Genomic DNA, 65,439 nt, shown 5'->3' with positions numbered 1-65,439 from the left:
ATCTTATTTTTTAGATATTTATTTATTTGACTGTGCTGAGTCTTAATAGTGGGAGTCAGGATCTTTGCTGTGGCATTCAGGGTTTCTAGTTGCAGCATGTGGGATCTAGTTCCCTGACCAGGAATCAAACCTGGATCCCTGCATTGGGAGCTCAGAGTCTTAGCCACGGGACCACCAGAGAAGTCCTTTAAATGTTATTTTATTTTTTAAAAATTTTAAAGATTTTTTTGATGTGGACCATTTTAAAGTCTTTACTTAATTTTGTAACAACATTGCTTCTGTTTTATGTTTTGATTTTTTTGGTCATGAGGCATGTGGGATCCTAGCTCCTTGACCAGGGATGGAACTGGCACCCCCCTGCATTGGAAAGTGAAGTCTTAACCACTGGACCCCCACAGGGAAGTCCACTGATTTTTTAAATGTTGGAATCAACTAACACTGTACAGGCTGATCAGTAAGGTTTGCAAACTCTGCCTGCACCAGTATGGGGGTGATAAGGCTGACCTGGGGCCAGGGTCCGTCACCACAGCCAAGGCCCCCAGGACACGGGGTGGGTAGGACCACAGGAGGACAGGCCACCTTCGTTTGTTTGCAGGGCTCCGAGGGACACTGACGCCATGGCAGCTGGCTGGCTGCCACATGCTCCTTCCATCCCCCTGAGAGAACAGAGATCATAGAACAGAGTGACTTCCATTAAGAGATAAAACCTCTAGAAGAAAACAGGAGAAAATCTTCATGATCTGGGTTTGGCAAAGATTCTTTTTCTTAGATGGTGATATGGATGGTTCATTTCCCCCTGTATTTAACAAATGCCAGCATTTCATCATATATGCTTTAAAACTTAACATAACAGATTGCTGAAAACTTCTGTGGCCCTTCTAATTTCACAACCATATCTTTGTATTTGTACGCATCCACAAAGAACACACTGCATGATTTCAGGTAGTGTTTCTATGCACTAGGAAAAAGCAGTAGAAAATGAACTTAAAAATTGATACCATTTACTGCATCATGAAAATACATCCATGCATATCTAGAAATACATCTGATAAAAGATGCTCAGGGGTCTACAAAAGTTTACTAAATATTACTGAGAGAAAGTAAGAATTTCCACCCTTTTGTCTGAAGCAGAAGGTGGGGAAGGGAGAGTGGGGTTGGGTGCCTCAGATGGGTCTTGCACTGGGGGCTCAGGGCTCCTGCCACACAGTGGTCCTGGAATGTAACAGATATGTTCCCCAGCCAGTGTGCAGACTGGCCGACTGTTCTCAAGGCTCCTTTCAAAGGGGTGCTAATAATGTAATAGCTGCTTAGCTGAGCTCCTGGTCTCTGGAAGATTCTAGGAGAGGCAGGGTGGCCAACACTTGGAGACAGGATTTCTTCTTATTAGGTCAGGGGCTGGTATGATTTTATGAGGGGCCTACGACCTTCAGATTCTTCAGGAAACAAACGACCTTCAGATTCTTCAGGAAACAACACGCAACACGTCAGTATCTTCGCCCGGGCTGGGGAAATCTGGTGTGGTGGTGATGACAGCTGAGCCTCACTGAGCGCCCCCTAGTGCTGGGACTTTGTTTGCTGCTGCTGCTGCTGCTAAGTCGCTTCAGTCGCGTCCGACTCTGTGCGACCCTATAGACGGCAGCCCACCAGGGTCCACCGTCCCTGGGATTCTCCAGGCAAGAACACTGGAGTGGGTTGCCATTTCCTTCTCCAATGCATGAAAGTGAAAAGTGAAAAGTGAAAGTGAAGTCGCTCAGTTGTGTCCGACTCTTAGCGACCCCACGGACTGCAGCCTACCAGGCTCCTCCATCAATGGGATTTTCCAGGCAAGAGTACTGGAGTTAGGTGCCATTGCCTTCTCCGGGGACTTTGTTTACTGTGCCCTTGTTCATTCATTCAAACCCTGTAAGAAGCTTCCTGGTGGGTGTTATGATTACCCCCATTTTACTGCTGAGGACACTGAGATGGGAGGCTCGCTAACTTGCCAACAGCAGCGGTAGGGGGCCGAGCAGGGATGGAATCCCGGTGGCTGACTGCAGAGTTGGTGCCTTTAACTCTTGTACCATTCAGATGTCATCCATGGGTCTGGGCTGCAGGGCTCCCCCAGACTTGGGAGCTCTGCTGGAAGGGGTCTCTGGGGAGCCCCCAGTCAAGCCAGGGTTTACAGAGAGAAACGAAGGCTCCAATCCTGCATTTGTGGCTCTTGACCCCACATGACAGCTTACAGTCATCAGCGACCAGCGGCTAAGAGGTCACCTTTCCAGGAAGAAGCCCATTGGCTTCTTTTTAAAATGGACTTTGAACACTATTGCTGAGCTCTAAAAATGTCAAGTGAAGCTTTAACAGAGGCGATTTCCTCATGGGATCAGATTCTCTCTGTTGTTTCTCCTGGGAGGTGGGGAAGGGGTCTAGTGCAGATGAAACGGACGTGAAAAGTTCATGGTATCCACATTCACCCCAGTCCTGAGGGCGGGATGACCACACAGTATGGAGTCGGGGGCAGCCTCCAAATGCCTGCGGTATCTTGGCTACATTTAATTTTTTGTAATATGATGAAATGATCAATGTTAACTTTCAGATTCCGCTTGGTGTTCACATACACACTAATACATATATTAATACATATTGGCAGTGTTTGTTCACTGGACAATTTGTCATCCCGCAGTCATTTCTTCTACGTACACTTTCCTCCTCCATCAGCACTCTGTCCATATGGGAGCTGCCAGGGGCCCCTCACTCCTGACATCTGTTCTCCATTAATCACGTGCACCAGTTCTTCTCGGCCATTCACGGTGTGGCTGCCCCTCTGCCCTCATGGCACAAACCTCCCCACCGCCCTCCCCACCGGTCTGGAGTGGGGAGTCCCTACCTGGTCCCCGCACAGCCAGGGAGAAATGATGGCTGATTCCTTGTGTCGTGGAGGCAGTCAGCCATCCCCCTGATGGAAACAAAGCAATCCCAGCACAAGCTGAGGGCGGCAGGCCCCCCAGGAAGCAGGGCACTCCTCGGATCAATCAGTTCCCTGACTGCTTCCTGGAGGTGAACACCAGGAGTGCGCACAGCCAGGTGGCAATCTTTGTCTTCCTGTAAACCCACATTTCCCACAGAGGCAAAGGCGCTCGTTGAGCATACTTTTTAGTTGGAAAAAGAAACCTCTTGGGTCAACAATGCTGTAAATAAAGCCAATGGTCTAGAATTTTGTTTTTGAAAGAACAACTGATGTTCACTTTGAACACACAGTGGTCATTTAGCCTAAATGCAAGGTACCGTTTCATCATGAGATGAAAAAGCGCACAAGTTCAGGGTGCCTCATTCTTCCTGGAGCGCTATGCATTTGGGTGCTCCATGTGGTGGGTTGGGTGGGCTCCTCTTGGAGCCCAGAGGCTGTCAGGATACATCCAGAGCATCCTTGCGCCTATGATGGGAGTTGACTGGTTGTCAGTGGGTGAGTTTGCTGGGAAGCCAGCACTCACCCACTGGTCTGAATAATCTCCTGTGTCATTTGGTCTTAGCTTGGGTTTGCCTTCCTTTTAGTCAGACTCAGCAAATGCATGGCACACCTCACCCTTCAATCCAGTGTCTAAGGATCACCAGCTAATCACAGTCCTCTTTCCTATTGAGCCCACTGTGACCTCAGAATCGTTAAGCCAGTGTGCCAGGTAGCAATGACCAAGCATCTGGAGAGCTGTTTTAAGTCCAGGTTTCCTTCTCATTCGTTCTCAAAACCTCATGTCTCAGTTTTGCCACTGGATACACAAGGATCTTGAGGGCATTTTGTCTCTTTTATGTCTCATCCTGCAGGCACTTCTCTTGAGAGGATTAGCCTTGGGGACAATGACGCTTAAAGAACCAGGAGCTCTGATGTTCACTGGACTATTGTTTTCTGAGACATCAACCCTCCTGAAGACAGCCCTGAAAATATTCAGACTTTGCCAGTAAAAGTGTTTATTCTTTTTGTCATTATAGTAAGCAATCACATGTATCCCTGGGAGATGAGGAGGGCCTGAACGATGACAAAGGTTTTGGAGTGGAGTGGACATGGAGTTAGAGGAGCAGGTCAAATATGGAACACAGCGGAATGGAGCAGATTTCTCACTGAAAGGGATGCAGGAGTCGGTAGTGGCCACCATGAGTCTGACTTTGGGCTTGGGGATACATTTACTGTGTTGGCAGTCCAGGAGGAGGCAGAGGTAATCTGGGGGAGAGAAGTGACCTGGGTTAAGGGTCTTTTGACTCAGGGAGGCTGGCAGGACATCCAAGAGGGGGCATCCCAGTTGCTGCCTGACTTTTGGTTTTCTTTAGTTCTGTTCGCAGAATCAGAGAGAAGCAACATCCTGTCAGAGGCGGCGGATTCCCCTTTGGTCCCTCTGCTGGGTTTTCTCCAGCCCCTTGCCCTCGGGCAAGAAAAGAGCCAGCAGCGCAGTCTGGTGCGGGCTGCAGGGCAGGCTCTTAACACAGCAGGGCCCTTCAGATGCTCCGCCACTGACAATCTCAGGCCTACCGCCTGCCAGCATCTGTTCACGGAGACACAGCATCACAAACTCTCCGGACTGGAAGGGACTTTAGAGGTCATCCACGGCAGCCTCAGGGCTGGCACTTTCAGACTGTTCTAACAACTTGAGAGTTCTTCCTTCTATTATTCGGAGACTGTTTCTTTGGACTTCCCTTTAACATGCTGTTAAAGATATGGGTCAGTCGTGGAAGCCTTGGTAAGGAGAAGCATGTGCGGGCTCGTGTTTGTGGGTCTAGCGGTGAGGAGCGCAACAAGGCCAAATTTGGGAACATGAATTCTTTTTGTCCTTCACACGACAGCTACAAGAATGGTCTCCATGGTTACAGCAGCTTCTCAGAGGTGTCTAGATTTTCATTTGCTATATTTCCCTAAATGTCTGATTTATGAATAATCTGTTTAGGTAACCTGCTGGAAAGTTTCTACAAGTATATGAATATCAAGGAATATATATTTATATATATATTCACAGCAACAAAAAGTAGGCTGATGGGCATTTTTGGAACATTTTTTTTTCTCCCATTAAAAACAGAAATTAGGATCAACTTAAAAATTTTCAAGTTAAACAAGATTCACTGCCTTCATGTTCTTCAAAGGCATGTGAGCTGGAGAGGGGCTGGAGCTAACCTAATTATGTTTCCTTTAATGTGAAATAGCTATTTGCCTGACATTCTATTTGCATCTCACCATCACATTCAAATAGCTGGGACATTGATTTTTTTTTCCCTAACGTTCCCTTTGAACATGAAAGTGTTTTTTTTTTTTTTTTTCTCCTGCTTGTGAGAACAGTGATAAGAATGGATCGATAATTACATTGTTGGGTAAAAATGAATATAAATTTTATTGAAAAACAACACCAGCAACAATGAGGGGAAATCATACCTAACAGCCAGTGGCCCACACAACTCAATGCACACGTTATGAAAAGTAATCACCTCTTCAAAGCTCCAGCTATGCATCCAAATGAAAAGAAATGATCAACCTCAGATAAACTGACGGGGGACGCAGATGTACACCACCTCTCACCTCGGAAAGCTTTGCCAACAGCAAAGGACGCTACCATGCTATTCGGTCCCCCGTTTGCTGTGGGTGATCCAGTGAATTTCAAAAATTAAACTGGTTTGGAAAGAACTGGTTAGCATGGCAGCAAAGACCCAAGACCACTGAGAAATTTTTTCTACTTTTCCAGTCCTTTGAGAAGAGGATTTCACAAACTTTCTTGGCAACTTGTCCCTCCTGCTTAACAACAGGAAATACTTCTTTACGTCTAGCCTAAATCCTTCATGCTTCAGTTAATCTATTTATTTCCTCTTAATCTCAGCAGGCTGTCAGGGGTTTGTCCTGGTGGGACAATGTAACATATGGGGAACACACAATGATCACAATCAGATTGGAGGCAGAGTCCAGCTGTGCTAGTGGCGCTTCCAAAACAAGTTGAACAGAAGTTAATTGCAGTTGTGGTTTTCGCCCATTTGCCTCGTCCCACTCTCCCACCCTCCCCGACCCTCTATGCCCTTCTGTGGCTTCAGGGCTGCCATCCTAGGGCTTGCAGCAAAAGCTTTCTGAGTTCCATCAGTTCCAATTTTTCACTGATTTACGAATGAATGTGGTCAGACTGTCCCATCCACTTCTACCCGATTTCCGGGTAAAATATTCCCAAACGGTTATCACGTTCTCGTCTTCGCACCATGCCAGGCAGTTCCTTGCCTCGCTTCACAACTTGTGTGGGAACGACGTGCTCCACGGATACATGAGAAAACTCCGAGAAGCCACGAGAAGGCACTCAGTGAATTTAATATAAACATCCCAGCCGCATTTTTTTCAAATGCTGCATAAAACCCCCAGCCTCACGGGAGTTTGCAGCACCTGCAGCTCCGCATTTCGGACAGCAGGGGACGCCCGTGCCATTCCACTGGCCGTTAGAACGCCTCGGTCGGGAAACAAAGATGGGGATTTGAATAAAAGACTTCAAAATGCAACCCCGAATTCTACCCTGAGCAGCATGCGTGTAAAAATTCATGAAGATTGGATTTCATTTCATGTATTTTTACTTCAATGGAAAGAAATGCAGGTGTTGTCTGTGCCTACAGCTGTCTTTACAAGGAGCGGGGGGCGCCTGGTTAAACGAGCAGGGAGGGGTTGCTGATGCTCCCAGGCGCTTGGCGAGGCTGGGCCACCGTCTCCTGCTTGGGACAGCTCCTGTTTTGCTGGGTGGCATCCTTTGTGTGCTCCAGAATGTATAGACTAATTATACTGTTTTGTAGAGGATGCAAGTTTTTCCCAGCAGGACTAGCAGCCAGCTCTGGGTCCAGTGAGTGACATGAGTCATAGAAGGCACTTATTATTTTGATGAAACACAGCGCGTTTCTTTCAGCCCATAAAATCAAAGGGGTGAGAAAAGGCTGTTTCCAGGGTGTAAAAACTCCTCTTGTTCCCCTGTCGTGGTGCACAGCAGTTCCGCCTCTGCAGCCTTTGTGCATTTTCCAGGCGTGAGTGACACAGTGCTGAATGCCTGGGTGGCAGAGCCTGCCAGAGGACGCTGGACACAGGCCAGGGCAGCTCAGCCCACCGTGATGTACTGCCCTCGTGTTCCAGGGCCCCCAGCCTGGTGGAGGATGGGCCCCCTGAGACATTCCTCTGGACCGGGTCCATGCTGGGGCTGGTGGGGATCTTTGTGGGGTGGGACCTTAGGGAGATGATGGACTGGAGTGTTTGGGAGCCTGGAACTTGAAACAGGCTTGGGCAAGGGCGGCAGCTGCCACCCTTGCTCTGGGACGGCTGGGGCAGGGCTGCAGCCCCAGCACGGAGGACTGGCTTACACAGTACTTGGTTAAGTGCTCCACGAACATTCGCTGAATACACAAATGTCAGGATGAAGGAAAGGAGGCGTGAGGATCCCCAGCAGCTTTGGCTGTAGCTAGTCCGGGGCATCCAGAGCGGCAATGCAGGGAGGGGAGTACTGGGCAGTGCTGGCTCTTCCAGGCCCAGGCCCTGGTAGGCGGGGCTGCAGAGCCGAAGGAGCCAGGAGGGCAGGTGAAACCACCTCCAACCTCTCCATGTGCTGGGATGGTGCTGCAGCGGCCATGCAGGGCCTCTCAGGGCCTCTCCATCCTTCCCTCCTGCTGCCCTCATTGGAGCCAGTCTTTCTGCTGTTGCCATGGCAACACTGGCCTGAGGTGCTGCTAAGGGCCGGCTGGGCAGGCGAGACTTCTCAGGCCTGAGCAAACAAGGAGCTCTGGACGGTCCCTACAGAAGGCAGACCCTGGGGGTCTCTCTTGAGAGGAAGGAAGGGACATGGGATAGAAACTGCTCCCAGGGCAGGTCGAGGTCCCCCAGGTGTGGCCTTGGTGGTAGAGATCTTGGGGCTGGTGGGACTCTGCTATTGTGGGGGCCCCCAGCACTGCACCGTTCTTACTACTTCACCTGAAGTCTTTTTGAGGGTTATTGCCAGGGGTCCCTAAGGGCCCAGAAGCCTCCTGGGGTTCCCAGTGTGGGTTTCAGGCTGGGGCCTGAGGCACAGGCTCTGAGAGGGCTTGCAGGAGCTGAGTGAACTGCTGATAGACCGAGTAGATGGTATTAATCCCTCTGAGAGCAGAGTCAGGGGTCTTACATCCTGAGACCAGGGTGGTGGGACTGCCATGCATCCCTGCCTCTCTGGCCCCCACCCAGAACACGAGGAGGCACTGGCTGCCCTCGGTCCTACAGTCTCCCATGACGTTTCTGGTGCTACATTTCAGGCACATACAGGGATTGTGGAGGCCCTCGGCCACCGGGCTAGTTGGGGGACAGTTAGCTTCCTCTCTACGCCTTCCTTCTCAGGACCTGGAAGAATAAGAAGCAGCATCGGGAATGCAGGAGGTGGTCAGGTCTGGAAAAAAGATGACAGTCTGACCTCCCCTGGGGTCCGAGAGTTGGTGAGAATTTCTGTGCAGCTCCTGGGAAGGGGCTTGAGAATTCAGGATGACTCAGCCTCACGGATCACGCCCGCTTCTCTCTCCCCATCACGGAAAGGTGTTTGGCCCCGGGCGGCAGTCCTGCTTCCCCACACCAGCCCGAGAACAACAAGGACAGCGTTAGCACGAGAAGGGGGGTGTCTGGGCAGTGAATACAGTTACAATACCTTGGATTTACATAGCACCTTTGTCGTCTAAAGGGCCTTTGCCTCTGTCCCCTTGGCCACTGACATTGCAGCCTCTGGCAGAACAGGAACACGAGGCAGAGGTCCAGAAGGGATTCCATGCAGACTCAGTGGTGTCCGGGCTCTGTGCGTGGCCCGGCAGGGGTCGGGGTGGCAGGTGGCCCTCACTGGGCGTTGACCTGGTACTTGAGGATGTAGGAGTAGAAGCTGTGGTTGGCGTTCTCCAGCACCATGACGTACACCTCCTGGCAGCCTGCGGTGCTGCAGCTGCCCTCCCAGTAGCCCTCGGGGCTCAGGGTCAGCGGCCACGTGTCCTGCCCCTTCACCAGGGCTTTGGCGACGCCGTGCAGCTTCAGTTTGAACGGGACATTGCGGTTGGCAGGCAGCACGCCCGACAGCGGCTCCAGCAGCTCATTGTCCACCCCCCAGTTGCCAAAGCTCTCGGGGAACACGGGCCAGTTCACCTTGGTGTTGGTACAGCAGATGAGGTAATTGAAGACGAAGAGGTAGTTGCCCGGTTCCTGCCTCTTCTTGACGAAGATCTTGAGTGCAAACTTGCCGGCGTGGGGCAGCTGCACCTTCAGCTCCGTCTGCTTCTCCCGGTGCAGCTGGAAGATGTAGCGTCGCTGGGTCTCCTCGGTGACGGGGCCATCGTCTCCGTGCAGTGAAGCCAGGACGCTGATGCCCTCCTCCACACCGAAGCTGACGGAGCAGCGCCCGTCGCTGGTGTAGATGACGGGCTCAGGGTGGGACGGCTTGGTGATGCCCATCTGCTCCGAGAACCAGCTGGGGCCCACGGGCTGGTGCAACTCAGCTGGCAGCCGGACGTCATTGTCTGCACAGTGGCACTTGAGCGTGTACTCCAGCACGGAGCTATAGATCTCCGAGTTGCCCTTGGCAAAGATCTGCAGCTTGTAGGTGCCCGCGGTCGGGGGGTACACATCCAGCTTCATCCCGTTCTTCCGGAGGCTCAGCAGCCCGTGCTCCTGTTTGCCGTTGAGCATGAACATGAACAGCGTCGGAGAACAGCTCTCGATGGTGACTGTGGCCTTTCCATTCACTGTGGGGAGAGCCAGGATCAGGTGAGAGGAGTCCGACCTGTGCTGGTAATCGTATAACAATAGGATCTCTGGGCAGGGAACCCTGACTTACAGCATCTGCCCATTTCCCTGGTGGAAACACCTTCACCCAATTATTTTAAGCCACCAGCATGACCTCATTGAACATCATATAAGCCGGTGGCAGCACACCTCTGGAAGGGTTCTCACCCCTTTGGGTGGTTCTCTTCCACCAGCTGGGGGTGGTGGGTCTCAAGAAAAATCTGCCCCCAGTCATACGTGCTTGCCTTGCCCATTTGATTCACATCAGGTGAATGTTGCCAGGGGGCTTAACCTGATTCCAGGGCAGGGGAGAGGGCTGAGGGGCACGGAGGGCCAAGACCCTGGTTGGAGAGCCATCTCTGACTTTGCCTCCAAGTCTCAAGTCCTGCTTCACCCTGCTCCCTTCACAGCTGGCATGTCAACAATCACCTTAAAAACTTGTTGCTTCCCTCCTGGAGACTGTGCTCCAGGGACAGAACTGCTTCCTTGCGGGTCCTCCCCGCACACCCACCTCCACCCTCTTCTCCAGGCCGTGCTTCCTGAATGGAGTCAAGTGCACAAGAGGATCGTGTGCATCCCACACACGCCTCGCCCCTTGCCCTCCAGCGCTGTCTTCCTCTGTCCTGGTCATTGCTGTGGGTGTACAGGGGGTCAGTTCTCTGTCTTTACAGCCCATGGGCACTCCCCTCCCTGGTCCCTGCTGCTTTGCAGGATCACAGGGAGGGGCAGGGCTTCTCTGAGAGCCTTGCCTCCCCCTCCCTCAGAAGCTGATCACCTGTCCCTCCTCCCAGCCACCTCCGACTAGTGTCTCATTCACACTCTCTAGTAGCCTCTCCCACATCGGGATCCAGAGTTCCTGCTCTGGAGGCAGAAAGCCATGCTCAAGAATGCTATAGGATGAGTGCCCCTGAGACTTCCCATCTTATCAGCCACGAGGCCCAACTCCAGGATGCTCAGTTGCTGCATTCAGTGCTACCTCCCATCTTGGGAGTGAGAATCCCCACAAGGGGAAGGGGGCTCCACTGGCCTCCCCGCCCCCTGCCCCCACCGCCTTCTTTATGGCTCTTCGAACCAGAAGACGTTCCCTGCCTTCTCAGGCACTGCCAACGCCTCACCTGCCTCTCCTCCCACGCCCCTCCCTGCTGCAGCTCCCTCCCACTCATTCAGGTCTCTGAAACCTGGCTTCGGCCCCCATCCTCCAGGTCTTCAGTGACTTCCTTGGAGGATCCGGGTCGCCGATCATACAGCCACCTTGCTGTTCGTCTTGCATCTGCCACCCACCCCAGCCTGGCCTCCCCACCTCCTCTGATTCTTTTTCCTTTCTGTTACACGAATGGTGGTATTCTTTGTGCTTTTGTGCTGTTTTCTTCGTGTATGCTCCTTCTCCATGGCTATCAGCCACCATGAGACATGGTTACCTCCAGAGGAGAGTGACCAAGAACAGCAGATCACTATCAACTTCTCTCAGTTGAATCCCTCCTCAGGAGGCAGAAGCTGCCTCAGCCTTCATGGACCCTGTCCTGCTCCAAGTCGCGCCCTAGAGGTCCCCGTGCAATTCCTTTGATGCATCGAGGGCTCCTGGCATCTCCACATGGTAGCTCAAGGGCTCCTGAAAATATCTACCCTGGGGCTCCCTTCCGTGTGTCACAATCAAACTGGAGGCCAGAGGAGAGGCTTGTCCCCTCCTGCCTTGCCCAAGTCAGGCCCATCCTCAGGCCCACATGGTATTCCTGTACCTGCTCCAGGGGGACACCCCTTCATGTTCCAGGGCCTTCACATATGCTCAGTGTCCCCCAAACCTGGCTAAGACTTCAAGGCAATGTTCTGACCACAAAGAAGGCTTTTCTGATGCCCTGGGGTAAGGCAGGCGGCTGAGTGAGCTGGAAGCTGCCCTTTTGGCCCTCCCTCTCCTCTAGGGAACTTAGCAGTATAGTAATGTATCAGTGATGGGTAATGTGGATCCTCCCTGCTGGGTGTGGGTGCCACAGGGAAGGGCCCGCTTGTCTCCTTTCTTGCCATGTCCTGGGCCTGGCTGGGGTGCCCACCTCAGGGGGTTCCTGGTGAAGGTGAACTGAATGGCTGGGAAGCCTGGAAATAAAGGAACGGAGACCCTTGGGACTCTGTTAGAGCCTGTGACCTCCTCCTCCCCTCACGCCTCCGTCACCCTCTCACTATCCCTTCTTGCATTTAGCCTACCTGTTTCCCTCTCTGCTTTCTTTTCATCTCCACTCTTAACAAAACTAGCTCCGGCAAAGAACTATTCTTTAAATATGCTTCATGAATATGCAATCAAATTTTAGGTTTACTGTATATTCGGAAACCCAGTGTTTACATTTCTCTGTCTCTTAAAGAGGCAAGCTCCTTGGTGGCACTGTTTTGACGTCTGTGTGACCTGGCGCAGTCCTCCCCGTGGCCCCTGCTGGCTGGAGCAGCCCCTGTCTGACAGGCATCCAGGGGGCACAGGCACACTCTGAGACAGCAGCCTCACGCTGTTATTTCAGCAGCAGGAGGCATTCGTCGTTTTAAAAATTATCCCAGAGCTTGGCAGCCTGGTTATGGAGACCGTTGTGAGGTTGAAGGGAAGAATCGGCTGGGACTAACATGGGTGCCCGGTCACCTGAGTGTGGGCATGCGTTGGCCAAGCTGGGCCGGGTTCTGCATGCCAGTGGCCTAAGGACCTAGTCGGGGAGCAGAGGGGGTCTCCCAGGAGAGTGCTGGGGGCTTTATCAGGAAGGGGGCTGCTGAGCAGCAGAGTGTTGGGAACTGGCGGAGAGCAGGCATCACAGGAGACAGGGACGGACATATTTCAGGGAGGACCCAGCAGGTCTCCCACATGTGAGCTCAGGTGCCCCAGATGAAGGCCGGGCTCCAGGGATGCAGCCTGGCCTCTGAGGGCTCCCCTCACCACCTGGATGCCTATTCATCTGCCTCCTTCCTGCCTGCAGGCAGAGCCAGCCTTTTCCAGGCAACTTCCCCTGGGCTGGATGTACAGGACCCCTAGCTGTCCCCAAGGCTGGCCTGGACTGGCATTCGCTCCCCATCTCTCCACAGGGACCACAGGCAGCTGGATGTGGACTGGGAGGAATTTGGGCACCGGGTCCCAAGGCGCGCAGCACCACAGTTAGGGCTCAGCCCAGTGGGGTCAGTGCACCCCCACACTCCCACCAAGGGCTGCCTGTGTGCTCCAGGAGAGAAGGCCAGAGCTCACCTGGGGCTGTTGGGAGGCCTGTGGGGCCTGTTGGGAGGGGTTTGGGGCCTCCCAAATGGCATTAGTAGTAAAGAACCCGCCTGCAATGGAGGAGATACGGGTTCCATCCCTGGGTCGGGAAGATCCCCTGGAGGAGGGCATGGTAACCACTCCAATATTCTTGCCTGGAGAGCCCCATGGACAGAGAAGCCTGGAGGGCTACAGTCCATGGGGTCTCAGAGTCAGACATGACTGAAACGACTTAGCATGCACACACCAGGAGTTTAGGAGCTTCTGTCGCGCACCTGAGCTGGAAGGCGTCGGAAGCCAGGCTGAAGCAGTCCTTTCCCCACTGTGTGAGCTGAGAGAGGCTTCCCCAGTGCGGGGCCACTAGCCCTGGCCCCCCAGCATGCCTGGCCAAAAGCTCAGCCCTCCGGAGCTGCATGCCCCTGTCTTGGTTTATGCTGGTGGGATGGGTTTCTGTCCTTGCAAATGTGACCTGCGGCTGCGTCTTGCCCTGACGGCCCGATGGCCTAGGCAGCCTCAGTCACCCCTGCACAGCCCCCACATACCGCTTCCACTGAGCTGGGCACTGGCAGGGCAGCCCACGAACCCAGTTACCTGTTTTGATGATGGAAGTCTGCGGCTGGGCGCTCAGCATTCCCTTGTTGTAGAACTCACTCTTGTGATACATGTTGCTCTCAAACTGCCTCAGGGATTGAGGGGGTTTGAGCAGTTGCCAGTTCTTGTTGTCTGGGAAATGGTCCTCGATGAACAGTGCAGGGTGGGTGAGGAAGTAGAATTCGTTGTAGCTGGAGGGGGGACGGCTGGTCAGAAGCCATGCTGGAGGCACAGGCCCTGGCCATGCAGAGGGGCAGGTGGGGCCCACAGAGGGTCTTTGGGGCCTTCTTGAAGGTAACACATGGGGGGTCCTACCCACAACCCAACGGGAAGAGGCACCATCTCCAACCCTGACGTGGGTGTGGCAGATGCCCCCTCAGCAGCTGCTTCCAGAGATAGGAGACAAAGCAGGATCTGAGGCCCCCTTTTAAGAGACGGCTACCGCCTGGCAGTGCATGTCCAGGCAGAGAATGGGTTCCTCTGCTCTCAAAAACAAAGGGATCTAAAGGGAGCAAAGCCAGGACCCAGGGACAGGTGCCAGCGGCGTGGAGGGAGGGCAGGCAGGGAGACTGGGGAGCCAGCTCCATGCTCTCTGTGACTTGTTGTGGGCAGCTGTGCAGGGGGAGGCCCTAATGTAGTCCCCGGGGCTGGCTAGACGCAGCTCTCTAGAGGTCAGTGATGAGGATCAGGAGAAAGGGGGACTCCTCCGAGATGGGAGAGCCTTCACTCAGCCCAAGGCAGGCAGCACTCAGAGCCGACAGGGCAAAGGAGGGTGTGACTGACACCTCCTCCCAGTATGGGCTGTGTATACCCACGGTGTCTGCCACGCATGCAGGGCTGTCAGGATTTAAACTGCACAAGTGGGGCAGTACTCTCATTTTTCTGGATGAAAAGGCATTTGAGCTGCTGATAAGGCTAAGGCCAGAGCCTTGGAGGACAGACGTGCTCCAGACCTGCCCCCCAGCCACTCTGCCCTGCAGTGCCCACAGGGATGCTGGGCACCCTGACACCCCTTCCCACAAGCCAGACCCCCTCCTTCAGAGGTGGGATATGGCTGCATTTACACTGGAGAGGAGGAGGAGAAGCCCTGGTATCTGGGAGAAGCAGTAGGAGAGAATCCTGGCATCTCAAATAATAACATAGTCAATGGCCAAAGGCCCGACTATGAGTCTCTGGTGGCTCAGAAGGTAAAGAATCTGCCTGCAATGTAGGAGACCCTGGTTCGATCCCTGGGTTGGGAAGATCCCCTGGAGAAGGAAATGGCAACCTACTCCAGTATTCTTGCCTGGAGAATTCTACGGACAGAGGAGCCTGGTGGGCTACAGTCCGTGGGGCAGCAAAAAGTCGGACACGACTGAGCAACTAGGCCTTTTTAAAAGCCTGAGGGGAGCCTCCAGACAAAGGAGGTTCTCAACCCTGCCTTTCTTGGCACTTGCCCTGTGGGCAGACTCTGTGCTTTTAGCCCTTGAGTGGAAAAGGAGCGCTGGGGAGCCAGAGGGGGAACTGAGACAGGGAAGGGTGAGGTGACAGAAAGGTCACCTGTCACCAGCCTGGAGCTAGCTCACCCCGAAGCCAGAGGAAGGGGGTGAGGGTCCGCAGCACACAGAGGCCCCCAGCTCTCCTTCCCCTTCCACCGGCCTTCTCCGCTGCCGCCTCCTTCAGGCTCCTGCCTCCCCTGTCTCCATTGACCAGACCCCCGCAGAGCTGAGGTACTCACAGGAAGGTGAATTTGGACGTGGAGGAATCCACCAGGCCACTGCCCCAGGTGCTGTCCACCAGGTGCCATCTCCCCTCCAGGAACACAGCATTCCAGGCGTGGTCAAACTCCCCAGAGAAGCTCTGCCCCAGCTGGTAGCCAAAGCCCTTGGAGTAGCCAGGCACGGTCACACACTGCACTCCAGCTATCCTGGGGCGGGACACAGGCTCTGAGAGGCGGCTCCTGCTGGGGGTCCCTCCGCCCCTGCAAGTCTGTCTGTCTGTGGCCCTGCCTCAGGCCTGTCTGCTGTCAGTCCCTCCATACCTCTCCTATTCCCTGCCTTCCACACAGTCACACACACACAGCCTGAGGGCTTTTATCTGCAGAGGTGGAGGCTGGAGGCGACATGGGCTGGCTGGCTTGTCCCCCGCCACCTCTGGTGCAGACAGACTGGCTGCAGGCTCCTCCAGCCTGTACACAGCCCTTGGGACTGTCTCTCCCCTGAGTTGACCTGGGGGCTCTGCTGGCAGCTGTAGGAGGACACCGGTGCAACAGCGAGTTCCGCCTGGTGAACATGGAAACCAGGAGCAGGACAATGTGCCAGAAAAACCAGAGTGACTCTAGACACATGGATGGGGAGCTGGGTCTAGGTGACATCTAGGTGTCAGGGAGGGGTGCTGGATATGAGGGTGCAGGAGGAAGCTGAGCCCACCTCCCCTCCACCCAAACCGGTGATACCCAGGATGCTCGCACCAGCCCGTCAGATGGGGCTCAGCATGAGCTGTCTGCCGAATCCGCCCTCCCCTCGCATGAACTGGGGCTGCGCTCCTAGTGTGGCTGGGCCTCTATCAGGGAAGTGCCTGGTGGGGGTCCCTTCAGGAGCAGGTCTGCAGCCTCAGTTGCTCTAAACAAGAGGTCATGGAGCCTCAGGGTAATAGGGTGAAATGGCCATAGGACAGGCATGGGGACAGAAATCGGACATTATCCATATAAAAATGAATGTTTAACAAACAATTAGCATAATATTGGATTAAATATGACTTATCTGCATTTACATATCACTTGTTGAGAGAACGAGTGGGGCAAGATGTGGAGCTTGCAAATCACCCCACACGGCCTGAACTCCCCTCTTCTGCTCAGCGGCAGGCCTGCCCTGCTGAGGCTCCTTATGGGTTGGGAAGTTTTACAGCCACCCCATGCCCCCCACCTCCCTTCTGCCTGCCACTTCACAAAAGGAGATTCAGGCTCCCCAGGCTGTCAAAGAAATCCCATGAGAACAGACCAGCTGGGCCCGTGGGAAGGATTTCGGAAGCACTTGGGGGTGCGAGCAGAGAGCAAGAGAAAGTAGATCCCATGTCAGGATTCTGCGGGTGAAAGGGAACACTGACTCCAGGAGCAGAAGGGCCCCCCAGAGGCAGGAGGCCCAGCATGGGTGGGTCCAAAAGCCCGGAGCAGGGGCAGGGGGAAGAAGCAGCCACACCCAGACAGCCCCCTCCTCATTTGGCTACAATGGGATGCGGGGCCCAGGGGGTTTGTTTTCAGGAGGTGGGATCTGAATGAGTGCAGTCTCAGAGAAAAAAGGCCTCTAATACTTAGAGGTCTTTTAGACCCTCCCCTTAGAGAGGGGAGAAAGTGAAAGAAAGTGAAAATGCAGTGAAAATGCAGTTGCTCAGTCATGTCTGACCCTTTGAGATCCTATGGACTGTAGCCCGCCAGGCTCCTCTGTCCATGGGATTTTCCAGGCAAGGATACTGGAGTGGGGTGCATTGCAGAGCCACCAGGGAATCCCTGAGAGGGGAGGGGTGCGTGCAAGGCCAGAGGGGTGGGATGAAGATGATGGGATGGGAGGGGCCTTCCATTGGAGGTCGGGCTCCACATACTCAGAGAGTGGATAAGGAGAAGGAATGTGGTGAAAAATATTTAGCGAGATAAGAGATGCTCCTGACACATTCACTGTTAATTGACAACCTTCTACAAAACCCCATCATCAGCACAATCCCTGAGTGTGTGTATGTGTGTGTGTGTGTGCGCGCGCACAGAGAACCAGAAACAGAGGGGGAGGGCAGAGTGAGAAGACAGCGCAGAAGTCATCCGGTCTCTTAGTGATGGGATTTGGGGTGATTTTAATTTTCTTCTTTAAGCTTCTCTCTATTTTTAAAATTTTCAATGATGATTATGTGTTGCTTTTCGAATTGGAAAAAAAAATCATAAGTGCTACTTGAAAATGACACTTCTAGTGAGTTATTTTCCTTTCTTGGCCAGAACATTGGTGCCCATGAATTTCTAGGACTGGAGGAGGGAGAAATGAGTGGCCGGCATGTGGAGGATGGGGAAGGGGCTGCTTCGCAGGGAGGGGAAGGGAGCTATGGTCCTCAGGAGCACGCTTGTCCTTCACTCAGAGCCACCCGACATCAGGGGAGGCAGGAGAGGCACTGAGTTCCCACGTGGCCTCCAGGAGCTATGATAAAGATGGGCTGGTGTTGATGTGGGTAGAGGGCTGGCTTGAGCTAAGTGTCCTGGGAGAAGCCGTGGCCCTGGGCAGAGGTATCCTCTCACCCAGGGCCAAACTGGAGGTCAGATTTGAGCACCAAGTCAGGGAATAAGCATGAACGCCCCACCCTGTGCCTGGGAAGGGCTCCCTGAGGGCTTGGGGCTGGAGGGGGTGAGACTGGCCTGGGTTGAGCCAGGAGAACCCGTTCATTCCATTGTGACCTTGCCAGGCTCATCATGGGCAAAACGAAAGGTTGGCGTTAAATGATCTCTAGGGGTTGATTCTCCACTGACAGGCTGAGGAGAAGCTGGGAGGGCTGTGGGGAATGCCTGGGGCAGAATAAAGATGAAAAAATCCCCTCAGCGGTAAGCTTCTGCCATGCTTGACTATGATGTGAGGATATTTTATTACCTGGCAGCAGTGTGCAAGATGAGTTGGACAAAGCAGTCGTAATGTAGAGCATTATTGTTAATAATCCATAACTCTCACGCAAAAATGTGGAACTAGTCATTCTAGCTGCTGGTTGCTGGTCAGGTGACCCACAACCACCTCAGGCCTCCAAAGATTGCTGACTGTATACACTCCGTGCAAAACACTCTACAGGGGATCATATCCCCTGTACGATATAATATCCCATGTCATATCATTTAGAAATGCAATAAATACTACAACATAATAAATTATGATGCTCTAAAAATAAAGCTCACTGGCCACCCTCGATGTTCTCATAGTAGGAAGAGAATGAATATGTGAATCATGACAAAAATGCTAGTGATCAGCACAGCTCTTGGGCTTCCCTGGTGGCTCAGATGGTAAAGAACCCACCTGCAATGCAGGAGACCTGGGTTTGATCCCTGGGTTGGCAAGATCCCTTGGAGTAGGGCATAGCAACCCACTCCAGTATTCTTGCCTGGAGAATCCCCATGGACAGAGGAACTTGGCGGGCTCGTAAAGAGCTGGACACAATTGAGAAACTAAGCATAGCTCTTTCAGGAAACCCAAAGGGGGAGGAATTTGCTGGAAAGATCTGAGAGAGCACTGAAGAAAAGGCAGAGGATGAGAAACACTTCCACCTCTTAAGGAACCCCGACCAGCCATCCTAGAGCCCAAAATATCAGCCAAGGAGATGTGTCTAGTAACCTCAGGCTGCAGAGTCTTGGTTTTTACTTTTGACAGTGTGGAAAACCTCAGCGCCAGGGGTAATGCTGCGGAGACGATGGATCCAGACTGTGACTGTCACTTTAAACAGCAGGGTGCTCAGGGCTGGTGCACTGGGATGACCCTGGGGGATGGGATGGGGAGGTGGCGGAGGGGGTTCAGGATGGGGAACACATGTACACCCATGGCTGATTCATGTTAATGTACGGCAAAAACCATTACAATATTGTAAAGTAATTAGCCTCCAATTAAAAAAAAAAAACAAAAACCAGCGACAATCCGGGCCCCGGCAGCAGGATGGCTGAGCGGCCTGGGGTGGACGGTACACCCCACACATCAGCCCCTGACCACAGTGGGCTTCCTTAGCTCTGACCACTTCTCCCTGGATGTCGGGACCACATGGGAAAGAGGGAGGGTGGAAAGGACGAGAGCTGTGGGAGAGGTAGCGAAGCATGCACTGTTTTCCTCTCTTGAGAAAAACACTGTGATTTCTAATAGTAAAATTAGGAAGCATGGTTTCATTACCTTTAAGTCCAACGGCCAGTTTAACTGGGCAAACACATGAATTAGAATTTTTTTAGGGCCTGCAGTTCCCAAAATGGTCCCCAAGAAGGTCACAGAAAACAAATTTATGGTTCCCAAAGGGGAGGAGGGGGGAAATCAAGTAGGAATTTGGGATTAAAACATACACACTACTATACATAAAATAGATAACCAACAAGGTCCTACCGTATAGCACAGGGAATTATATTCAATATCTTAAAATAATCTATAATGGAAGAGAATGTAAAAATGAATATATACATATATATACATGTATAACTGAATCATTTTGCTGTACACCCGAAACTAACACCACATTGCAAATCAACTAGATTTCAATAAAAACGAAGTGTGTATGTGTGTGTGTATATATATATATATATATATATATAATTCCAAAACGAGATTGAAAGCAAAAGTTGCTCAGTTGTGTCCGACTCTTTGCGACCCCATGGACTATAGAGTCCATAGAATTCTCCAGGCCAGGCCAGAATACTGGAGTGGGTAGCCTTTCCCTTCTCCAGGGGATCGTCCCAACCCAGAGATTGAATCTGGGTCTCCTGCATTGCAGGCAGATTCTTTACCAACTGAGCCACCAGGGAAACCCAGTTTGTGGTTTCTACACTGCAGCATGACATGCATAACCATGACTTATGTTTCACAGTTTATGCAGCTGATTTGTTATAAAGTTGGCAGTGTTTATATTTCTGCTATATGGTCCTCTTCTCCTTTCCTTATGCCACTCCCCCGCTTACAGTGAGGTCAGTAACTGTAATCATGGTAATAATTCTCACTCCACAGGCCTGTTAGAGCTTTTGGAGGTTGACTTCAGGATCTCCTCTGTGACAAGTGAGGAGTCAGCAGTTCAGAGAGGGAAGCTGACTTGCCTGGGGACACACAGAGGGCTTGGGGGCATCAGTGCCAGGACTCGTGGGGCCCAATGCCCAGTTCAGGAGGATCTGCATCGCACCAGCCTTTTTGTACAGCAAGATTTGTTTCAATCCATAAACTTCCAGGTGGTATACAGAGTAAAATTAAAGATTGGTTTGCCATAGTGATGCAATTCGTCTTCATGAGCACTGTCCTTTGATGTATCTAAAAGGGTGGTGGGGTTTAGATGTTCCTTTCAGAGGCCATATAGGATGGAGATAATTTAAGGTTATCCTGTATATCCAGCCTTCGGGGCCTCTGGAACCAAGCAATGTTCTGGGATTGTCTGGGACATGATGCGGAGCAGCAGCACACCGCTGTGACAGCTGGAAGATGCATGGGAAACAGACTGACATCTGATTGGTGACAGCCAGTCTCCTCCGCATCAAAGCCTGAAACTGGTAATAAGCTCTTGGCTTTCTCAAAAGTCCCTGGAAAATCTGCTAGCTGGTGGTGTTAGAGCCGTGGTAACAGGGGAAGAAATTGAACTGGAGGCTGACTTGCTGGCAGAACTCTGGGGAATTAAGCATGACCCTTGCAAAGAAATGAAGTGGAATTCGTGAAGGCTGTTGGGGAACTGAGGCAAAAGCAGAGACATGAATGCTGGACGAGAGAAAGTCAGAAAGAAGTTGGACCAGCAGTTACAAGCAACAGTACTAACAAAAAAGGCACACTGGTTACTTGAGAAAGACGATGAGGAAATGAATGATGTTGCAAAAATATCTGAATTCCCCACCAAATTACTTTATTAAATCAGTCTTTAATGAGGCCATTGCAAGGAGGCAGACTGGACTGGTAGAAGTAATGCCAGCTATGTGGACACAACTCTTGCTGAGAGGCCACTCTGACAACCAAGCAGGGATAAATCAGCAAGTGTGGATTGCACGTCCTTGGTTATTAAGGGATCTGCTAATGAATTTACCAAACCCTCAGCAGTTATTTTAAAGAGAAGAGGGCTTAGGAAAGACACATGGCTGAGGTTACTGATCTTTAAAGCCAAAGTTAAAGGAATTCAGAGAACTGTGAGCTATTGTTAAATATCCCAGGCTATGTGGAGAGTATTTCACAGGGTAACTGCCAGGTGGGAACATAACTTTAAATGATGCAAAACGTTGGTCTTTTAATGATCAGCTTCAGGCCAGAAAATGGCCCTTGTTAAGCCTCTGGACTAGGCCAAAGAGTTGACAGTTCCACTCAAGGCCAATGTCAATTTTCTGAGCCTATGTGAGTCTATGTGGTCTGTAGAAAAGTTCTACAGAGCAAAGACACTCCGATACTGAGAGGACAGGGAGGGTTAAAAATAATAGCCCCCAAGTTCTCCTTTACTCCTGCCAGTAGTCAGTGGAGTCCCCAGTGTACAGATGAGAAAACCGAGGCTCCCAGAAGCTTCAGTTCAGTTTAGTTCAGTTCAGTCGCTCAGTCGTGTCCGACTCTTTGTGACCCCATGAACCTCAGCATGCCAGGCCTCCCTGTCCATCACCAACTCCCGGAGTTCACTCAAACTCACGTCCATCGAGTCGGTGATGCCATCCAGCCATCTCATCCTCTGTTGTCCCCCTCTCCTCCTGCCCCCGATCCCTCCCAGCACCCAGAAGCTTAGTGCCTTCCAAAGGGAGCAAAACGAATGAGTGGGACGTTAAGGACTGGAGATCAAGGACTGGTAAACTAACTGAGGCCCAGAAGAGTCTTTCTGGCTGTGAATCTGGCACTCCTTCCATACCATGCTAAGAAGACTTCTACTGGATAAGAAATATATACTCTGTGACTTAAAACCCCAAGTGTTTTCAAATTTGCAAATTAAGATGAAAATAATTACACTCTGAAAGATGCTAGGTTCCAATAGAGCTGAGCGTAGATGGAGGGTTATTCCCTTATTTAAAAAAAGAAGGTCCAACTCATACAAGTCCTGTCATTTCCTGTCACTGAGGGCCTACTGTGTGTAGGATTCTGAGATGGATGTTCAAAGGGAAAGAAGAAGGTGGGGGGAGACACGAAGACATGTAAAACCAAAAGAAGAAATGAGCATAGGCAAAGCCTATATGAGAGAACAAAGTCCAGAAAGCAATAGGACAAAATGTTAAGTGTTCTCTAACTGGTAGGATTCAGGGTAGCTTAATTTTCTTCTGTTTTCTTCTATGCACTTTATAAATCACCTATAGTTAAGTTTTATTTTTAATTTAGAAAAGTGATTAAATAAAAGCCTAAGCAAGATCTGAGCTGGTGTATAGGTTTGTTGATGGCATCTGGGGAGGGAGAGGTGGAGCCTAAAGAACATTGAGAGGCAAGGCGAGCAGATGGAGCAGGATTAGCCGCAAGTGAGGGCAGTGGCAGAGGGGGCAGAGCTGGAAGGGAGGAGAGGCTGCAGTTTGGAGGACATTATGGGGATAGTGTGAGCTTTTAGTCTTGTTCAGAACCTAGGGCCCGGGAGCCAGGGCAGGGGGCTGGTGAGGACCCGGGTTCCTAGAAGCCCTGAATGTATGTGGGGTGCCTGGGTCTGGGGTAGCGTGGGAATGTAGGGGGGTGGGTTGCAGAGGGCTTGGCATCCTCTGCCTGCTGACCCTCGGGTCCCCTCGGGGGCTGTGGTCTCAGGGGTGGGCTTGGACGTAGGGGACGGAAGAGCAGAGAGAGAACAGAAGGGATGGAACAGCGTGTCTGTGATGGGTGGTGGTGATGAGGGTGGGAGCCTGGAGGGCTGGGGGTCAGGCCCGGAGTGGGTGGCGGGTCCCCCTGGGAGCAGGACATCGTATGGCCGTGGTACAACACTGTCACACCACTACCTGCCCGCGGACACTTTAGTTATCGTCTCTACTCTTGGTTTGATGAATTGCCCCCTGCAGTTCTGGTCGGCTGAGGCTTGGGAGCCTGAGGAGACTCATTCCCAGAGGCCAGCACAGGCAGTGGGTGCAGTCTGTCTACCCCCTGGGGAGGGGCTTTGCAGTGGCCCCCAAGGCTGGCTGATTGTTACTGGAGGAACACGGCAGAACTTAGACAGTGGGCACAGGAAACTGTAGGGTCAGCAGGGTTCCCCCAGCCTGGAGTCCATCTCCAGGTCACACAGAACTGGCAGTGAGGTCTCCAAACAGCAATGCCTTCCCTACCAGCCACTCGCCTGCTCTCACCACCTCTGCGTCGCCCCCGCTCCTCCCCCACCCCACCCCAGGCATCCTGGCCAGGTGCTTGCTCCCAGAGCATCGGAAACAGAGCCCAGAGGAGCTGCTGCCCAGTGATTCAGCTTTTCCAACGGACACATTTTTTTCAGGTGGGGGGACTTTGTTCCCCCAAGAGGCCCCTGCGCCAGCCCCGAGGACAGCCTTTCATAGTCCTCCTGGCGCCTGCAGCCATGGTCCTGGCATTCCCACATCTGCCATTCTTCTAACCTTCAGCTGCACAGAGATGGGAGAAGGTGGAAAAAGGGCCTTTTATAACCAAATTATCTCCGTGCATTCATCTGCCATTATGTTAATGTATCGCGAAGCCCGGCAGATGGTACAAAGTCAATTATGCTGGTGTTAAAAAGGGAGAAATTGACCTTTTCAAGACTCACTTGGATTCAGAGTAGAGTTTGCAAACTCCCATTTCAGGTCCAGTGCGTGGGTGAAGGCACAGGGCAGTTGGCAGGGGGAGGCGCTGGGTCAGGGTGGTCAGCCTGGGAGCACTTTGTACCTGCACATTCTCTCAAAGAGCCCAGCGTAGCCGTCACAGTTGGTCTTCTGGGTCTGCAGGATGACAGTGGGTTTGAAGGCCTGGCGGTCCTTCTCCTGGGCAGCCTCGATGTCGTATTCTGGAGAGCAGAGAAGGAGGCTGTGAGGAACCAGGTCCTTGGAGATGAGCAGGCTGGTGCAGAGGAGAGAGGGGTCCACCCCTCTGCCCCTGCCCTCTGCTCTGCTTCCAGCATCATGTGGGCTGGCCTCCCTTGGGCCTAGGAGAGGCTGCTGTGGACTGAAGGGAACAGGGCCCCAGGCTGGGTGATATCTGGGAAATGTACCCTTGGGTGGTGGGAGGAAGTGCAAGGCATTGGCAGAAGGGGCCACCTGGCTCTTTAGGTCTCTGAGCAGGGGCTGGAGGGGAGGGACCAACACGTCACTTGGGCAGTTGGGGGCTCTGCACGCAGCTCTGTAAGCAGAGCCAGTGAGGCTGCTCCCCCACCCCTGCTGCAGCCCCAAGGCCAAGGCCTCACGCTATGCACATGGAGCTGAGTTACTGTTAACGCTCGTCCCAAAAAGAGAAGACAGGCCACTTTACTTGGCTAACGAGAGAGCCTAAGACCTGTGTGAGGCCTTGAGGCAGAAATCATTGTGGCCTTTGAGGCAACAAAGGGTGTGTGTGTGCCCACGTGTGCCCACGGGATGTGTGTGTGTGACGGTGTGTGTGAGGGTGTGTGTGTGAGGGTGTGTGTATGTGTGTGAGGATGTGTGTGTGTGTGTGAGTGAGGGTATGTGTGTGTGTGAGGGTGTGTTTATGTGTGTGTGAGGGTGTGTGTGGGTATGTGTGAGGGTGTGTGAGGGTGTGTGTGAGGGTGTGTGTGGGTATGTGTGAGGGTGTGTGGGTGTGTGTGAGAGTATGTGTGAGGGTGTGTGTGGATATGTGTGAGGGTGTGTGGGTGTGTGTGAGGGTGTGTGAGGGTGTGTGAGGGTGTGTGTGTGTGTGTGAGGGTGTGTGTGTGAGAGTGGGGGCCGCACACAAAGTCATATCAGATGTTCTGATTCCCATCCTGCTCCCTTATTAGGCCCAGGCTGAACTGCTGAGGTTGACGTGGCAGAAGGTGGCCCTTCAGGTCCTGTGGCCAGATGGCCTACCTGTGTCAGGTGAGTTCATCCTCTAAGCTGAGTCCCTAACTGCCGCTCTGGGAGGACAAAAGGAAAGCCCAGTGACAGCAGGTAGGGGATCTTCGCTGGTCACTATGTCGCAGGGAAGTCTCTAGAAGTCCATCCTGCCACTTGGCTTCTCCATGGTCTGTAGGAGGCAGCAGCCAGCTTCCCCTTAGCAACCTCCTGGGGCTTTGCCTGAGCTGGTCAGACAGCTGAGGGGGTCCTGTGCAGAGCTGGGGGCAGCTGCGTGGCCCCTGGCTCTCAGAACTTGGAGACCAGGCTGAGAGTGGCAGCGAGGTCACTGGTGTGGCAGTAAGGAACAAGCAGAGGGGTGCCCACCCTTCCTGGCATGGATGCTTTGAGAAACCTCTGGTGCTGCAGTAACTTTTCAAACAACTTTGACTCATCCCCAGCCACCTCCTTCCTGGAGATGACCTACTGCTCTGGGTTCTCATCTCTGTGGAGCAGGTCGACCAGGAAGGCAGGACTGAGGGAAGGCTGTAGTTGGGTGATGGGACTCAGCTCTGGCTGTGGGCAAAGGGCCAGGTGGGATCTCTACCCCTGGCCCTTCATGGAGCACACAGACTCGGGGGCGTAAACACGGACAGCTGGTGCGTATGAGTTAACCTTCCTTAGTCTGGTTAATGAACCCTGGGAGCCCTTCTCCTCCACCTTCCATCTTATTGCACACACACTGGTGATGGAATTAAGCCCAGAGATGCTCCTCTGGGAACGGTGTCCCAGAGCCAGCAGCTCCACAGGCGGGCCTACCTATGTGGTGGCAGATCCAGATCCAGATGGCACGGACAATCTCCAGGTCACTGTGGGCCTCCTGGAGCAGGTCGCTCACCAGCTCCTCAAGGCCACTCTTGACTGTCACCTGGGGAGTGGGAGGGGTGTGCTACATCAGGGCCTGAACATTGGGTATCCATAGGCAAAAGAATGAAGTTGGACCCCTTACGTCATACTGTATAAAAAATTAACTCAAAAATAATCAGTGACCTAAATATAAGAACTTAAACCATAAAACTCCTAGAAGAAAACACAGGGGTAAATCACCATGACTTTGGGTTTGGCAATGGATTCTTAGATATGATGCTAAAAGCATGGGATACAAAAGAAAAAATGGATTAATTGAGCTTCATAAAAATAAAAACTTCTGTGCATCAAAGGACAATATTAAGACAGTGAAACGATAACTTACAGATGGAAGAAAATATTTGCAACTAATGTATCTGATAAAGGTTTAATATCCAGAATATACAAAGAACTCCTGTATTTCAACAACAAAAGCAAACCCAATTTTAAAATGGGCCAAGGACATGAATACACAGTTCTCCAAAAATTTAGATGGCCAATAAAAATATAAAAAGATGTTTATCATTAGACGCTTTAACCTCTGAGCCACCAGGGAAGCCTATCATTAGTCAGTAGAGAAGTGCAAATCAAACCTACAGTGAGATACAACCTCACACCCACTAGGATGACTGTAGTTTAAAAAAAGGTAGGCAATCACACACACACACACACAAAGGTGAAAATGTGAAGAAATTAGAATCCCTGTACATTGCTGGTGGGAATGTAAAGCGATGCAGCTGCTGTGGGAAAGTTTGGTAGTTCCTCAAAAATTTCAACGTGGAATTACCATGCGACTCAGCAATTCCACTCCTAGGTATACACACCCAAAAAACAAAGACAGATCCTCAGATACTTGTTCACCAATCCTCCTAGGGGCAATATTCACAATAGCCAGAAGGTAGAAACAATGTAAGTGGCCAGAGATGAATGGATAGCCAAGTATGGTATATCCATGCAATGAAATATTACTCATCCATGGGAGTTGGTGATGGACAAGGGAGGCCTGGCGTGCTGCGGTTCATGGGGTCACAAAGAGTCGGACACGACTGAGTGACTGAACTGAACTGAACTGATGAAAAGGAATGAAGTTCTCCTACATGTTGCAACTTGGATGAACCTTGGAAACATGATGCTAAGTGAAACAAGTCAGACACAAAAAGACACAGTGTATGATTCCACTTACATGAAATACTAGATAAATTCATGGAGATAGTAAATTGGTTATCCATTCATCTCTGATGGCCACTTACATTGTTTCTACCTTTTGGCTATTGTGAATATTGCTCCTATGAGGATTGGTGAACAAGTATCTGAGGATCTGTCTTTGTGTTTTGGGCCTATGTACCTAGGAGCAGAATTAGAGGTTGCCAGGGGCCTTCTGTCCCCCGTTCACACGCTGTGGAAAGGCACTCAGGACCACCCACCCAAGGGACTCAGGATGCACTCACGAGGGTCGGGCAGAGGCTTTGCCACCCTGGGTTAGGACACTCCAAGCTGTCTTGAGGGGTGGGGGGCACACAGGCAGAGGGGCCAGCTCTCCTACCTGTGAGGCATAGGTGTCCAGCTTCTCAAACTGCCGCAGGTCCAGGGCCATGGACTTCAGGCTGGAGCGATCCCAGGGGTAGGCTGGAAACACAGGAAGGCTGGTCAGTGGCTGTGACTGGCCAACAGGACTGCCTGGGGCAGGCCTCCCTGTCTTTGTGAGGAGCCGTGACTGCCTGACCTTCAGCATGACTCCTAGACTGAAACACTGCTCTCAAGAGCTAGATCTCCTAGAACGCTTCCTCTTTGGGAACTGTCGCAACTCCTCTAGTCCTCTGGGAGATTCACAGGGACCCTAAGGAGACCTGGAAAGTCAGCAGTAAAGAGACTGCACCTCAGTGAACTCAGCAGCCCCAGGCAGACTGCGATAGAATCCCTTCTCCTATCAGGTAGGTTTCTGCAGATTCTCTGCTAGCTTTTCCAGAAACAGTGCTCTGTGGGAAGCATCCAGGCAATGCTGCTGGCCCCTGATGCCCTGGCTTTGGTGCCCCGGGTGGCTGTGCTGCAGGGCACTCTGGGTGTTGGAGGAGGGCATGGTGGTTCTTGGCCACTTGGGCCTCCATGCGGTGAGGTGCGTCTGGCACCCAGACAGGCTTCTTCCCTTGCCCGTGATCAGCTGGAGACTGACTGCATGCACCATGAGAAAGTTAAGAGTTCTGGCAACAGGTGCCTAAGGTAAGGTGGGGGGCCCCAAGGGAGGCTGAGTCTCAGAATCCCTCACCCATGTCCTGCCTTTCTCAGAGGGAGTCCAGACCCAGGGCAGACTCAGATAGCTACTGCAGAGCTAACTGATCAATGGTCAGAGCAACCCAAGGATGGACAGGCAGCAAACCCCTGCCCCAGCCCAGAGAAGAGCCTGGGTTTTGGCTGGGTCTTTCTTATTCAAGGCCCAGGCTGACCAAAGTCAGGCAACCTGGGTGGGAGGTCAGGGAGGGAGTGGGAAGAGGATGGAGCCAAAGGGGCACTGATCCCCCAACTCCAGGGGGTCAACTCTCATTCTGCCATGTCATGATGGAGGGGGCGGTGAGTGAGGGGTGCTTTGGGGGCCACAGGACATGACAGCAAGCCTGGGAGGAGCAGAGCGATGGGGAAAGTGCCTGGAGGGACTGCACGTGGCCTGGAATGGCTGGCCGACATCTCCCTCACTGGGAGTTGCTGAATCCAGTAGCCTGGTCTCAAGCATGTATCTGTGGGGTACCTGGGGAAGTGAACGAGATAGTGGATCACGTGGTAAGGTTAGAGGTGCTCTGCTCCCTGGAAGGGTGCAAAGAGGGGGTCCTTTGCAGGCAAGCACAGAACAGGGATATAAAACCTCTGTGCCCAGTGCGGAGCTGTTCCTGCATGTAACCCACACATCCTTTGAGGACAGCCCCCTCTATTTTTAATTTAAGCAGAAGAATAATTTATTAAATGTTTTTAAGTAGGTACACAAGCTACAGGAGGAGCACAGCAGCAAGCACGGAGGCTGCGCAGTCAGAACCGGGGCTGTAAGTCAGAGTGGAAAGGAGTTGGAGACAGTGTTTTGGAGGCAGAACTGCTGTTCTCACTGAGATGGATGCAGTGGCTTCCTTGGTGGGGACAAGGTGTCACCAGCAGCTCTCGCCTAAGCTGCTCTGCAACACTCCCTGGGCTGGCACTGCATGTGAGGCACTGCCAGCTGGTTAGGGAGCTGGCCATTGTCCAGCCACAGAGGAGATCCCAGGCTCCAGTCAAGTTCAGCATCAGGAGCAGGCCACACGGATTGTTCTGCGTGTCCCCACTGATGCGGGCCCCTTCCTGTTAGGACCGAAGCCTTTTACTTCCTTCTCAAGCTCAGATTGGCTTTGGCCACCTCTCTCTGCTCCCTCAGTCCCTGCTAACCCGCTGCAGTAGTCCTCACATGGGGCAGGGTGGGGAGCCTCTGACACACCAGGATCTGAGGCTATTCCTGTCCTAAGAGAAGGCAGGGTGTGTGGTGGGTGGGCAGGCAGTGCAAACTCCACTTGAGGCTGCGGCCTTGCTCAGCAACCCAGCGTCTTCTTTCTTCATTTTCTGCTCCTCTACAAGGACCAAGACCTTCCCTGGCTCCCCTCCCCCGATTGCCTCCAGCCTTCTGTCTTGCACAGTTTTACCCAGAGGCTCCCTGGAAACCCAGTGCCATCATGGCTCACCTGTCTCATGCCAGAGCTGGGATTTCTCCCCTCTGATCACTCAGATCACCTCAGAGCCTATCCTGGGTGGTCCACCATGGGGCCCTCACCCAGTTGGGCCCTCAGAAGGGATGGGGATGCAGCAGTAGGCCCTGCTGAGCTCCCCCCATCTCAGTGTCCTCTCCCCCCATGGACTGTGGCTCCTGCACCTCTGACAAGGGCCATCACGGTGACCTAAGTGGATATGAAATGGACTTACACGTTTAACAAGCTTCAGCTCTGCAAATGAGGTCTCCCCTGCCCCCATTTCGAAGAAGGATGGCATTTCTAAAATGGGACTGAAAACCCTATTATTAGTTTTACCCTTTCTTGGTTCCATTTTACAATATCTGAACATTAAAAATACTCATAATGATTTATGCCTCATTAAATTTACTTTTTGAGCAGATTATGTAAGATTTGAATATGATTTTGCATAAATACATTTAAAATACCAGTGGCATTAACTAAATTATTCTCATTTTAAAGCAAAACATTAGGAAGAAGTAACAAAATGTACTAAGCCTTAGATGCCATCTGGTCTACTGAGGGGGAAACTGAGGCACAGGGAAGGTGTTGTTGCTATTGCTCAGTTGTGTCTGACTCTTTGTGACCCCATGGACTGAAGCACTCTGTCCTCTGTCCTCCACTATCTCCCAGAGCTTGCTCAAATTCAAATGTCCATTGAGTCGGTGATGCCATCCAACTATCTCATCTTTGGTCACTCCCTGCCCTCAATCTTTCCTTGCATCAGAGTCTTTTCCAGTATTGGAGCTTCAGCTTTAGTATCAGTCCTTCCAATAAATAGTCAGGGTTGATTTCCTTTAGGAATGACTGGTTTGATCTCTTCATTGTCCAAGGGACTCTCAAGAGTCTTCTCCAACATCACAGTTTGAAAGCATCAGTTCTTTGGTGCTCAGCCTTCTTTATGGGAAGGTGAGTGAGGAACAAAATTAGGATTTGAGCCCAGGCTGTCCATCACCCTTTCAGGATTTCTTCCCCTGTCTCACTCTGTTGATTCACATGCCTCCTACCTTACAGACACTTGCTTTAAAACTTAATTCAATTCTGAATTCTGTTCTAATGTTTCCCATAATGGGCTGCCTTGTTATTGGTGGGGTTTGTGCTTTAGCTTTGGGATCACATCTGGTGTGTGAGCTTTTCACTTCTCCACCTGTGTCCATAGCAGATATTGCCAGTCAATCATGATAGTCTTGTCCTCTGAGCCCCAACATGGCCCCAGATACCCAGCTCTAAGGAGCTGGACTGCTCCAGGGAGCCATTTCCAACTGACTGCAGATTGGCTCATGAGGCTAACCCAATCTCAGAAAACAATCCCAAGAAGGCTTTGCAACTTACCATGGGTATCTTTCCCTCCAGGCTGCCGGGGTCTTGTGTTTCCATTTTTATCAACTTGTAAACCTACAATATCCCAAAGGTCAGGAGTAGAGACACTTCAGAAGAAATAGAAAGGCAAGCACAGATGATTCTGTGTGGTGGTTCTGACCCCTCATCTTCACTCTCCCTCTCACAGTATTCCTGCTCTCATTCCCACCCACCACCAAACTACTGCTAGGATTGCCCTGGGCTTTCTGGTGAGATATGGAGGACTCAGAGCCAATGGGGGATGACAAGAAAGAGGAGTTCAGTCTGTGAGCAGAGAAAGAATGTTCTAGGACATCGAGGCTTAGGATTACTCAGCAGGCCTGGAGTCCCTGTTCCTGCCTCCACACTGGATGCTCCTGCTGTCTTGGACCACAGCTGGAGATCCTGAGGGTGTCAGTCAATTCACACTGCCAGATGATCTCAGGAGAACTGACCATGAGCAGACATGAGAGGGGAAAGAGGGGAAATATTCCTCAGGAAGGTTCAAGGGCAATCAAATCTATAAATGCAAGACTATTAAGGCAGTGTGTGTGTGTGTGTGTGTGTGAGAGTGTGTTAGTCGCTTAGTCATGTCCAACTCTTTGCGACCCCACAGACTGTAGCCCACCAGGCTCCTCTGTCCATGGAATTCTCCAGGCAAGAATACTGGAGTAGGTAGTGATACATTCCCTCCTCCAGGGGATCTTCATGACCCAGGGATTGAACCCGGGTCCCCTGCATTATAGGCAGATTGTTTACCATCTGAGCCACCAGGGAAGCCCAGTAAGGCAGAATGCTCACTAATTGTCATTAGACTCCATAAACAACAGGAGATAATTTCTTGCTGATTTGAAACCAGGTCAGGAAGATGTGGGTCCTGGATGGAACCAGGAGGAGCTGGGGATAGGGCTGCCAAGGGAAGTTATTCTTTGCTCTTGAAGGTCATTGTTGGCTGTAAATAAAAAAAAATAGAAGGTTGCAAATGTACGTAGGTCATTCTGAGAAACAGTGGGCCTTGTCTTTCTTCCGTTCATATTTTGTTTCCATCTACATTCTTCGGTAGAGTGATAGGGGTTCAAAATAGTAGCCAGATTTTTTGTGTACTTAACTATTGCCTGGCTTGTGCTTTATTGACTGTCTCACGTAACCTCACAGCAATCTTTTGAGGGACCTTGAATCATTTTCCTCCTTTTGTACATAAGGAAGTTGAGTACAAAAGAGAGGTTAAGCTACTTACCTGAGGTCCCACAGCTGAGATCTGACCCAGCTAGCTGACTCCCAGGGCCTGCCCTCCCGATCTCCTGGCTGCTGAGGTCTGTAGGACCAGGCAGCTGTAGGGGACCTGCCCTGCGGCTCCCCACCCCGCAAGTGGACGTGCAGTGCACGTCAGCCTGGGCTGTTCTGCAGCTTCTGTTCCTTGGCTGGAGTTTCCCCAGGCCCCTGTGTAGCCCCAAGATGGACAGATACAGGGTAAGGACCATGAAGGGAGCAGTGGAGATGTCGCAGGCCTGGGTCTGGGCCCGTGCGCAGAGCACGGAAGGCAGCCAAGCACAGTGGCTAAGGGCATGGGCTTCATTTGGACCTGGGTTCTGATCTGCTTCCTAATCAGGAGACAGGCAGTTATCTCACATTTCTGAGCCTTTGCTGATCTAAAAAGTAGGGCTAATACTGGTGAATAACAAAGAGTTAAAAACCTATTGAGTGTACAGTGCTTATGGACAGTGCATACCACGTTTTAAGCAGTCAATACACGGCGTCTAAGAACAACAAAATTCTTGTGATGAAATTCGCGTTTAGCTAAATGTCTTGTGTGACCCAAGAACAGGGGTTATTGAGTGTGGAGAAGAGAGTGTCCCAGGGTGAAGCTGCCATGGCTCTGCTGGTTCCCTGTGTGTAGGCTCAGGTCACTCCTCCTTCCCCCAGAAGGTTCCCCGGGTTGGGCTCTGGCCCTTCCAGCTGCCCCAGCCCTCCATGCCACCCCTCCAAACACGAGCAGCCCTGTACGCACGTACGTTTAGCTAAGGAAAACTTCTTGAAGAGTTGGGGCATGGCATCCCGAGGGTGGACCTCCACAGTCAGCTGTGTTCCTGCAAAGGAATAGATAATATTCTCAGCCAGACGCTGCCAGAAAAGGGAGCAATGTCTCATGATGGATGTTTGAATAACAGCACACAATTGGTTGTAGACCTTTCTTTTCAATATGCAGATAATTTTTGTTTACAAAACCCCAAAGCAAGAAATAAGCAGACAGTTTCCAGATCTGGGCAGGATGGAGTGAACAACTTCCACCGTGTCTCTCGCACTCAGTGCACTGGAAAGAATGAATAGACCGACTGTTTGAGGACGCTTCAAAGCAAATGCTAGAAGGCAAACTGGGGAAGAAGATTAGAATTTAAAGCATCATCAAATTGGCAGAGTTGACCATTCCCTTCCCCTATGGCATTACCTAGACCTAGACAAATGCATAAGGGCACGGTGGATGCAGAGAAAAAGTGCTCCAAGAGAAGCTCTTTCTTTTGGCTTGTGGAGTGAGAAAGGAGAACTCGAAGAGTCATAGTGGAGGAAACCCTCTCTTGTTTTTTCCCTTTTTTCTTTCATCTCCTGACTCAGCCCCCAGGGAAATTCTGCTGGCATCAGTACAGCAGTGAGTTTGGTGGCCCAACAGACACCTAAGTCTTTGTAAGGGAGGTGGTTACCAGTGAAGCTGTGATTCCCAATAGTGTAGGGGAAAATACTCATTGATTTCTTTCCCTCTCTCTGTTCTCTACTGGTTGTTTCCAGATGCAGACACAGAGATGCACCCAGAAGAGTAGGAAAGCTAAAGTCCCAAGATTTAGGGCTTGAGGACTGGCAAGTGGGTTGTAAAGAGGAGGGAATCAAGAGAGCAATTCCATAAAGTTATGGATGAACTCCTGAGGTCACCTCTACACGAATGGATCTCATTCACATTGTGCACGCGCTCATCCTAAACATGATATCACAGTCTTTGAGAACTAAACTACGGTATAAAACAATGGCTTGATTGGCTGCTGTGAGGTGCATGTGCGGTGCAGACCTGGCAAAGGCTAAAACCCTGTTACTCAGTATAGAGGGATCCTGGAAAACATCAACTTAAAAAGAAAAAGAAAATAAATAGATGCTAACCTGACGGTGACACAGATTTTGGAATTATCAGCCAGAGATTTTAAAACAGCCATGATGACCATGCTCTAAAAAGTAAGGTAAATAGTCTTGAAATAAATGAAAAGGCACAAAGTACTAGCAAAACTTGGAAGATAAAAAGAAGAAACAAATAAGAATTTTAGAACTGAAAAATACAATTATTTAAAAAAGACCTGCATAGACTCAATAGCAAAGTAGAGATGACCAGAAAAAGAGTCAGTGAACTTGAACAGAGAGCAATAGAATTACTCAACAAGAACAACAGAGGGAAACAGTGAACAGAACCTGTGGGATGGTACCTGAAGATTTGACACTCCTGTTACTGAGATCCCAGAAATAGAGAAGAAACAGTGTGATGCAGAAAAATATTCGAAGAAATAATGACAGAATAATCCACACAACCAAGAGCTGGTTCATTGAAAAAATCAGTAAAATTGATAAACCTCTAACTAGAGTGGCCAAATAAAGAGAGACAAGACACAAATCAGGATCAAGACGTCAATACAGGAATTAAATGAGGGCTATCACTCTAGATCCCATGTATACTAAAAGAATAATGAGGAATAGTAAAATAACTCTATACAGGTAATTTCTGCCACTGAAATGGACCATTTCCTTGAAAGCTATAAACTATCAAAACTCACTGAAGGAGTAATAACCTGAAATTTCCCATATGTATTTTTAAAACTAAGCTTGTAGTTCAAAATTTTTCAAAAACAAACAAAAAGCAAACCCAAACCAGGTCCAGAAGGTTTCACTGGCAAATTCTAACAAAACTGTCATAGTAGTTTAATTTTCAATTTTGCACAAGATCCTTCAGAAAATAGAAGAGCAGTAAATACTTCATATGTATTTTATGAGGCCATCATCAATCTGATTCCCAAACCAGACAAAGACAGTATAAGAAAAGAATACTATAGATTCAATATCCCTTGTAAACATAAACATAAAAATTCTCAACAAAATATTAGAAAATTAAATCCAGCAGTATAGTAAAAGAATAATATACCACTTTGGGAATGCAAGGTTAGCTCAATATTTGAAAAAATCAGTGATTGTAATTCATCATATTAGCAGGCTAAAGAAGACTCACATGATCATATCAATTGATACAGAAAAAGCATTTGACAAAATTTAATATCCACTCAACAAACCTCTCAAGAAACTAGGAACAGAAGGAAGCTTCTTAATCTGGAAAAGGGCACCTACCAAAAACCTAGAGCTAACCGGATATTTAATGGTGAAAAGTGTAAATCTTTCCCCCCAGGGATTTGGAACAAGGCATGGATAGCCACTCTCACTGTTCCTAATGAACACTGTACTGAAGTTCTGCCCAGTGAAATAATAGAAATAAAAGAGAAAGAAAGAAAAGTCATATAGATTACAAAGAAAGAAGTGAAACTCTCCTATTCACAGGTGACATGTCTGTCTACATGGAAAAATCCCAAATAACCTACACAAGAATTTCCTAGAACTAAAAAGTAAGTTTAAGAATGGTCACAGGATACAAGGTCAGCACCTCAAAATCAATTATGTTTATGTTGACAATAAATGATTAGAAATTGAATTTTAAAATTACTATTTCCCAAGGCTCCAAAAAATGAAATAGTTAAGTGTAAATCTTAAAAAAAATGCAGGAATTTTATGCTGAAAACTAAAAAATATGATCAAACAAATTAAAGCAGACTTAAATTCATTGGAAAAGACCTTGGTGCTGGGAAAGATTGAAGGCAGGAGGAGAAGGGGACGACAGAGGATGAGATGGTTGGATGGCATCACTGACCTGATGGATATGAGTTTGAGCAAGCTCCGGGAGTCGGTGATGGACAGGGAAGCCTGGCATGCTGCAGTCCACGGGGTCACAAAGAGTCAGACCTTACTGAGGGACTGAACCGACTGACTAAATACACAGGGAAATATGTTATGTTCATGAACTGGAAGACTCAGTATTGTCAAGTTGGCAATTCATCTATAGGTTTCATGCAATTTCAATTAAACTCCTTGGAGGAATTTTGTAGATTGTAAATATAGGCCAGATGATTCTAAAATTTAGATAGAAAGATATTGCAACTAGAAAAATCAAGTTAATTTTGAGAAAAAGATAGGAGAACACCAATGGATTTTAAAATGTTCTATAAAGCTACAGTAATCACACAGTGTGATATTGACAAAGTGATAGATATATAGCTCAATGGAACATAATAGAATTAAGAAATAGACCCACACAAATACGGCAAATTGATTTTTTACAAAAGTGCAAAGACAATCCAATTAGAAAACGGGTAAAATAATGGATATCTCACCAAATAAGAGTTCAACATGATTAACCATTAGGAAAATGCAAACTGAAAACAGAATGAGATACTACATCTATTAGAAGAGCAATAATAAAAAATAATGATAATGCTATATGCTGATAAGGTTGAAGAGAAACTAGATCCCTCACAGATGCTGGTGATATTGTAAAATGATGCAGCCATTCTGGAAAATTGTTTAGCAGTTTCTTAAAAAAACAAAACATGTACTTAACATATGACTCAACAAGTATACTTTTGTGCTTTTATCCCAGAGAAATGAGACTCTTTACATTCACACAAAAACATGTACACAAATGCTTATAGAAGCTTTATTCATAATTACCCCAAACTGGAAACGTCTAAATGTCCTTCAGTGGGTGAATGGATAAACACCTTTTGGTACAGCCATGTCAAGCGATACTTCTCAACAATACTCTTAGGAGTGACGGGAGGATGTGAATCTATACAAAGAGTCTGTACAAGGGAATTTTGGGGGTGACAGAACTGCTTTGTATTCTGATTGTGGTGGTGGTATCATGAATCTGAGCATGTGTTAAAACACATAGAACTGCACACCAGAAAATCCAATACTGTATGCTAATTGAAATTAAAAATTTAAAAATACCAATCAAATGCAAAAGTAAAAGTAGAACTAAAACAGAACTTATGTGATACAGAACAATGTAAAATAGGTGACAATGCAAAGCAGGATAATAATAAACATGTTTTTGTATCCTGCTTTCTTCACTTGTCTTTACATTACATGTTACTGAATATCATCACAAGCCATTTTAAATGGCTGCATAGTACTCTGTTCTACAGATGGTTTATAATCATAAGAAGAAATTTCTGTTTGTTGGATATTTAAGAGTTCTCAAATGTTCTGCTATTTAAACAATGATGTGATGAACATTCTGATGTTGTCTAGTTGCTAAGTTGTGTCTGATTCTTCTGTGGCTCCACGGACTGTAGCCCACCAGGCTCCTCTGTCCATGGGATTATCTTGGCAAGAATACTGGAGTGGGTTGCCATCTCCTCCTCCAGGGGATCTTCCTGACCCAGGAAATGAACCTGCATCTTCTGTGTTGGCAGGCAGATTCTTTACCACTGAGCCACCAGGGAAACCCAAACATTCTGACACACTGCTTTACACACTCTTCAAATTGGTCTCTTCAAATAAATTCTTAAACATGTATTGAAGAGTATGGAGATTTTTAAGGCTTTTGTTAGATATTGGCAAAATCTCCTGAATGATTTTATGATTCTCTCAACAGCGTAAGAGAGTGTCTACTTTGCTCACTCTTTCTGTGTTTAGTGGCAAAATTGGTTACAATACTTTGTATTTCCTTCCAAAAAGAGGTCTTTCATTCCTTCCCACATTTGGGCTGGCCTGATGATGCAGTCTGGCCAATTAGCATGAAATGATGCTGTGCAGGCTTGGAACCTATGTCAAGAGACTCTGCTGCTTCCACTCCATTCTTGGGATTCCAGCCACAACTGCCATGTAACTGTACCTAACCTAGCCTGCGGGGAGGGCAAGAGACCACAGGGAGCAGAGCAGAGCCATCGCAGGTGAGGCCACCCTGGACCAGCTGATCTTCAGCCAGCCCTCCCACTGACCACACACAGGGGTGAGGCTAGCCAAGACCTGCAGGCAGCCAGGTGTGGCTCAGACAAGAACATCCAGACAACCCGTTAACTTGTGAGCTGTTAAATGTTTTAAGGAACTGAATTTTGGGGTGGTTTGTATTGCAAAAATTTGACATTTGATTGTCATTAATCCTTTAAGTTTTTTAAAAAATCAATGAATAGTGACATCTCACTGTTTTTGTGTATTTATTAAGTTTTCAGTATTGTATTTTTTTTCAGTATAGTATTTTATTTGCCGTTTTAAACTTATTTTGTGAATTGCTTATTTACCTACTGATGTGGTATTTTTTTCCTTATTGATTTCATAAGAACTCCATTTACTAATCCTTTGCCTGCTAAATGTGTTTTCACAGAATAACAATACTGACTTTCTTGTGTAGCTCATAACCTTGCTCTGCGTGTTAAGGAAAGTAATTCTTAAACAAGTTTAAAAGGTACAAAGTGGCCTCCAAGGGATTACTTTGAAGGGGTTAACATTCATTTTGACTGTAGTTTCTAGCACATTCACTGGCAGAGAAAATCAGCCTGTGACTTGACAATTAGGATGTTAAGTGTTTCAGAGTTCAAAGCATCATTCAGCTCTGGTCAGAGGATCTGCTACCATCGCCATGGGCAGCAAATGATGGCTGTGTGTCTTCCCACAATGCCCGGGGCAGGGGTCTACTCACCACTGCCTTTCCGCTTTCTCCCCCGAACACTCAGAGCTGGTCTTCAAAGTGGGTGCCAAGCTATACTTGCCCACTAGATGTTTTATAACAAAAAGGATTTGAGAAAAATGGCCACTTCCTCCCCTTTTGTAGGTCGCATCACACAACGAGCTGAGAAGTTCTGCAGAAGTCTACTTGACCCAGCATTATTTCGTCAAACAAAATTTGGAAAACGCTGGGCTGCAACAGTCTCTAGAAGTACAGAGAAGCTGCAAAGCTGACCTGACTATTGGTTTGAAAGTGAAAATTGCTCAGTCGTGTTTGACTCTTTGTGACCCCATGGACTATACAGTCCATGGAATTCTCCAGCCCAGAATCCTGGAGTGAGTAGCTGTTCCCTTATCCAGGAGAATCTTCCAAACCCAAGGATCGAACTCAGGTCTCCTGCATTGCAGGAGGATTCTTTACTAGCTGAGCCACCAGGGAAGCCCAAGAATACTGGAAAGGGTAGCCTATCCTTTCTCCAGGGGATCTTCCGGACCCAGGAATATGAACTGGGGTCTCCTGCATTGTAGGTGGATTCTTTACCAGCTGAACTACCAGGGCTCAACAACAAACCTCTTTCCCAAACTTCTCCTAATGTCCAGGTACTTCCAACCACTCCTATCCAGCCATGTTGCTATGTCAGAGAATGAGTGAGCTGAAAATCAAAACTCTATAAGCCCTTTCCGAGGTGGGTGCTGAGGTGGTCTCCCACTGGGCACTCGCCTGGCTGGAAGCTCACTAGCCAGTCACCCCTTCATGCATCAGTCACCCCTTCTCACCTCTCCCTTCCTGAACTGCCTCGCCTCTCCCTGGCACCCCCTCCCGGGATCTGACATTTTCCTGAGGCCCCCTCCTGGCTCTGCCCCAAGTGGTGCTATTAATCGTCACTCCCTTGAAGAGAATAGCAAAGCTCCCGGCCTCCCTGATGGGTGTGATTCTTGCTCTCATTCACAGGTGTGCAAGGGCACTTCTGGGAGGCTTCTCTGCTCCAAACGGTCCTGGACCTGGGCACACTATCCCCAGTGAGCATGGTTGCAGTATCACCCCGTGCTTCCTAAAGGTGTGAAGTGCTAAGAGTTTGCCAAGTACAACATTCCTTACCAAACAAAACTCTTACTTTAAAGAAAACATTAATTTGCCAATGATAAAAAGTAGAATATCATTTGGACAAACTTTAAAGTGAGATCTAAGCCCTAGGCACAGTCAGATACCATGATGCTAATCTTAGTCACAAGTATACCCAAAGGAGGCCTTCCTGGGATTTCGGATCACCTGCCCCAGACTTTCTCATGTTACCGCTTCCCAGTTCCACCAGCTATCACTGAAACAGCATTTTGTGAAGCTGAAACTTTGGCTGCCTTAGTAAAAGCATATTAGGGGTTATTTTCTGCTACACCTGAGAAGTGATTGCCAGACCCTGTTCCCACCCCCAGAGATGTGGCAATGCAGCAGGCAGGCCTAGCCTTCTACCCCATCAGGAGAGTCCTCTCACCCAACAGCTTCTCTCCAGGTCTCTGCGGGTTTGAATCAGGCTTTGTCTGAAGACCTAATTTGCTCTGAACATCTAATACAGAGATGGCAAACGGATTTTGTGTTGTTCATTAACTCTGACTGATTGGAAGTGGCTGCCTGGAGCGCTTATCAATTAGCAAAGACTGTCAGGTGTGTGCGTGTGTATATGAATGTGAGTGTGTGTATGCATACATGCGTGGGTGTATTTGTGTGTGTGCTGGGGCAGGGGGTGGTGGTACGGCATTCATGTCAGATATTTGTCATCATTGACTTAAGACGCTCCTTAACTCTGTCCATAACTGGCTGTCACCTTTACAACCTGGATTCTCTGCCTTCGAATTTTTCCTGCAGTAGCTGAGTTAGAAAATCTCAGCTAAAGTGTTTCTAAAAAAACCCAACTCTTAAACAGCCCTGGGCTGGGTGTTCAGAGGTTTCTGCCCAGAGTGTGGTAGTCAGCATTAGTGCAGGAAGTGTAAGCTCTGACACCCTGGGAACAGCAAGCTGACTGATGACGGCGACAGTCCAGCTCTGCAGATGCCGCACCAGGTACAGTCTGACTCAGGGTGGAAGCCCTGAGCAGCAGCTCTAGCTGTGGGGTGACTGCGAGTGTGCCAGAGCTCAGGGCCAAGGCCACAGGGCACCAGCCAAGAGGTGTGATCAAGGCTGTCTCCTGCAGCCTGACTGACCCTGGCTTCCACGGGGCTCTTGAAAACCCAGGGCCATTCATGATTCTTTCTGCAGAATGGAGCTCACCAGGGATGTCCCAGGTCTGGAAACACGGCAGTTGGAGCCTAGTGCAGCCCTGATCAAAGAAGGCACAGGCAGTCTGCCTGGGGATGAGGGTAGGTGACCAGGAAGGAGGCCTCAACAGAAATCTGATTTGCAAAGAGTAACTTTTGGGGCCTGAGGTCACTGTGGCTTCTATAATCACTCCCCTCTCATCAGGCCTGTCACAGATGAATCTTGCAAAGACCTCTTCCGTGTGAAGATCCAAGATTCCCATGATCATTCTGTCACCTGTTGCATAAAGTTACCACCCCTTCTGCTGGGAGCTCATCCCCAGAGGCCGCGTGACCTGCTCCTTCATCACCTCCCTTACTCAAATGTCACCTCAGGGATGCCTTTCTCAACCACTCTATTTTAAATTGTTCCCTGTGGTAGCTGCATGATGGCCCTCAAAGATATCCATGTCCTAATTTGGGAACCTGTGAATGTTACCTTCTACGGCAAAGGGGAGTCTGCAAATGTGGTTCAGTTAAGGATCTCGTGATAGAAAGGTGATCCTGATTATCTGGGTGGGCCCAGTGCCACCACCAGGATTATTATAAAACAGAGCGGGATAGAACTACTTTACAGAGAGAATGCAATGTGACGATGGAAGCAGAGACTGGCGTGATGCAGCCACAAATCCACAAGTGCCAGCAGCCTCTAGAAGCCAGCAGAGTCAAGGAAAAGATTATCGCCCAGAACCTCCAAAAGGAACCTGATGCTGACCAAGAGACTGATTGGCCCAGTGAGACTGTTATGGGATTTGTAGTCTCAGAACTGTTGAAGAGAATATCGTTGTAGTTGCTAAGTCATGTCCGACTCTTTGTGACCCCATGGACTGTGGCCTGCCAGGCTCCTCTGTCTGTGGGATTTCCCAGGCAAGAATACTGGAATGGATTGCCATTTCCTTCTCCAGGGGATCTTCCAGAACCAGGAATTGAACCCAGATCTCCTGCATTACATGTGGATTCTTTACCACTGAGCCACCTGAGAAGCCCATTGAAGAGAATAAATACATTTGTGTTAAGCCACCGAGTTTGAGATTATGTGTCACAGCAGCCACCAGAAATGAATACTCAGCTGTGTGACTTCCCCCTACATGCCCCTTCCTGCTTTATTTTCTCCCCCAACCTTATCTGACACCTTGCATTTTTCTAGTCAGGTTCATCAGTTTCTCTCACCAGTTGTCAGCTTCACAGGGAGGGAACCTTGTCTGTTGTGTTCTCTGATGGATCCCCAGTGCCATCATCCAGAGGTGCTTTTTGTGAAATGAATGGATCAGCATGAGTGGGGACTTTGCCGCAGCCCCAGAGCAGGGCAGCCTCTCCCTCACTGTGGTCCAGGCTTCCATAAGACCTGGAGGGCCCATTGCATCCCGATCTTCAGTGGACCTTGTCCAAGGCCACCTCTGAAAGCCTCAGATCCTGGGAGGAGGCATGTGAGTGGCCCACAAGAGCCAGGGTATGGGGTACAGGCAAGGTAACTGGAAGGCCCCATTTCACTAGTCCAATCCTACAGGTCTGGCAGGAGCACCCTGCTTGGGGACCACAGCATCCTCAGCCTCAGTTTCCTCCTCTGTAAACAGGGATAATATCATGACCCCACAAGGGGGTATGGCCAGAACTAAGTAAGATAAATAGCTGCTAATTCACACTCAGTGCTGCAGTCCATCGGGTGGCAAAGAGTCGGACACGACTGAGCGACTGAACTGAACTGAATCCACACTCATTTCAGTGGGGTGTCACTTACTCTTATGTCACTCACTCTTATTTGGGGTGAGCTGCTTGCTGCTAGTCCGTTTCAGAGAAGTGGGGGCCCAGGATTGTCTCTGTAGTGCTCAGAGGGGTAACAGGTTGAGGTGGGCCCACTGAGTGACCTTGGGTTTGTCCTGGAGCCATTGTCCCAGGAATCCTGCCCTAAATGGATGCTGACCTAGCCTGCAAGAAGAACTAGCCACTTCCTGCTGGAACTTGAGCTGGCAGGCCTTTCTTCACTGTCTGCCAGCATCTATCCTTGGGGATGCTGAGGTAGCTGGTGTTACAGAGCAATTCCCCGAGGACCTCTGAGTCCTCCAGGGTTTCCTCCTCACAGCCTTCTGGACATAGCCTTACGAGTTAGAACATGAGCACTGAGGGCACCGGCAGTGACGTCTTAGGTCCAAGTCTATGAGAGCTCTCAGGCCCCAGGTCCTTCAATCCAGAGCAGAAAGCCACGGCTGCAGGGAGGGGAGGTGAGTGAGTGGGGGAGTGGACGTTGGGTGGGGCTCTAACCTGGCTTCTCCTCCAGTTGTAGCTGTGAGCCACCCTGCCTCCACCCTGAGGTGCTCTCAGATCTAGTCTCCTGCAGAGTTAGCAGCGGACGCCCTCGCCTGCCCTCCCCTCTGGGAGGATCCGTCCAGCAAAGTGAGGATTCCTAAGGAAGGGCCCTCTGAATCCCCACTGCTGAGTTAAACTTGTCCCAGGGTGGAGGGCCCTGTCCGGGAGGGCTCCATCTCTGGGGGAGAGGCCAGGGAACCGCTGTGACTCGGAAGGAGGGAGGGCCTGGCGGGGGGAGCCGGGTCCCAGGGTGGCTGTAGAAGCAGTGCTGTGAGAGGAGCGACAGCTGAGGTCTTGATGGTGGTTGGGGTGGTGGGGGGCGGGGATGGTGCTGGGAATGGACCACTCCAGCTCTGACTCTTGCTGGCCTTGCAATCTTGGACAGAAGACCACCTTTCTAAGCCTTGGTTTACTCATCTGTAAAATGAGGACAGTAAGAGTACCGATCAAATATGACTGTTGTGAGGCATAACCCACGTGAGAATGACCATGTACGTGGCCTGGCAGGGTGCCTGACGTGAGGTTAGCACTCAGCGAAAGTGATGACAACCAGGGTGATGATGATGACAGCAGCAGATTCTGTGGCCCAAGGACTTCATTGCTCTATCCCAGGACACGGCCAGCCTCTCACTGTTTACCATGGGATGTGGGGAGGGAAGGTTGCTCCAGCATCCCCGGGGCAGAGAGGGCCCTGCTCTCCACAGTCTGTGCTCTGACCCCACTCTCTCTGGCCAGGACAGCAGATCTGGGCACACAGGAGCTGGGGGAGAGGGGACAGGTAGTGGCGGAACCTTACCTTGGTTGTCGTAGGAAGTGATGACCTGGGTCTGCTGGGCATGCTGCTTCTCCACCAGGTTTCCTATTGAGGGAAGACAAGAGGGGCATGCAGTGACCATGGGGCCCAGAGTAGGATGGAATTTTCCCTGGGCAGAGCAGAGAGTTGCCAGGCTGGGTATCAACACGTGTGAATCAGTAGAATCTTATATCTGAACACAGAGGCAAGCGCCTAGGAGCCCGTGTACACAGCCTCTCACTCCCAGCGGGGGCCAGCAGAGGTTAGTTTCTCTTCTAAAAGCTGGGCACGTCTCCCATGGGCTAAGTGACCACCGCTCCTGACTTTGGTGCAGCCAGGCCAGTTTCCATAGCACAGTGTGAGGCCTCCCTGATCTCCACACCTTTCTACGGAGCAGCCTGGAAGGCTCTTACCTCAATCATGGGCCTGTGGCTTTGACTAACTTTGGTTAACGTTTTGCCAAAGACCCCATGGCCAGGTGAGACCCCGGGCTTGAACCCAAGTCTCCTGAGTCCGAGCTCAGCCTCCTGCCTCTCTCTGAGAGGAATGGAGGGTACCCTGCTCCTACTATAGCCTCAGAGTTGGGGTGCTTGCAGTTTGGTTCAGGTTCACCAACATTTGCAGGGCACCTGCCATGCATTAGTGATATTCGTGTCCCTGGGACACAGAGCCATGCTCAGAGCCTAGTGGAGTCAGGCTGCTATGGAGACATGCCCAGCTCCTGCCATAGACCATGGCAGGGTGCCCCCTGCCCCTCCTGTGGGAAGCACCGCCTCCCCTCCATCTCTGCTGCACATGTATGGCAGCTGTGGTGGTCTGGTCTTGCCCTTGAACCTCTGCTTCAGAGGGGCAGGGATGAGGCTAGGGAAGGGCCACTACCACCCCGGCCTGCCATCTTCTCCCCTGGCCTCCTGCTGAGCTGCAAAAAGGCTGTTGGGCCTGTCCCTGGAAGTGACCACTGGCACAGTTGCAAGTATGCCTCGGGAGCACTGGCGCGATTTGGCTCTGTTCATATGTCATCGCTTGTATACCTAACCAGAGCTGCCACTCAGCATTTCCACGCCTTGGGTCAGGCAGAAGCCGGTCACGGTGGGTGGGTGGCTCACTGAGCTGAACTGGATTGCTATCCTCCTTGTGGGGGGTGGGTCTTGCCCGGGGAAGCTCACTCTCTCTAGGCTTCTCTGTAGCAGGCCCAACCAGGTCAGTTAGCCCCATGAAGGCTGAGGTTGGTCAGTTGGGCAAGGGTCAGGGTGCCTGTGTGTGCCAACTCAGGGTGAAGCAGTATGTGCTAGGCTGGAGCTCCAGGCCAGACCCAGGCGAGGACAAAGAGGCCACCTCCTGTGGGCACAGCTGGCTGTAATCTTCGCTAGGCTGGAGGGTGGAGGAAACAGGATCTGGGAAGGGAATCCTCAAGGAGGATGATTGGCTGGCATAGCTGCTGTAAGGGTATTTATAGTCATGGCTGCACAACTGGTTTCCCTGTGGCTGTGGGGCATTAGTCCCTGTGCTGCTAGGCAGACTTCAGCCAGGACCAAGGAAAGCAGCCAATCACAGCAGGGGAAGCCCGTTGCTGGGCAAGCTGATGGCTCAGCCCAAACACCTGCTGCTCAGAAAAGTGTGGAGCACTTGGGCTCCCCCCATCCTGCCAGCACCCCAGCCAGAGGAGTGCAAGAGTAGCAAGAGGGGGGACCAACAGCGTTTTCATCCACATTTGTGCACCCTCCACCAAGTACGAGCCAGCAGCTGCTTCCTTCTCAGGTGAAAGCCGTCCAGTTTCCAAGGCTGGGCACCATTCTGGTCACCAGGGCTGGGTGACCTGAGCACCAGCCAGGCAAGTATGTACCCAGGACCTCACCATCAGAAAACGCAGAAAGAAGCTGTAGATTTAACTTCTGCTTGCATACAAGCATGCCACTTGAAAAAATGAATAAAATTTTACTTCAAGTGAATTTTAAATTACATATGTTGGCAGAGTGGTGGAATCCCCTTTCCCGGGCTCAAGGCCTCTGTGCAGTCTCTCCCCAGCCCTGCATTTACCTAAAACTCTTTTAAAATTCTTGGGTGATTTTGCAGGAACTACTTTAAGCATTCTCTTTCTTAACTAGCACCTAGTACCCACTTCACATCTTTAAGAAGAGTCTTGTAATAGTTACCATATCTTTTTGTGTTTTGTTATGTTTTTCCACTAATCTTCCCCCAAACCAGGAACCCTGAAGATGGTAAAAAGGGGATGAATTCAGTATACTTCAAACCTCTTCTAATGTAACAACATGCCCAAGAAGCCATAAGATGGATTTCCAACAACTCAGGTGAAGTAGGAGCTGTAACAAACCAAGACGGGGTGTGTTTTTCCTCCTACACGACCCACTTGCCCTCCATCCACCCGCACACTGGTGGGGCATGCCCGCTTGCATGGGCTGCTATGTGCTTCTGAGGCTGTCAGGTCTCTTGGAGGTCTGATTCTTTTTCTGCTTTTCATGAACCCACAGCACAGTTTTGCTAACTTAGCTGTCCGTTTAGGTAGAGCTAGAACTGGTGTGTCTCCCATCTGATGGTCCCACCGCAAGGATAAGGAAGACATCCTATGCATGCAAGCCCATCAGCCAGGACTCCGAAGATGGTCCCTGGTTGGGGGAGGGTGTCTTGAGGATAAGTTATCTCCATGCATAGCACAGGGGACACAGGCAAGCTCTTCACCTCCAGGGTGCTGAGACTTGGCTGTGGTGAACGGCATTATGATGCAGTCATTCTAACATGGCCCCAGGAGGGTAGGCATTCCTGACTATTCCATTCAGTTTCATCTCCAACAACTGGAACACTTCCCAGAACCAAGCAATCACTGTACACCTTTACTGAGGGAATGAATGAATGAATTCACTTTTAGAAGTTCGTCCTCTCCCTCTGTTACTGTCAGAAGGATGGCAGAACATAGGTGCTCAGTCCTGTTCATTTGGGGTCTTGTTTCTCCATTTGTGGAGGGTCATGGGGGATGGGTCCTTCCCACTGGCATTTGATGAGTCAGTCATCTGATCCTGGGCTCAGATAGTCAGGGTCTGGCTGAGTCCCCTACTGGGGCTCTGGGAGTGGAGGTCTTATTCTTGCTAGAATTCTCACAGGCCCACAGTGCAGTTCCACAGTATTTGTCCATGGAGGCTGGGCTTATGAGTCAAGGGGGGCCAGAATAAGGCCCAGTATAATGGTCCATGCATGGCACTGCCAGAGAAATCCTGGGCTTGCAGGGTGACTGACGCCTGGCACTGTAAAGAGGTAGCTTTGGAAGCTGGGATTTCTCTCAGATCTTATTGTATTCTGGGTTCCAGGCCAGGAGCCACAGAACCCTGGACTGGCATCTTCCCAGGCCTTAAGTAACACCACCCAAGGCAGGCCACTGTTTTCCCTGTTTAGAAATATTTTTAAAAGATAGATGCCCTGCATAACCTGGGAAGCCCCTCCCCTGGGGACACACCCAAATCCACTATCCCAAACAATGCCAAGGTTTTCTTTATAGCTCAGCCAGTGAACAAGTGGGTGCTCGAGTTGATAGCATTGCCCCCCACAACAGCCTCCAGGAAACTGGGGGACCTGATGCCAAGGGAAATCTTCCAGGGTCACAGTGGCCCCAGAGGCCTGGCTGAGTCACAAACAGCCACTGTTGAGTGGTTAGACATCTAGGCCAGTCATCAAACAAGTGAAACCCAACATTCATAGACATTTTTCAATGTGTTGAATTCAAGAGATTGGAAAGAAAATAAAATGAAGATGAGAGAATTTACCATGTAGGTCATTTCCTTCTAGTTTCTGCCATCTCCGGATTCCATTCCCGACGCCTTGAAGTCCTGTGAAGTGACAAAGACCAGCATGAGGCCTTCTGTGGAAGGAGACTCAGATCAAGTGCACCAGTTGTGAATGGATCTGAGCTAAAGGTGGAATGTGGCTCTCTAGGGGTCTGAGAGAGGCTGCCCACAAATGAGAAGAGCTCAGAGGAATGAATGCAACCCTCTACATTTAAAACATTAAAAAAATATTACCATGGTAATTTTCAGGGGTGGTGGTTGGTTATCAGGATCATTCAGGGAGAATTTTCACAATGGAGATGCCTCTTTGTCATGCCCACGTTTCCACTGCATAAGTATGGAAGCGTTATTGTGAAGACATCTGCTAGATTCTTCATCTGCTAGAAGACATTCATTTTGCCTGCCTATTTCTGTGTGTGGTGAACCTTCTTCCACTTTGAGAGTCCTAAGGTAGGGTGGGGAGTGGGCAAAGATGGAAAGTGATAGATCTCTATGGGAACTGAGAGTGACGGTGGTCTGCTCTCCCAGCCTCCCTTGCAGTTAGAGCAAGGAGCCTGAGTGGCCGAGGCATCCGCTGAGATGCACCTGTGTCTCACTGCATCTTGGGACCTGTGAGGCAACAGGGAAGGGAATGGAAGTGGTTCTTTCTCTCTCTCTCTCTCTTTCTGGCGGTGGCTGGAAGTGGTGGCTGCAAGGTCGAGTTCCTGGCACAGAACTGGCATATATTCTGGCAGTGCAAGCAGCTGCGATAAAATCAAGTTGCTGGCATGGAAGGAGCATCGAGGGCTCCTTGGTGGCAGCAGAGGCCTCCTCACCAGGCCAGTCCTGCTCTGCAGCCTATGGCCATGTTCCTGGAAGCTCAGCTTCCAATATGAATCTCCAGCCCTTTCCACCACTCTGAGTGCCCCCAATCCTTTCTTGACATCCTTCTCTTCTGCAGAGCCCTCCATAGTCAGCATCTGGGACCTACCACTTGGAACCCTCACTGACACCCAGGGAGTGGAAAGCACATGTCCCATCGACTTTGGGGAGAAATCCTGAGGTATTGAAGCTTTTTCAGACCTAGTGCAGGTAGCTTTAGGCTACCTCCTCTATGGCGAATATGCAACAGGAGTTGAGGGTTTCCAGGAGTGTTTTGGAGAAGCACGGCTCTAAGGAAATGGCTGGGGAAGTGCTAGGGCCCTGCAGAAAAGGAAAAGGCATCTCTGCCACCTTGCAGCCCAATACCCGGCACACACACTCCGTGCCTCCTGGTTCCTCTTAATCTTTTCTGCCACAAGGACACAGCAGAAAGCCACCTGCTCACACCCTCAGTCGGTTCTCTGCCCGTGAAAGTAACCAAGCTTCGCTCTCCTGACACAGAGTTCAGACCCTCCTTTGTAGAGCCAGGAGGATTCCCTGCCTGGCAGGCCCTGGAGCGGGAGCAGACCAGAGGACAAGACACACCTGGAAGAGGGGGAGGGGTGTGTTTTAGATTTTTGTGCACCAGCAGGAGGCCTTGGAACAAGCTGGTCTTGTTCAGCGTTTCTCCTCCTTGGTTTGTCCCGAGGAGTGGGCCCATGTGCTGGCTTAGCTAGGGGTCTCCTGGACATCACTGCTGTCCAGCGGGTCTTGGAGACCATGTGCTCTCCCTCTGCTCCAGCTCACAACTGTCTGATTGTCAATAAATGACATGGTCTCTGTGCTTCTATAACGTCTGGAAGAAACTTTCGTCAGGAAAATACTTGGAGCGACATATCAGCAGAGAGGGCTCAAGAAACAGGGGTCTTCTTTCTCTGAGTCATGATCATGAGTATGAAGTGCATTGATCTGGCGTCATGGAGGGTTTGTGCCCGGTGTTGGACACTTCACTGAGCAGTCCGCATCGCTGGCATCTCAGGGCCTTCTCTGTGTCCTCCACCCTCTTTCTAGTGTCAGAACCATTTGGAGAAATGTGATCAGAGCAGGAGAGGGAGGTGGGGACTCATGGGCTGACATGGAGCTGTGCCTTGTGGGGGGCCTCTGGCCCTCTGGACCACAGTCCATGCAGTAGTGGGCAGCCACATTTCTGTCAAGGAAGGCCCAGCGGCCTCTGTCAATTTCCTCAATACAAATACCCTAGACAGGCCATGTCCCCTTCTCCCAGGGGCAGCTCTGAGAACACCAGAACCAACCAACCCAAACAACTGCTAGGCCTCAAATCCTCTGGAGACTGGGTGCCTGTCAACATTCTCAGCTCTCCACCATCTCTTTTCTCTCCCCTGCCTGCCTCCCCTGGACATCACTAGGAGCTAAGGGGCAGCTGCAGCCTGCGTGGCCCGGGGTGGGGGTGGGGGGCAGAGCCATCCATGGCCCCGCTGCTACCGCAGGGTGGGTGGAAGGCACGTATTCAATGTGCACAGGGGCTGTGGGGACAGAAAAGTTGGGGACAGACTTCGAGGAGCACTGGAGCTGGAAGGGAGACGGGAGGCAGAAGTTTTACCTTGAGGGCTGTGAAACTTCACTCCCAAAGAGCCAGGGCACAGTCCGTCTAGTGCACCGCACACCAGGCTCCTCAAGCGCTCCTGAGGGCTTCTTCAGAGACAGGGACGGGGGGCTCCCAGATGCCTGAGGGGCCAATTTAATCTCTAACAATACCCTTCTCTACTCTTCTCACATTGTTTCCTATCCTAGGAGAGTACAGGGGCCAGGGTCCTGCTTTCCACAACCACTCTGGGAACAGTCGCTTTGTTTTACCAGTATCACCTTCCCCGGAAAGTCTGCAGGACAATTAGAATCATAGGTAAGCCAAAGTGGGGAGAGCAGCCTAACGCCACCCCAGCTTGTGTGCCTTTCACACCTTGCACGCCTTCTACTGTTGGAAGCTGGGAGAGGGCTCAGGAAGTGAGGCCATGATTTGTGCGAGGACACCAAGGGGGGCCCCATCTCAAAGTCTGACTCAGTACACGAATTCCCCGGGGTCCCCTGTGCCCTGCAATGTGGCCCGTGGGGAGCAGGCCTCGGGCACGCAGGATTCAGGCCTGAAGCTCTGGTCCTTTTCCTCCAGGGCATCTTCCAACCTGATCTGCACCCTTCAAAGAGTGACCAAGAGGAAACTGGCTCCCGGGGTGACGGAAGCATCGCAGGCATGCACGGGGAGTCAACCCGGGGCAATCACGGGGCTACGCGTTGCCACAGGACGCCAGAGCCGCAGAGCTGAGGCGCAGCCAGCTTTGGGGAGCAGTTCGGCCTCGTTGACCTCGTTCCGGGGGCGCCTGGGGCGCCCCTCGGCGGGCAGGCCCTGGGGCAAGGAGGTCGAGGGGCCGGGGGCCGGGGCCGGCCCGAGCGCGGGTTACCTCCTCTGCGCTGCGGCGGCGCGCCAGGGTCCGCCGGCCGGTCCGAGTGCGCGCCCTGAGCGGCGCGCCGCTTCTCCGAGTGCACGATCAGCAGCATGTCGATGGACACGGCGTTGCTGTCCTTCTTCAGCTCCATGGTGCCCCCCGCTCCGGCCGGTGCGCGGCGGCCGCTCGCGAGCCTGCCTGCGCTGCAAATGGCCCGTGCGCGCCGCTGCCCGGCGCGGGAGACCGACCGCGAGGGCGCGGGAGAGGGCGCTCCCCGCCGCCCGGCCGCGGCGCTGCGTTTCGCTGACTCTGCCAAACTCGCCATTAGGGCCCTCCCGGGAGGGCGCTACCCTTATGAAGCGACTCTAAGTCACCTTTGAAAGGAAATCCCTGGCTGTCCGCGCTCCGGAGCCTCCCTCCCCGCGCCCCTTGCCTCCCGGCCCGGCCTGCCGGCCGGCCACTGCCCCATCCCGCGATCCCGGGGGCCTCCCCGAGACAGTCCGCAGAAGACCTCAGAAAGCCGCGACAAATACAGAAACCGCACAGTGCTGTCAACGGGGAGAGTCAGTGCAGTAAAAGAGAAACGGCAAGGGGGCTTCAGATTCCATTGCAAGATGTGGCGAAATTGGCCGAGTTTTGCCCTTGGCACCACTCTTTCCCCGAGTGAGCTTGGAGGTTGACAGCTCCCTCCGTTAGAGGGAGATGTGTAGGATGTTGAGGTCAGGACCCCTGCCCCATTATGGCCCCACAAGAACTTGGAACTTGCCCACTGGACATCAGCCTAACCGTCCTCTCTGGCCTGAAGTGAAAGTCTTAACATCTCTGTACCTTCTAGAAGCCTGGCTCTAGCCCTGTTGGCAGAGGGAAGGGGGAGAGGAGGAGGCTGGGTGCAGGGAGCAGCCTGCTTGGGCCACGGTCAGGGAGCTGGACCTGAAGGCCCGTCTATTTTTAGCGAGGCCGGGCCTGCCCAGCCAGTAGCACCGCCGGCCTTTGGCTCTGGGACTCAGGAGTGTTTACAGCGCATCTGCTCGGTAGCCTTTGGCACTGTGGGCCTACCTGGCTGGGGCCAGACCCTAACTTGACTTTCCACCATTAAGAAATCCCATGCCGCTGGAGGCCTTTGCTCTGGGACCCTCTTTGCTGTGGAGCTGAGTGACCCCACCTTGCACCATGGCCCCTGGAAGCTCCCCCACCTCTTGGAGGCAGACCCTATGGCCCAGGCCTGGGTTCTACACTTGCTGCCCCTGTTCCCTTGGAAAAGCCACTTCCCCTGCATTTGGTCACCTGTGCCATGGGCATAATTCAGACCCTCACTAGGCTGCTGTGACAGTGATGTGTGGGTGAAGTGCCTGATGCATCATAAGTGGTCTTCAAGTGGTAGCTGTCATTCTTGGCTCATTCTAAGGATGAGGAAAGGGACAGGTGAAGTGGCAAGTCAATAATAGAGCTGGGGTCACACAGCTGAACCTCAGACTCAGAAACTCTTTCCCTGTTGACTGTGGCTCACAATGCCATCACCTTGTTGCATCACTGCTGCCCCCTTGCCCACTGAGCAGCCAATGAAAGGAGCAGTCACTGGCTTCCAGCAGTACTGACTGGAGGCTGGAGAGGGCTCAGCATGGAGCCAGTAAAGGTGGTAATTCCCAAGGCAGTTTCCTTATGCAGGGAACCCTGTCCTTCCCTGTCCCGTCTGTATGTGTGCATGTTCACACACACACATGCGCGCACGCACACACACACACACACACACACACACACACACACACACACACGGCTGGGAGGCTGGCTGAGCCAGATGACCGGGGAAGTAAGAACTATGGTTTATTCAGCGTCACCCCATCCTTGGGGCTAAGGCCTTTGAGGGTGCAGATCCCAGCAAAAGCTCCTGGACAGCACCTGAATGGGGGTGGCTGGGGAGGGCAGGGAGCTGAAGCCCCTCACCAGACATTGCATTCTCATTCCCACACTCACTTGCCTGCTGGGAGTGTCATCTTTAGGAACTCACTCACCGTGACTTGCCTTCCACCATAACTTGCCTTTATAGAAGGGGGTGATGACCTGGAGGTGGGTGGGGGTTGGCCAGTCAGCTCCAGGAAGATGGTCTGGGGCCCCCTGCCTCTCTAGGTTACCTGAGAATAGATTCTTTGGGGAGGGCTTCTCCCACATGGTTCGATGCACATTTGGGGCAAGAGAACTCTTTGTTGTAGGGGGATGTCCTGTGCATTGTAGGGTATTTGGCAGCATCCCTGAGATTTACCTACCAGAGGCCAGGAGCACCCACATCCCACTTGTGACACCCAGAACATTTCCAGACATTGACGTATGTTTCTTGGGAAACAAAAATGCAGTGAAAACACTGGCGGAAACCCGTAAAAATAGAGGCTGCGTTGCCTTGACTGCTTTGAGAGATGCTGCTGCTTCTGGATCTTGACGCTGCCCAAAACCTGGACCCATTCTGCAGAGGCTCCCACCCACAGCCCCCAGTCCAGCAGCTGGCTTTCTGAAGCCCGCAGAACTACTTCCTTCCAGGAGCAGGAGCAGAAAGAAGAGATGCCTTCATCACCCCACTCTTCCCCTATCCCTGGTCTCTGGTGACCCATACCTCCATCTAGAGCCTCATCAGTTTTGGGCCGAGAGGGAGACACCACAGGGAAGATGGTGTGGATGAGGGCATTTGGATGTATCTGGAAAGGGGAAGGGAAAGCAAGAGTGAAGACTGAGGCCATGAGTTATCAGTCAGAGGGTCTATCTCTATGCTCAAAATCCCCCTCCAGTTGTTCCCACAACCAGAGGAACAAAGAACAGACACAGCCTGTGATTGACACCCTGGTCCAACCTCCTTCTGCAGACCCATGCCTTCCTCTTCTCCTGCCAACCCATACATGCTGCAGCCACAACCATGTAACTGCTCCCCAAGCACATCTGTCTTGTCTGCTTCCTGGCTTTGCTCCACATTCTAGCTCCTCCATCCTGCCACCATCTTCAACAACATGGATTCAAGGACCTCTGTATTTTGACCCAACTAATTAGTCTACACCCTTGTCTTAGGATCTGACAAGCCAGGGGATATCTCCATTCTAGGTCAGAACTTTAATTATTTGAATCACAATGAGTTGGAAATTTCAGGATTCCAAAAGTCAAAGAGCAGTCAGATGACTGTATTTCACCTTTATCCTTGTCATGTTTAATACCCAGACAAGTCCAGCTGTCACCCACACTGTGTTCACCCCTTTCTTGAAGGGGAAATTCATCAGCCGAATGGTTCTGAGCCCTCAGCTGATTTTGCAAGATGGTGGGGGATGGTGGACGGGAGGAGGCTTGCTCTTGCCAGAAGAGAATATGCTCCAACTCATAATATTGTTTTTCCTCAGAAATAGTAGTTCCCCAGGGACCACCTAACTCTTACCTCTCTAGGTATTCCAGGAGACAAGTTCCCCCCTTTTCTATAGAGACCTAATAGGGAAGCCAACCCTTGAAAGGCTCTTAGCAGGCAATCTGTAGACACAGCATGCTTTTCTCCATTGGTACAGTAGGGAAGGGGCACACAGAGCGTGGGATGACTCAGTGAAGAGCAGAGACCAGGTCCCCACCTCTTAACACTCTCTCTTCCCTGGAGATGGGCAAACCATTACATGGGGGATTAGACATCTTTCCCAGAGACTTTTTCTACAGCAGGTGTGGGCTTCTCCAGGAGTCTTGACCAACCTGGCTTGGTTCGTTTCTGCTTCTAAATGTTTATTTTTGCTTTCACTTCTTCCTGGAAGACCTCTTTGGACCTTCCTGGCAAGTACAGTTTCGCCATCCTTCAAGGCCTGACACCAGCCCTCACCTCCACCAGGAAGCCTTCCTGGTCACCCTAGCTCCTGGAGCTCCTAAAGGATGCCAGCTCTCTGATGCTTCTCTGTGTCCATTCCAATGGTTAACATTGGAAGATTTCCCCAGCTCTGGTCCCATGCTCATCAAATTTAGAAAAGCTGTCAATTCCCACGGGAGCAGTTATGTCAGGAAAATGTATGTTTCCATACTACCTCCTAGCCAGGTGACCTTGGGCAACATACTTAACCTCTCTGATCTTCAGTTTTCCTCATCTGTCAAATGGGTGAGGGTGTTGCTAGCATTAAGTGAAATAAAATGCTCAGCAATAGCTTAATTAAACCTATAGCAGCTGCCTGCATTCCAGTCAGACTCCAGTCTGGTTCCTGGTCTGAGGAGGCTCTTGTGGACGTGTTTCCACAGTTGGGAAGGGGAGGAACAGAAGAAACCGGAGGGTCAAAGACCCTCTTGTGGAGCAGAAAGTTGCCTTCCCTCCTGTGTCACTGTTCTTTGTTGCTATTCTGCCATTGCAGAGAAACTCAGTGAGCCCCAGAATCCATTTTTTGCAGAACTGACATCAGATCTGTGCAGCAGAGTGTGGTTCAACACAACTCTCCTTCCTTCCCACCCCCTGTACTCTATGAACACTGAGTGAATCCAGTGGGAAGTGCCTCTGTATCATGTCCATTTTATGAGTCAGTTCTTTGCATCAGATGGCCAAAGTATTGGAGTTTCAGCTTCAGCATCAGTCCTTCCAATGAATATTCAGGACTGATTTCCTTTCGGATGGACTGGTTGGATCTCCTTGCAGTCCAAGGGACTCTCTAAACTCTTGCTCATTATTAAAAATTTAGGAAATGCCAGCACTATATAAAAAAGAAAATAAAACCACCCAATCCTATCATCTAGGGATAATCACTTTTAAACATTTTGTTATTTAGCTTTTCTTTTGACTACAACATATAATTATTATAACATATATAATAAATGTGTGTGTATACCCATATATACACATACACATATAATGTGTGTGTGTGCATGTGTGTGTGCTAAGTTGCTTCAGTCATGCCCGACTCTTTGCAACCCCATGGACTGTAGCCCGCCAGGCTCCTCTGTTCATGGGATTCTCCAGGCAAGAATACTAGAATGGATTGCCATGCCCTCCTCCTCCAGAATATATGTGTATACGTATTTAAAAAATAAAACTGGGATCACATCACATAAAGTTTGGTCTCATGATTTTTTTGGTATCAACATCAAAAAATACATATTATTCACATGTAATGAATAATTGACTAAAAAGTATTCAAAAACCCAATTTAAAAGGCTGCTTCATCACCCACTATGCCTATGTGCCATAATCTACTTTTCTATTTTCTTGTTGTTGAATTTCTAGTTTGTTTTGCATCTTCGACTTTTATAAATAATATGTTGATAAATATCTTTGTGCTTATACCTTACACCTTTGACCACATTTCCGGTTAGTTCTTTAGAGTAGATTCTAGGTAGTGGAATTACTGAGTCAAAGGTTATGACTATTTTAAGGCTCGAGATAGATATATTGTCCAATCACTTTGCAGAGCAATCGTGCCTGTTTACAATGTCACTGGCTGTGTGCGTTCACCTTGCTGTAGACTGCCGCAAGAGGTGAATGCTGTCACTGAGCGAACCTTTGCCATAATATAATCTATGCGTGGTAATTAATTTTCATCTTTAAATTACCACTGGGATAGAACAATATTTTTTATGTAAATGTATGTGTGTGTGTGAGTGTTAAATCATTAAACCTCATGTGGTTTGTATTCTTAGTTCCTTTTTCCTACTGAAATGGCACAAGCATTTAAATATTAGTTTGGAAAAAAGAATACTCTTCCAAACTACCCAGGTCTTTCCTATTTGATAGCAAAGTCTGGTGAAGTCATGGCCTTCGAGGGCTGGGTCATAGTCTTCCTCGTTCCTGAGTCCCTCCTATGTGTCTTGCACACAGAAGGTGCTCAATAAATGTTTGTATCAGATGGGGCAGAATGAGTGCTCCCAGCCGGCAAGACTTCTCCCTTTAGCCTGGAGGGTACCAGCCGTCCAGAGACGGTAGTTTGACGTTCTGTGCTTTCCTCAGACCTTCAGGGGCTGGAGGAGGAGGTTAAACCGGGACGAGCAACACTAAAGGCCCCTCCCCCGCTGCTGACCGAACCATCTGGAGCGCGGATCTGGGGAGAGTTTGGTTCCCACAGCGCTGCTCAGCCCCACGCAGCCGCCCCCACCCCACCCCACTCGGGAGCCAGAACTGTGACATTTCTGTTCAACACAGTTTCCATCCTCAAGCCTTCCCGTCTGTCTCTCCCCAGTGGCCCGTCAGCCATTCCCTGGGCCAGTATTTCTGTCCAAGGCACCCTCATCGCCTGTCCCTATTTTTCTGTGTATGGCTCATTCCAACCCCCTCTTCTTGCATATAATGACGTGCGCCTGTGGGAAGAACCACATCCAAGTTCCAGGTAGTTTAAATTTTATAGTCTTTATACTCGCTGGCGTTCTTGGCCTTTTCCTGTGGATGGATATGATGAAAATCAATTTGTCTCTCACCACCACTTCCAAAATATCTCAGGCCATGCCAAGAGAGGTATCCAGTGGCACATGAAAGCCCATGGAGAGATTACCTCTTCAGCTTCACCAAGTGTTTATTGCCGAGCTATTGAAATGCCCCCTGCGTGTTCCTCGAGCCGCTTCTCTCTCTGATGGAAGCAAGGCGACCTCACACCTACTTCCGGCTTCAAAGTTCGTCCACCCGTGTCGCCTTCTTCCGTGCAGAATTCTGCATTTTACTTCTATGAACTCATGTCATCCTCGCTCTAACCCAAGGCTGGGCTGACTCCTTTTTGCCATTTTACTGACAAAGAAACAGAGGAGAAAGAAATCTGTTCATGTGACTTCCCCAGTGCACCACTGCTGGCTTCTAGATGAGCCAGTGCTCACACCAAGCCTCCCACACTTCCCATTCTGTGCGTTTTAGCGGAAAAGGCACAGGTGTCTTTCCCAGCAGCAGGTTGGAACTTCAGCCCACCACTATTGGGGCCCAGACTCTGTTCCCAGTGATACATGTCCCTGGGGAAGAGCCCACACAGCTGGTGGTGGGAGGCTGTCTAATGGGGTGGCAGGGAGGCACCCAGAAAACGGCTTTGGAGTATCCGAACAAAAACACATGTAAAGTCAGAACAGCCTTTTGATTATTACTGGAGACCCCTGGGGACTGTTGGGAGGAGGCTGTTGGCCATTTGCCCCAAGCAGGACAGGCCCAGTGGCCTGGATGTCAGGGGGCACAAGGGAGCCAGTTTCCAGTCTCAATGCAGACTCCAGCCTTGCCTTTCCCTGGGGGCAGAGCCTCTAATAGGAGCCATGGGTATTTTTAGTCTCGCATGTGTGGGCACAGAACAAGGCGAGCTAGAGGAGAAGAGCTAATAAGCCATGGTCCTTATTAAGTTGGGAAGGATGAAGTAAGGGGAGGGTGGGGAGCCTGGTGGAACTTTTGCACATGCCTCATTTTCAGAACGCTGTCTTTCCATAATTCATGGAGAAAGATTGAGGTCAGGTTGATTATGCACACCCCTGGTTACAGAGGTCTGAAAGTGGGGCAGGCTCACCTCCTGCAGCATGCTGGTTGCCTCCCCACTGGCCTGGTCTGCCCTCTGGGGAGCAGGTGGGATGCATATTCAACTTTGGGTCTTGGCTATTGAGGCTGTCATGGTGAGGGGCTTTCTAAAGGACCAGCTTAGAAGCCGATTCCCAGTATGATCGTCGCAACCTCAGGAAATGGTTGAATGGTATCAGCTATTATCCTGATTTCTCAGGATTTGGAAATGAGGTTCAGAGAAGTACAGGCACTTGGGCAAGGCCACACAATTGGGAAGTGACAGAGTTGGGATTCAAATTCAGTGTCCTAGATCAAGGTTTATTGTGATTTTCTGATATATTCCACTTTTCCCCAAAGGACAGTCAGTCAGGTGTAAGACTCATGATCCATCTGATTTAACCACGAACCTTTTTTTTTTTTTCTATGCCAACTCTGTGTCAGGAATTCTCTCATTGGTATGAGACAGTGAGGAGGATACAGCGCCTGCTCTTGAGAACTGTGGACTTGGTGAGGATAACATAACGTGACTCTCAACTGGGTCTCAGGGAGCCAGTATGCAAGCCTGCTCTGGAGAGGGGCAGCCTGGGAATTGAGGTCAGCAGGTTTCCAGACTCTGGTGTCCAGCACAAGGACAGTCAAAGCTTTGCTGATACAGTCAGTCCTTTCTCTAAAGCATCTTCTGAGGGCGAGACTCAGGACAACAGCTAGGGAGAGTAAAGTGTCTCCAGTCTTGTGTTGCTTGGAGTCTAGGACTTACAAAATGAGGGCTTGGCATAACTGGAATGAAGGCCTACCTGTCTGCTGCTCCTCTCAGCCAGGTCCTTCCTCCCATTCCCCACATCTGTATGGTTTAAGAGCAGAAGGATATGGTGAAAACATGGATTTGGGAGGAGAGCTTTGCAAACACCTCCCTGCCTTGATCCAAAGGCAACCGTGGCACGTGCCACTGTCCATCTGTTTACCCATCCACCAATCTTTCTTTTCACGTACTCTTTTGTATCTAGTCATCACTCCATCTATCCACCCATCTGCTCGCACGCTCACCCACCCGTCTCACTTAGCCATTTGTTCCCCCATCTTTCTGTCTCTACCCAGACATCACTTCTCAATCCATCTGTTAACCCCATCCCTCCATCCATCCTATGTAATGTGTTCCACCCACCCCCTCATTCACCTACCCTTCCATCCCCATCCCATCACCACTTCCTTCATTCCGTTTGGAACCAGACACTGCATTCCAGGCTGTGATTCTGTTGTGGTGGGGACACAGAGATCAATGGGTCTCTCTCTGATAGTCAACGACCTAGTGTGCAGAACCACTTATGAAGGACCCAGTGGAATTTAAGAGGATCCTGAGAAAAGCAACCAAAAAAATATAGCTGCAGAATAAGGAGAAGAGAAAGGTCTGGAGGAGGATCAACTAAGGTTTTTAGATTCTGCTTTAGGGGGAAGAAAGAAAGAAAAAGAAAGAAAGGAAGGAAGAAAGAGGAGGGAATGTGTATTGAATATCCACTGCATTTGAGCCCCTGTGCTAAGTGTTTCCTCAGTCTTAATTATCCCAACAACCTATGGAGTAGTTCTGTGTGCTTTGGAGATGAGAACTGGGACTCAGACAGGGCATCTGTTCAATGTGAATCAAACCCGAAGAGCAGGACTGGCTCGAATATGCTTGCTAACGCAGAGCATGAGAGTGAGAGCTCAGTCCAGGACAATTTGACAGCTGACTTTGGGACTGTCTTGCCTGAAGCTGTGCATGTGGACAAGAACCACAAAGTCAACTGGCTCCTCCTGTGATGCTCAGAAGGCGGTCACGGGGGCATGCACAGCTGTTGGAGTTTGATTCCAGGTGGTACCACTCTGTTTGACGTGGAATTGGAGTCTCCCCTGGTGGCTGCACCAGATGTAGGGTCCTCCTGGGAGATTCTTGGCTCTGGACTCTCTCTGCCAGGATATAGGCTCTGGCCAGACCTGCCAGGCCTTTGTGCACCTCGGCTGCTTCAGTGTTCAGCTTTGCTTTACTTTTCTGGTCTAAGACTTCCTCCTGGGGGTGAAGACCCAGTAGAGGCCCAGGGGGGAGAGTTCCCCTTTACTTCCCACATATTAGGGTTTCAGCCAGCTCCAGCCCCAGGCCCCTCTGTCACTCAGCATGTGCAGTTTTCTGCTGACACTTCACTACTGGCCCTTTCTGGATCCACAGCCAGTCCTCACTGTTTGATGTCACCCACGGTTTCCTGACTGTTGTGATGAATCTCTAAGGACCACTGGTGGGCAATCTCTGTCCCCAGGCTGGAGTGTTCCCAAATAGTTCATTCGGTAGGTGGTCCTAGCAACTGAGGGCTCTAGTGGCAAGTCAGGGTGAGGGGGCCCCGAGGTTTCCCAGGCAGATACCTTCCAACAGCTGCAGAGCTGGAGGGTAGGGAACATCGTGGAGGCTGGGTGGGGATGGCGGTGCTAATTAGAGATTCTAGAATTACAGAGGTCTCATTCGGCTGGGCCCTGCTGCTTCCTCAAACCAATAGGTCTTCTCCCTGGAGTCTGTCTGTCTGTCTATTGAGAAACTACTTGTTGGGCCTTTACCTACTTGCCCTGGCGAGCAGGTCTGTGTACAGGATGCAAGTGCCCAGGTATCAGTCCCGGGCCCAGTGGCTCGGCCCCAGCACGCAGGGCTGGGAAGGGGCGTGTGTAGGCAGAGTGGCTACTCAGAGCCCTTCCCCCACTAGCTCTCCCCTCTGCACCTGCCAGCTCAGCTGTCCTTGCTCACCATGAATCCCAGCCAGGAAGAGGGGGAAACATGAGCCGGGCCTGCTCCTACTGCATCCTGCCATCCTGTCCTCCCCCCACCCCCAGCCAAAAGGGACAGGAGGGGTGCTGGGAGCAGGAAGGGCAGGGCGCAGGCTCAGCTGCTTCTGGGCTGCAGCAGTGGGGGCTCCTGGATGCAGGAGAACCACAAAACCAAGGGCTTCCCTCTGGAGCCGCCCATGGCAGGGCCTGCACTGGTCTCTGGTTCCTGCACATCTGCTGGGCCCATTCAGTGCAGAAGAGTCTCTCCTGCCTCCCCTTCACCTCCCTGAGTCTGGGGTGGGGGGCCCTGCCAGGTGCTTTCATTTTCATCCTAAAAAGGCCACTTGGGAGCACAAGTCCCAGCATGGCCAGGCAAGTGGGAGCCTCTGTCTCCACATCTGTACGTGGGCAGTGGTCACGTCTGCTGCCCCAGATAGAAGACGAGGTGACATGGTGCCGTCTGGGGCCCATCACATGCTGGCACGAGGGGTGTCTGTGCACAAGCCGTGCAGCCTGGCCCTGAACCTGGCCGTGACCACTTCCCTCATAGTCAGGGGCATCTGTGTACCTGGCACAGGGGAGCTCTTGCTATGGGGGCCTCAGGATAGCAGGGTGGAGGCAGGTGTACTGCATTCGTGGAGGTCTCTGCTGCAAGGACAGGTCTTTGGTTCATGTTTTCCAAGAGCAGCTGCTTCCTGCACAGAGCAGGGACCCCTTTTAGGCAGTTCTGAGCATGTGCACGTGTGTAACGAGGCCATCTGGGTCCCCGCTGGTGCTGTGGGACCTTGGAGGGGTCCTGCCCCTTCTCTGGGTGGCCCCCCACCTGCCCTGCCACCACGGCACACTGGGTGAGGGGGCTGCAACACCACCCCCCTCCCTCATCCAGGGCACAGGTTTTCCTCAGTTGTCTCGGGGTCTGCTCCAGAGAAAAAGAGGAGACTGGAGAGGAGACACTGGGTGGGCAACAGGGATGTGGGGGCCCTGGCTTCTCACCAGACTCTGACGCTCCCTGGGGTCAGCAGCATAGGGCTGCTTCCGGCCCCCCTGCAGGTCTGGGAGAGATGGGATAGGGGGCTTTGGTGCCCCACTCAGTCTGGCTTCTCCTTGTCTCCTGCTAAGGGAGGAGCCGGGGTGGAGGTCTGGACCACGCCTCTCAGTGAGAGGTCAGCTGGCTGGCATCCATGGAGGACCCCAATCTCCCCGTGCTGCCCCTGGGAAGAGCTGGGAAAAGCCTCCTGGGTGCAAGCCCCTGCCCCTGCTCCCCTCCTTGAGGCTGGGCCTCTGGCCCCAGAGTGGCTGTTGCGCAAGCAGAGGCGGGAACTTGGCCTCGTGCAGGGTTAACCAAGGCAGGCTGAGCCTGGGCTGGGCCAGGCCTTGGATCTCAGTGGTGACAGAGACCTGTTTGTGGCAGGACACTTTGCACTCCCCAGGTGGTTGCTGAAAAGCCGCCACGGAGGGAGGAGCCTGTGTGATGACACGGGCCTCAAGCCAACGCCTGACAACCATCTGCTCCACCACCAGCCTGCAGGCCTCCAGGGAGGGACAGGGCAGGGGACAGGGAGGGACAGAGACCAGACATGGAGAGATAAAGAGGCAGACAGAGACACAGAGTCAGAGACAAGAGACTCTTAGAGAAGAAGGGACAGAAGGAGGAAGAAAGAGCCACAGGACAGAGAGATACTTAGAGGAAAGGTATTCAGAGAGAGAGAGACTCAGAGAGTTAGAGAAACAGAAGGACAGAGACAGAGATGAGGGGAGAGAACTCGGACAGACAGAGGGACGGACAGACACAGAAAGGGAACAATAGAAACAGAGGAGCCAAGAGGGCAATTGAGAGAGAGAGGAGGGAGAGAAGACAGACAGAGACATGGAGGAACTAGAGAGGCACAGAGAATCGGAGAGATGAGGGAAGATGAACACGAAGAAAGACAAAGAGAAAGGCAGAGAAATGCCCGGAGAAAGGCCTGGAGACGGATCAGGAGAGGGTGCGAGCTGGGGCAGCAGGGCTGGAGTTGGGGGACAGACAGATGCCTCTGGTCAGGCTCTGGTAGAAGGAGCACCTTCAGGGAGAAGAAGTCACACTTGGCCAGGCTCCCCAGGTCCAGGGGCCTGACGATGGTTCTCAGATGTCAGTAGTCAGCAGGATCACTGGGAGTGCATTCAGGTTCAGGTGCTGGGCCCATCCCCAGTCTGATCCACTGCTCATGGGGGACCTGGAATCTACCTCTGCAGCAGGCTCCCCAGGAGAGTCTGTTGTGGGGTCACACCAAGGAGTCAGGAGAAGCCAGGGGTGGGCACCTCTCCCCCTCCTCCCTCCTCTCTCCCCTCCTCTCTCTCTCCTCCTCCCTTGTCTCCCCACACCGAGGGGGTGGCCTGGGTGGGCTGACCCAGGGCTGGGAGGACTCTGAGGGAACTGTCTGCTCAGAGCTGGGGGCTTCCTATATCTTTTGTTTCATCAACCAGTGATCCCAGGAAGGGCTAGGAGCCTGTCTAGTCTTGGACGGCAGACTGGGAGGCACCTTAGAGGTCATGAATCAGCCCCGGCCAGTCTGCTGTTGAGGAAGTTTCATGACTAGGCCAAGGCAATGGAGATAAGACGGACTGTTAATTTATCAAGATCCTGCCCAGGCTGTATGCTGAAAATTATTTTATTTCATCTTCTTAAATAGAGTAGGGGTCATCACTGACTTCACCTTAGAGGTAAAGAAATGAGGCCCAGAGATGACAAGCAACATGCCCAAGGTCACACAGCTAGTAAACAGCAGAGCTGGAGGAGAGCCCTTGTCTGTCTTACCCTAAAGCACATGCTCACTCCCAACTATTCTCCTGTTTCCATTAATGGCTCTACTGCCTCTCAGGATGAGATTCCAAGCTCAGCTACCTTGGTTCCTTCCACCTTGCTCCCAGTGTCCAAGGTCTGCTGGCTCCAGCCCCACAATAGTCCTCTCATCATCACTGTCTTTTCCCACTAGAATGTCTCTTCCACATTCAGCCTTTGTTTCTCTTGCATATCTACCTGGGCAGTACACTTCCAACTGTTCTCCCCCTGAACTTGTTCCTATACCCCTGGAAGGGATGGAGACGCTTTTAGGCAGCTGTCTTTCTAGGTACCCTGTGAAATAGAGCTGGATGCAGATTCCTCTGCTGACACTTCCTGAGAGGAGAAGGGATGCACGGGCAGCGCTGGTGAGGGGGAAGGGCCGCGAGGTAATGAGCAGTGCAGGATGGTCAGGATGGCGTGTGAGTGAGCAGCTCGCAGCCTCGGGAAGGAGAACGTGTTTCCTCAGGCAAAGGGATTCTTTCCAGAGAAGATTCATGGAACATTTTCCCTTTAAACAGTGTGTGTGTGTGTGTGTGTGTGTGTGGTTGAAAGGGCAGAGAATTCACCTATCTGCTCCTTCTCGCCTTTTGCTCCTCACTGGTGAGAGCTCACCTCAGAAGGCACTAATTAACTTCCCTGAACTTCCAGGCTGTTACCTGGCTCCTCCTGGGCAACTTGGGACACCCTGACTGAGCTTTGGAACTGGGTGTTGCAGCCCTCAGGATGGAGATGTGGCAGACTGTGCCTAGCTTGGCCCTGCCCTTGCCCCCTGCCCCCAGGGAGGTGCCAGTGTTAGGAGATGGCATGAAGGCACCAGGGCCTGGGCTCTCCTCTGAACAGCTGTGGAGTAAGTTAAACAACAAAACATACACTAGTATGGTTAAGGTCATGTTTTATTTAGAAATAGGTAGATGATGGGGAGGGAGGTGGGAGCGGGATTCAAGATGGGGAACAGATGTACACCCATGGCTGAGTCATGTCAATATATGACAAAAACCACTACAA

At 51.0% G+C, this 65,439-nt stretch overlaps 1 protein-coding gene across 1 annotated transcript; it reads right to left on the bottom strand.

Annotated features, from left to right (window-relative positions):
• Window positions 1-8,067: 8,067 nt before the first annotated feature.
• Window positions 8,068-51,633, bottom strand: KY (kyphoscoliosis peptidase). Its single transcript, XM_070794469.1, has 11 exons — window positions 51,410-51,633; window positions 48,075-48,137; window positions 44,305-44,367; window positions 33,125-33,199; window positions 31,107-31,169; window positions 27,581-27,663; window positions 25,951-26,059; window positions 24,035-24,152; window positions 15,271-15,459; window positions 13,554-13,744; window positions 8,068-9,705 (listed from the first exon to the last, which is right to left on the bottom strand). The coding sequence occupies exons 1-11, from the start codon at window positions 51,543-51,545 to the stop codon at window positions 8,810-8,812; spliced, it is 1,986 nt and encodes a 661-aa protein (XP_070650570.1). The 5' UTR covers window positions 51,546-51,633; the 3' UTR covers window positions 8,068-8,809.
• Between the last annotated feature and the right edge of the window lie 13,806 nt (window positions 51,634-65,439).

The sequence above is a fragment of the Bos indicus genome, chromosome 1 (assembly GCF_029378745.1).
Source record: "Bos indicus isolate NIAB-ARS_2022 breed Sahiwal x Tharparkar chromosome 1, NIAB-ARS_B.indTharparkar_mat_pri_1.0, whole genome shotgun sequence".
In the NCBI taxonomy this organism is placed as follows: Eukaryota; Metazoa; Chordata; class Mammalia; order Artiodactyla; family Bovidae; genus Bos; species Bos indicus.
The sequence above is the reverse complement of the archived record's forward strand: the minus strand, read 5'-3'. Positions and strand labels throughout refer to the sequence as shown.

What these genes read in the sequence shown, in the direction of transcription:
- KY (XM_070794469.1), bottom strand. Translation starts at nt 51,545, where the DNA reads ATGGAGCTGAAGAAGGACAGCAACGCCGTGTCCATCGACATGCTGCTG. An exon ending in CACTTCCTACGACAACCAAG is followed by an intron (nt 33,200 to 44,304) that starts GTAAGGTTCCGC and finishes ATTCCTTTGCAG; the next exon opens with GAACACAGCTGACTGTGGAG. An exon ending in GAAGTTTTCCTTAGCTAAAC is followed by an intron (nt 31,170 to 33,124) that starts GTACGTGCGTAC and finishes GGGATATTGTAG; the next exon opens with GTTTACAAGTTGATAAAAAT.